The following is a 72089-nucleotide window of genomic DNA, read 5'->3' as shown; positions in this document are numbered from 1 at the left end:
TATCTGTAAGATGTTTTATGTAAGCCTCGGAAAAAAACAAAGCAAAAAAAAAAAATGAAATAAAAGCAGAGCAAAAACCTACAGTAGATACACAAGAGATAAAGAGAAGAGAATCAAGGCACACCACTATGGAAAATCATGAATTCACAAAGGCAGGCAGAAAGAGAAGAAGAAAGGAACATGGGAATCAGAAAACAACAGGATGGCATTAGTAAGTCCTTACTTATGGTAATTACTCTACATGTAAATGGATTAAATTCTCCAAGCAAAAAGCACAGAGCGGACCCAGCAATTCCACTTCTGGGAACATATCTGAAGAAAATGAAAGCACCATGTCAAAGAGCCGTCTGCAGCCCCACGTTTATTGTAGCTCTATTCACAATAGCAAAGATGTGGAAACAACCTAAGTGCCCATCAACAGATGAATGGATAAAGAAGTTGTGGGATGGATGGATAGATAGTTATACACAGTGGAATATTATTCACCCACACAAAGGGAAGAAATCCTACCATTTGCAACAACACAGGTAGACCCTGGGGCATTATGCTAACGGAAATACATCAGGCGGAGAAAGACAAATACAGTATGATGGGGGTAAGGGGAGAAGGAACTGGAGGAAGGTAGTCAAAAGGTATGAATTTCCAGTTATAAGACAAATAAGTACTGGGAATGTGATGTACAACACGATGGTTATAGCTAACACTGCTGTACAGTATATATGAAAGTTGTTAGGAGACTAGATCCTAAGAGTTCTCATCACAATGAAAAAATTTCTTTTTTTTTTTTAATCTGTAAGAGATGATGGATGTTAGCTAACTTGTTATGGCAATCATTTCACGATATATTTAAGTCAAATCATTACGCTGTACACCTTAAAAGTACACAGTGCTATATGTCGATTATATTTCAATAAAACTGGGAGAAAGAAGGCATAGAGTGGCTGGAAGGATTAAAAAAAAACAAGACTCAAGTACCTGTTGCCTGCAAGAGACTCACTTCATCTTTAAAGATACACATAGGCTAAAAGTGAAGGGATAGAAAAAGATATTTCACAAAATTAGAAACCAAAAGAGAGCAGGAGTATCTACACTTGTATCAGACAAAATAGAGTTCAAGCCAAAAACTCTGAGACAAAAAAGGTCATTATATATACTGATAAAGGGGTCAATTCATCAAGAGTTTAAAACAACCATAAACATATATGCATTATAAATATATATGCACCCAACATCAGCATACCTAGGTATACTAAGCAAATACTAATAGGAGAGAGGAAGATAAACTCTTGGGCTCAAGCTGCCCCATCTGACCTAGAAGTTCCATGGAAACAGAATTCTGAAAAAGTATCAAGCCTCCTACTGAGTCCCGTCATCAAGGCAAGAAAACCAGTGGCCATTCTGTAAAGAGGGCGGATGGCTCTGGGAGTACCCTCAGACGACCAGACCGGAGGCGCCAGGCTCAACAGATGGAGAAAACTGGTATCAAGCACTCAGAGGAACTTAAATCTAAGAAGACATTCCCAGGAAGGACCCTTGCTTTCCATCCAAGGCATCTCCATGGCATCTCCATGGCTATAGTATTCACGTTTAAGCATCAACTAATACATCTTCAGGGACATCAAAGTTATTAATATCCTTTTATGTCATTTTTATTACATCTCACATTCCTCTCATCTTTTTACAAGTCTATATTTGTTATTTAGATTTCTCAGGAGCTCAAGATTAAAAAGGTGTGTGCAGGCATTTCTTGTAAAATACTGTTAGGATGATCTCACCTTGGGGAAGCGGGGAGAGCCATGGGGTAAGTGAGTAAGCTTGGAGTGGCTAGGCTCATGCAAGCCAGGGCCAACAAGAAACAGTCCCTGCTCCTGACACAGCAACCTGGGCAGACGCACCGGCGAGGAACAGGCCCCACTCCCTGCATGTCAGCAAGAGGAAGAAGCTATAACTGGAGCACACAGGCCACCAGGCAGGAGGTAGTGCATGTTCCCTATTGGTTAGGACGATGCTTTTAGATCTGCCTCAAGTCCATAGCTCCATGGCCCCCCCACCCAAATGAGCCAGGTCCAAGAAGGCCACTGCTACCACCCAGGGATGGAGGGAGTGGACAGGCTCTTTCCTCCCCGAGCACTGACCCCAGGTCTTCTAAGGGTTTAATGGGATCAGCCCTTGTGCACAGGAACCAGAAGTGGAGGCTAAGCAACTCCTACCTCATCCCTCCAGGGGTCAGCGACCACCTGGCGCAGAAGCTTGAAGGCACCGTCTCATTCCTGGCTGTGCAGCAGAATCACCTGGGGAAGTTTTTAAACACACGCACACCAGGATCCTGCCCGAAGACTGACCTATGGGTGTGGGGCAGACCCGGCACCAACATTTAACAAGACCCTTTGGACAGGGCTAATGCAGACTGTTTGAGCAGATGTACCTTAAGGAAATTTCAAAGGATACAGGGTTCTGAAGTTCACTTGCTTTATACTGTATAATCACCTCCCATGATGTAGGCCGTGGCAGCAAATGAATCTAGGTCTAAAAATACACTTTAGAAGTGCTTTACTCTCTTCACGATCATCTCTGGAAATGCCCATTAGGATACTTAAATTATTTTGCTTTTCCTTTCCATCCCTTTACTAACTAACTGAATTTGCTACTTTAAATGTCTTGCTACAATATTTATCATTTTCTATTGAGCCTACTGCTCCAATCTGTGCTTGTAATTCTGGCTCCAGTTTTATTTTTTCATATTTGGACTTCTAAATTCTTACCATATTTAATGGCTCTAAAAATACCAGATAAAATAATCACACCCAAATTAAGCATTAACCCCCAAAGGCAGTTACTGGGCTATGACCCCAGTGAATTTCACGGTTGGCATGTGAAATGGAGAAGAAATCAACACTCAAACCTGTAACTGGAAGTACCCGGATATCAGAGGTCTTCAGCAGAAAATACATTCGGCAGAATTCGTGATCAGCATAAGCAGTGTGCCCAAGGCTAGGAGGAGCAAAGGAAATGCAAATAAAGGACGCTGGGTCCAGACACCCTGCGGGCGCTGAGGACAGTGGGATTAGTGCTGCAGGTGCCCTGCAGACACAGACACAGACGGCACAATTAGGTCTTCTTAAGCCGGGACTCATTATTCTTCGCTCCTCCAGCACTCAAGTCAGTCCAAAAACACATCCTACAATTCCAGGTGGCCACCGATGCCATGAAGAAAATAGTCGGGTCGGACATTCGTGGGTGAGGGGCTGGAGGGAGGACTGGTGTAGCCGGCAGGCAGGGAAGGCCTCTGAAGAGGCGACATGTGAGCGGGGACTTGAGCGGGGGGTTTCTGTGACAGGTCCTGATACTGGCGGCCGAGAGGCCGGAAGCCGCCGGTCCACAGCACAACCCAAGGGAGGAGGCGGCTTGCCCCGCAGGAGAGCAATCAGGAAAGCAAGCCGCTAATTACACCCTGACAACAGCCCCGCCCCACCTCCTACGGACAGACAGAGGGAGCGCAGAGGGGACAAACCTCAGCTCTGGGATCCCGCCGAGCTCCCGCAGGGCAGCTGCACCCAGTGTCCCTCCCAGGGCTTCCTGGTGCGGGGGGTGGGGGGGGCAAGCTGACCCACGTGTGTAGGAGAAGGACCCCTACCCAGGCCTCGCTACCTGTGACCTATGTGCCCTGCAGGCAAGAGCATGGGAACCTGTGACTGTCAGCAGCTGGGGACCAGGAAACCCTGGGAGCTCCAAGCTACTGGTTCTCAAGCTGTCCTCAGATAAGAAGTGAGCTCCTGCTTCTGATAGCAGCCCTGGGGAGAGGAGTCCCCGACCAACCTCTGTCTGAGAGGAAGGAAGGGCACCCAGCCTCAAGGCTCCATGAAACCTCTGTGAACCAAATCACTCCTCTGACTTAAACTGTCTAGGGCACAGGAAAAAAACGAATTTTATAAAACCAACATAATCTTGACCATAACACCTAATGACAATACACAGACACATTCGAACAAACACCCCAGGCTAATTTCACTTGAATAAAGATACAAACTGCTGTTTTAAAATAGTAAACTGATATGGTTCTGCAGTGGACAAGTAATAGTCTATGACCAAGCAAAGGTTATTCTAGGAATGTAAGAATTGCTCAACATTAGGAATTCTATTAATATATGATAATCTCAACAGTTGCCAAAAAGATATTTGATAGCATTGAACATCCATTTCTGATTCGATGCCTAGAACAGTGCCCAGGATATCGCAGGTGATCGATAAATGGCTGGCGAGTGAATGAACACTGACTTGTTTTTTCTTTGGCTGCGCTATGCGCTGTGCGGGATCTTAGTTCCCTGAGCAGGGATGAACCCGTGCCCCTTGCAGTGGAATCGCAAAGTCTTAACCACGGGACCACCAGGGAAGTCCCGAATACTGACTTCTAAAACAAAATAACTTATAATCATAAAACAAGTTTATATTAAGGTTTTTTTTAAAGGGTAAATAAAAACTAGTAACAAGTGTCCAAGTTAAGAAATTAAAAAACAAAACAAAACAGAATAAACTCAAAGAGTAGAAGGAAGGAGATAAAGAAAACCTGAAATATCAGCAATAAGTAAAATCAAAGATACAAAGTGAAGATCAGCAAAGCCACAATTCGGTGGTTTTAAGAGAGTGACAGACAAATTTCTGTAAAAAGTGATTAAAAAAAAGGAAAAAGCACAAATAAGTAATATTATTAATTTAAAAAAAAACCTAAATTACAAATAGAGCAGATGTTTAAGAGTTCTATCGAAAGCTTTTTTGCGGGCTTCCCTGGTGTCGCAGTGGTGGGAGTCTGCCTGCCAATGCCGGGGGCATAGGTTTGAGCCCTGGTCCGGGAAGATCCCACTTGCCGCAGAGCAGCTGGGACCATGCGCCACAACTACTGAGCCTGCACTCTAGAGCCTGCGAGCCACAGCTACTGAGCCCGTGCGCCACAACTACCGAAGCCTGTGCGCCTAGAGCCCGTGCTCCGCAACAAGAGAAGCCACCGCAATGAGAAGCCCGCGCACCACAACGAAGAGTAGCCCCCGCTCGCCACAACCAGAGAAAAGCCCGCATGCAGCAACGGAGACCCAATGCAGCTGAAAAATAAATTAATAAATTTAAAAAAAAACGTTTTGCGATAAGCTTGATAGTTTAAAAGAAATTAATAACCAGAACTGACTCAGGAAGAAATAGAAGCCTGAATACGCCCATAATTAATACAAAAATAAAAACAGTAGTTTAAATTTTTCCCACAAAAGAAACACCACACTCGGATGGTTTCACAGGTGAGTCCCACCACATTGTCAAGAAATATATCATTCCATCATCTACCATCTCTTCCAGAGAGAAGAAAAGGACGCTCCCCAATTCATTCTTAACCTGGGGACAAAAACAAGATGAAGACCACATGAGGAAGAAAACCAGGGGCCCATTTCACCCACGAATATAAGTGGAAAAATACTAACCAGCACCTAGAACCTAGCAGCGGATAAAAAAGACGGCACATCACAGCAATGCTGGGTTATACCAGGAATGTGAGAGTAGGTTAATGTGAGAAAAGCTATAAACGGCATTTATCAAATTAAAAGAAGACAACAGAATCATCTCAATCAATGCGGAAAGAACATTTAATAAAATCAACACCCATTCAAGATCAAAGCCCCACACTGGGAAAAATCGTTACTTTCTCCACTTGTTTTTGCTACAACAATATCAGGAAGGGGTAGCTTCTAGAAGCATGTCCATTAAAAATCAGGAAGGAAACAAGACTGCTCACACTCGCGACTACTATTTCATCACTACCCCAGCCAGAGCAATTAGACCCTAAAAAGAAAACCGTGAGGACAGGAAAGGAGGAGGTGAAGGCGGCACACGGGCTGGGGTCAGAAGGCCTGGGTGGAAGTCCCCGCTGCGCGCTGACCAGTCCCTTGGCCTCCTGGAGCCCCCCCCGCCCACCGTCTGCATCTCAATATCATCTACCTTAGTATCCAGTGGCTATTACAGCATAGACCACAAAAGCATCAACAGACGCATTTTGAACGTAACCAGTTTATCGAGGAAGCTGGTTATGAGTCAACGGCACTCCTACCTCCAGCAACAAACAGAAAACAGTCTTTACACATACAGCACTTACAATAACTGAACGAACTCTGGAGTACCCAGACAGAATCTAACAAGAGATGTGCAAAACCTCTACAGAGAAGGTCCTCAACATTTACGGAAAGACCCAAAAGAAGGCTAAGTAAATGCAGAATCTTGTGCGTGAACACGCCCACTGAACTCAAGAAGCTGGTTATAACGTTTACATGGCAGTGGAAAGGGCCAGTAATAGCCAAACTCCCAGACATGGGCCTTATTATAAAGCTACAGGGACTGAGGCAGGGTGGACAGGGCAGGGCCAGCGAGACAGTGCAGCCCACAGCCCGCAGCCCGCAGCCTGGCCCACCGCCGGCTTTTCATACAGCCCATGAGCTGAGAATGGTGACCTTTCACTTTCTTAAACACTTGAAAAAATATTTAAAGAATAATACTCTGTGACACACACGAAAGTCCTATAAAATTCACATTTCAGTGTCCATAAATAAAAGTTGATTTATGGATACGTTCATGTGCGCGTTGTCTACGGCTGTTTTCACTACAATGGCCACATTGAGCACTGGGCACAGACTGCACGGCTCTCAGAGCTGAAAATATTTACTACCTGGCCCTCTACAGAAAAAGTTTGCTAGCCTCTCGTGTAGAGAATCCAGGAAGAGCCTTCATATACAGCAGAGGCAGCATCACAGATCAGTGTGGAAAGGAGGAAGAACTGGGGGGAAAAATTGTAGCTCTACCTCAAGGAATACAGGAAAATCAACTCCACATGGATCAAGGACTTAAATGTCATAAGAAAGCATTAGTTTTTAAAAGAGAATAAATACCTTTCTGGCCTTAGAAGAGACAAGGATTTCTTAACGAAGACACAGAAAGCACTAATGACAAGGGACAAGACTGAAGAATTTGACTAGATTAAAATTAAGAACTGAGTAATCAAGAGACACTGAAGAAGGACAAGGAAAAGTGAGTAAATGAGGCCGTTCATGCGACCTGACCTCCCTTGACTTCTACCCCACTACCTGCTACTGTGTTATTTTTCTATAAAACTGATGTTTTGAAAGCTGTCTTAAGGATTTCACATTTAATTCTGTAGCCCATTCAAATTCTCTTTGCTTAACTGGTTTTAATGCTCAATTTTAATTCATTTTGTTCACACCAACGATGCCCACTACAAACATGTGAGCCACGTATGTAACTTAACATTTTCTCCTAGTTTCGTTAAAAAAGGGGAAAGAAATAGGTGAAATTAACTTCAATGAATTTTTAATTAACATTGTCCAAAATCTTGTTTCAACATGCAGTCAATATATATAAAAATATATAATATAAAATATAGAAATATAAAAATTACTAACGAGATGGTTTCTGTCTTCTTTCCTTCTATGTCTTCTATAAACCCGCTGCGTCTGTTAAGCTTACAGCACACTTTTCAGTTCAGACCAGCCACTTCCGGGTGCCCAAATGCATCTGACCAGTGGCTCCTGCACTGGTCAGGCCTACCTTCCCCTTTCCAGAGGGGTGGGCTTGGGCTGCTTTTTTGATCTCTTAGTTATCTAGACAGACTATATTTTAGGCAATCATTTTTTCCAAGAAGAATCCAAGAGCAATATTTTTTGAGCCCTCGCATTACCTGGGTATGTCTTTCATTATTTCTGCATATGAGACGCCAACCTGACTAAATAATAAGAATCTTGGGTCAATCTGTTTCTCTCCAAATGCTATAACCACTATTATTATTCCATTTTCTTCGGGCATTTAGGGCTGCTGAGAAGTGTAAAAGCAAATCTGACTTTGGTTCCTCTGAAAAGAACCTATTGGGGCTTCCCTGGTGGCACAGTGGTTGACAGTCCGCCTGCTGATGCAGGGGACACGGGTTCGTGCCCCGGTCCGGGAAGGTCCCACGTGCCGCAAAGCGGCTGGGCCCGTGAGCCATGGCCGCTGAGCCTGCGCGTCCGGAGCCTGTGCTTCGCAATGGGAGAGGCCACAGCAGTGAGAGGCTCGCGTACCGAAAAAAAAGGACCTATTGTTTCTTGCCCTACGGTATACCTATAGAATAGTTAAACACAAACAAAACAAACAAAACCTCAATCCCAACAATACTGCCAATATTGTGAGTTCTCTTTTTACCCAGAACATAACAGCCCTTTTAAGTGCAGGCCCACCACAGGTTAAGCTTCTTGCTTTTGTGAAAGTACCAAAGCACCTCTTAAAAGGCATACTTTTATGTTTAACATCACATTAATCTAGGTCAGAAAACCATTTAAGCGTCATGCCTATCACACTTTACTTGGAAATCTGAATTACTGTTCAAACTGCAAACTTCCAAGTTGTGGCAGAAAACCGCAGAGCAAGGGGGCTGTGGGCCTGCTCTCCACCACCCGGCGGCCGGCGGTCAGGCCATCCAGGGCTCTGCGCCAGGACAGCGCCACTGGAGGGGCTGGAAGCACCAGCCCGCAGTTAGTGTGCGGCTCCCGAGGCCGCAGCCCCTCCTGTTCATTTCATCTCTGCCAAGGGCTTCCTCACATGTTAGCATTCCTTCTCTTCCATGTCCCTCTTTCTCTCCTAACTTTTGTTCAGTAGCTCTGAAATTCACCTAGTCAACAGGTAATGATCACTCACTTATGTCCAATACTATGCGAGCCACGAGAGGGGGAAATGAGATGCACGGGTCCTCACCTTATGAGATCCCCTTCCGAGGGAACGCCAGTAAGTGGCCTTTCCTGGCTCCTTTCCCTCCTGAACCATTCAGCCCTGAAGCCATGAGGTGCGCAGAGCAAGGAAAGCATCTGCACGGGGTGGGAAGTCTCGGGGGCCCAGGGTGGGGAGGGGAAAGGGAGGAAGCGGGCAGCAGTCAACGCAGGCTGCAGAGAGGGCAGCCGTGCGGGGAGGCTGGCTAGTGCAGGAGCGACGGGGAGCTCGTCCACAGGGCAGCGGTCACGCTGGTGTTCTGGCGAGGGCTGTTGGAACCCAAGGTGGGTGAAGAGGGCAGCCACACAGGCCAGGGGTGACAGCAGCAATGGGGACCGGCTACATGCAAGGGGGAGTCATGTATAAGCTCGTCTACAAAGGATAACGAGAGCCAGGTTTCACACTGTTGGAAAAGAGAAATACAAATACAGAAACAGAAAACTGGCACACACACACACTCACACACTTTTTCTCTCTAGCTCTGACCAGCGAGAGGGCCTGAGAGCAGAAACACTTCAAAAGCAGCGAGCACACCTAGTGAGCAGATCGTGCTTTCTAAAGACCCTTCTCCACTGCACGGAACCAGGAGAAACGGCTCATGCCAGGGCTGAGGCAGGGAAAGTACAGGCAAGGCCTAGAACATCTTGGTGAACCAGCAAGAAATGAAGAACTCAAAGAATGACAGGGGCAGAATGAAAGGACACAGAAGCCAGTCTGAAGGAGCCCCCACTGGCCAAATCAGAGGCCATCTGAGCCTTAAAATAACGATAAAACTAAATTGGAAACCATGAGCCCATAGTGATATAAATAATTAAAATGAAAGTTAGTGAAGAACAGGATACTTACGTGGTTCCAAAGCGCTTCCCCACAAAGTATTATTTACTACAAAAAGTAACCTGCCAGTGGAGAAGCCTGGCAGACACCGTGAGATACGAGGCAGAACTAGCAGTAAAGGGACAGATTAAAACACATGCCCCGTGATGGGACCCAGTGAGAAGAGCAGGGCCTCGCTTCTGGGCTATTCCCGCCCAAGACGGTAATGATGGTAACAATGTAGCAGCGCTCATTTCCTGGGGAAGGTGGCCCTGTTGTCGTGCAGAGAATGCCCCTGTTCAGAGAACTTACTCAGGAAAGTATGCGGGAGTGATATCAGCAATTTGTTCTCAGACAGTCCAGAGGGGAAACTCCTTTGTATTGTACACCCAACTTTTCTCTAAGTGTAAGATTACTATGAGAATTAACTGTGGTAACACATCCAGGCACGTGGCTCAGAGCCTGGCCCATAACAGAAGCTCACCAACCCTGCGGCACGATGACTGTTGCTGCCACCCCAGGATGGGCTTCGGAGAAGGCCTTCCTTCCCTAGAAGCTAAGCCGGCTTCACCCAGTCGAGGGCTGAATGTGGAGCCAAGACCAACCCGAGGAGCAGAGCGGGAGCGGCCCTGGAAGGAGGGCCATGACACACACTCCCTTTTCACATTAAACATCCCGATCAGTCATCTCTGAAGTATCTGAAAGTGCTCAAAAGTGGTCCTCACAACTTTAAATGTCTTCTAAATCTGCTTTTCTTCAAAAGTAGCTTTTAAAATTGTATTTTCTTTGCCTTGTTTAGCTGTTACTATTACAACATAATTGTCTATCATTTTTCACTGCAAGTGACTCTATCTGTAGTACGGTAAAGCTTTCAAAAGCTACCTGGAACCCTAATCAGTCTCAAAGATATTAATGTGCGGAAATTACTCCTGAGTTTCAAAACCTAACAAATAAAAGTTTTAGAGCACATCTTGTTTGTAATATGCAGTACACATGGGAGAGTATTAGGATACAGTGTATTTATTTGTAAATAACTTATAAATAGAAATGCCTAAAAACTACATATTTCTACTTTAAGATCTGTTTTTCTTTAAGGGATTTAAGAATATTCTCTAAAATTTATAGCTTATGTAGAGCAAAACCCTGACATAAAACAAGCCCTTCACTAAGTGGCCATCAGTCCTGGCCTCTGTGACGAGGATTATGGAAAGGCTTTATTGGTCATTAAAGGGTTCCGCCTGCTGGGGAGAGGCCTTCGGCCAGAAGCAATGTTTTAGAGATTTGATCAGAAAACCTTGATAATGCTCCAATATGAAAAATTATACATGCATCACTGCTATAAGTAGGAAATCAAGTATTTCAATGCCAAGCATTTCAGTTTTCCTTGACTCTACAGCACCGCCGTGACCCGGACCCCAGGAGAGCGGCAGGGCCGTGCCCTTGGTTCCTCCAGCTCAGTCTCGCTGACATGGCCATGTGGCCCAGATTACATTAGAAGCTCAAGGAAACCTAATTTATTCATCCAGGTCTGGTCCTTCCAGCAACAGAGCTTCCCTGGAAGCTGCTTTTCAAGTCATAAGTAAACACACAGGAACAATAAAGAGAGGGGAACTGGCAAAATAAAATAAACATGTTTCTCACTTAAAACAGTAAGCACAAATGGGTATGTTTCAGGATGGACCAAAATAACTAAGAATAAGAATAGTTACCAGGAAATAAATGTCTTTGTTTAAAGTGAAGACAAAGACATATGGATTTCAGGATTAAACCAGTTCTAGGAAGGAGCTGCTCCACCCAATCCACACAGCACAGGTTCTGCCCCTGCAAACTGGGGGGTGGGGGAGGGGGCGGTTTCTGGTGAATCTGAGATGTGTCCCCAAGCAGCCCGTGGGCCCTACTGCGTTAAGACCCTCTGCCCAGGAGCGGAATAAGAGCTGGGCCCCAGGCCTTGGGCGTGAGACCTCGGCAAGGTACGGAGACGCCCGGACCCCAACTTCCTCAGCAGTGCAGTCCTCCCCCAGTATCCGGGGATTGGTTCAGGACCACCCCCGAACCCCCGACACCAAAATCTTCGGATGCTTAAGTCCCTTATGTAAAATGGCGAAGTGTTTGCATATAACCAAGTCACATCCTCCAGTATACTTTAAATCACCTCTAGATTATTTATAACACCTAATACAGTATAAATGCTATGTAAATCGCTGTAAATTTAATGTAAATGCCACGTAAACAGTTGCCAGCACTGCAAATTTAAGTTTTGCTTTTTGGAACTTTCTGGAATTTTTTTTTCTTGAAATATCTTCTGTACTTTCTGGAATTTTTTTTTCTTGAAATATCTTCTGAGGTTGGTTGAATCTGTGGATTCAGACCCCATGGGTGCAGAGGGCCCACTGTAAATCACCAATGGTACCGGGCAGGGCTCTGAACAAGGTGGTGAGATTACAGGAGATGCTGCATGGGGAACGCGACTCTCCTACCTCTGTCACCCACGGACCTGCAGTCCACCTGGACCAGCAGAGACAACTAGAGACCCGCCCTGCAAGGCTGCTCTGTGCTGGGCTTCAGGGGACCAGGCCAGACCTGCACCAGCAGGCCAGCCAAGGCAGGCTGAGCCGGCAGTGGCTCAGCTAGATCATTTTTACGCCACTCCTTATAAGCCTTGATTTCTAATGTGTTTTTTTTTTTCTTAAAAAACCGTTTCATGACATCTCATGGATATTTTCTAGTCTTCCTACCTGCACAAACTAGCGAGAATTACCCTTCAGTCAGGGCAGCGCACCTGCAGTCTCTTCCTGTCGACGGAGCCCGAGTCTGGCAGCTGGAGCTTCTGTGACGTGTGACGAAATCTCTCTTATTTGTCTACTTTCTGCTCCCAAGACTACCCCCTGCACTTTTCTACAGTCAATTTGTGTAAACTCACTCTGAATCCTAACCCTAACTAACTGACGTCCACCTGTGGCTTCCACAGCACAGTCCCCTCCTACACTCATTAACGTGTCCCAGTGAGTATAGTTAAACCCCAGGCTCCATACTACTCCGTAACTGAATGTCCATCTACAGGCTTAGGCTGTCAAGATCAATCAAACTAAAGATATTTTTTATGCAAAGCACAGAACTTTGGAATTGAGGCCAAAATTATTTATCGTGACAGAACTAAAATCTAGGAAAGTATAGATACAATATGATATGAATTTTAAGTTGACATTTTGAGTAAAAATATTTGTCACATCATTCACTGAGTAAACATATTAAAGAGAAGATGATGACCATTCAATTTGGAAATGTTTATAGGACTATAGCTAATTCTTATAATCCAAATTGTTAAGTCACATATATATTTTTTCAGGTAAAGTTTCCTCATCCACATAACAAACCACATCACAGGATATACAGAGAAGGCCTATGTCCTCATAATTATCTTCACAAAGTTCAGATACATATAATGTTTTGATGGTTCCTAAACCACTTTTGTGGCTATAATATATCCATGGTATATTATCTGCAAGTATTTTGAAGTGATACTGTTGATAATTCTGTTTTAAGTTTTTTTTTTTTTTTTTTTTTTTTTTGCGGTACGCGGGCCTCTCACTGCTGCGGCCTCTCCCGTTGCGGAGCACAGGCTCCGGATGCGCAGGCTCAGCGGCCGTGGCTCACGGGCCCAGCCGCTGCGCGGCATGTGGGACCTTCCTGGACCGGGGCACGAACCCGTGTCCCCTGCATTGGCAGGCGGACTCTCAACAACTGCGCCACCAGGGAAGCCCTTGTTTTAATTTTATATCCAAAACTCCAAATCCCCAGCCTGTGTACTGGAAAACACTGCACTACTTGGGAATGTAAAACTATTCCCTTATTTCCAAATAAAGAAAGAAAGAAATACAAAAACCCTGTAATTCTTCATGATTACAATCAATTTCAGTGGTTCCCCAGTTTAGCTATTAAAGTCTCACCAGCGAAGAAATATCGTAGCATACGTTCCCTTTTATTTCTTTCATAGCAATTTAAACAGAACAATATTCTTAGCAAAAGAACATCCAATAATAGTAGGACCATGAACTTCCAAACTAAGAATACATTTATCAGGTGCAGAATTTCAGTTAAGCAGGGATTTGGAATAGCATTTTTCTAACAGGGTTAAGAAATTTGTAATGAAATTGCACCATCTAGCTACCAAGATAAGAAATAACTTGACGATCTATTCAGATCACCAAAGTAAACGAGAATACGACCGAAACCCCTGACTTTCATATAAGAATTTAGGTAATTACTATTAGCTATATTCTACTTATTACAATTAAAATATAACATGTTTGTGATAAGATCATTTTATCCATCAAGAGGCATTTCAAGATACGAGAGGTTCTCATATGCCCAAATAAGTGCTTCTTTAAGACAGTCATCCATAATCTCTACGATGTGTGGGTGCTACCTTAGGTCCTTATGACAGCTTTCCTTCAGAAGGGCAGTGAAATACATACGTGCAGGTCCAATTCAACACACGCTCAGGTTCTCATCTGAAGAGATGTATGACCTCTAGCAGTCCCAGTACAATACATGGTTTATGTGACTGAGAAGATGAAGAGAGTAAAATCACCAAAACTTTAAATAAATGAAGAGAAAGAAATTTACGAAGAGAAACAGACTCTCTGAGTCTATTTCAAAATAAAGAATTTAAATGCAAAGAAAAAGCATCTGAACTTTGATATTCACAGAACAGATATAAAATGAAAAAACACCCGAGAGAAGACTGTATAAAAGGAGATTGAAAAATTAGGAGTGAGAAATCTTTAAATGGTACTTTAAACTGAGTGAACCATCCTGGACACTGCTGGTTGTTCTCCAAAGCACCTTCATTTATAAAGCTGAAAAAGCAAGCATTTTTAAAGCATAAGGAACACTGTAATAAAACTGCTTTTCTGGTTGTTTTTCAAAAACTTCATAAATCTGAAGGAAAAAAATACTTGGCATGGGCTAATATCGTACTATTAACAAAGTTTATATTTCCTCTTGAAAAGAGAGCAAGTAAGTCAGGATGATGAAGAAAATGCTCAAAGCAATCTGACTCACATATTTATTCTATAATGTATTCCTCAAGTCCATTAGCACAATAAGGAACGGCTTTTCTTCCAACACAACTTCAAAGACAGGCTGGAGAGATGCCCAGATTACAAATATGTATTTCCTTAGCACTGAAAAAAGTGCTCCTTCCAAAAAAATAAAAAGTACCGAAACTAAGGGCACACTACAAGTTATGTGAGAGCAAACACCTACTATTTGAATTTTTGAATAAGATAGAGAAGATAAGCAATTAATATTATGATTAATACATAAAAATCATAGATAGATACGGTCTACACATAGTCGTCCAATCACCTCTCCGTGAAATCAGCAGTGTGCACTGAAGTGTGGACACCAAAGAGAGAAAGTAAACATACTCTGCAAGCACTCTGAAACATTTATAAAAACTGACCACAAACTAGGCCACAAAGAAAGTCTCAATTCCAAATAATCAACATCATACAGACCAAATTCTTTGAACATGCAACTATATTAGATACTGTTAAAAAAAAAAAAAACAACTTTTAAAAAACCGTTATGTTTAGAAACTAAAGACCAGGGCTTCCCTGGTGGTGCAGTGGTTGAGAGTCTGCCTGCCGATGCAGGAGACACGGGTTCGTGCCCCGGTCCGGGGAGATCCCACATGCCACGGAGCGGCTGGGCCCGTGAGCCATGGCCGCTGAGCCTGCACATACGGAGCCTGCGCATCTGGAGCCTGTGCTCCGCAACGGGGGAGGCCACAACAGTGAGAGGCCCACGTACCGCAAAAAGAAAAAAAAAACCAAAAAACTAAAGACCAGACTCCTAAATAGCCCACATGTTAAAGAAGAAATAACAACCAACTACTTCATATTAAAATTCAAGGAGTTTTTAGTATTCAAAAAATTTTAAACTTAAGGATATAAAGCATGCTTAAAGGGAGAGGTACAGTCTTAAATATATTTGTTTAAAATTATAAAGACTAAAAATAAATGAGTTGTGTCTTTTACTCAAGAGGCGAGAAAAACTAAACACCCAAAGAAATTAAGAGGAAGAATAAAGAGTAGATATCAATGAAACGAAAATAAAAGTGAATATCTACAAAACCAAAAGTTGATTCTTTGCTAGAGGGTGTCTCCTTCAATAGTTTTTTCAAAGTCTTATCAAAGGAAAAAAGTCGCAAAAATTTTGGAAGAAAAGGAAAACTATAACTATAGATATATTTTTTAAATCATGAAAGTATCTGGAAACATCTTTTTGCCATGACTCTGTAAAATGTGCATGAAATAAGCAACTTCCTAGAGAAGCTCCGTGGAAGGGACTGCTGGTTGACCCCCGTGTCTGACCTCCCTACTTATAGCAAAGCTTCCTGCCCTGTGTGCAGTCCACATGTGGTAGCCGTGCTGGTTCCAGAACCCTCGGCCCCTAGCCAGGCAGGCAGCCTCCGCCACTTACCCAAGTGCCTTGAAAAATCATCATTTTCTGACCATGCCAGGCAATGAGAAAATCTGGCAAGTTGTGGTCTGTATTAACGGAACCTCTGACTGCTAGCTAAGCAAACGGATGCCTGGAATAAACGTGTCACTTCACAGACCCCTTCGTGACAAAGATCTGGCCAATATAACGTAAGTAGAAGTAGTATGCATCACTTCCATTAAATAGCCTAAAAGAGAAGAGGTGGGCCCTTCTCCTACTTCCCTTTTCCTTCTTGCTGGCTGGAACGCAGTCGTGAAGGCTAGAGCCGACAGCCGTTGTGGCCCACGAGGTGCCCTGAGGAATGGAAGTCACGCATGGAGGAAGGAGGCAGAAGGGTCTGGATCACCACCACCTCCAGACTGACTCGGGACCTTCCAGCTCACTTTAGCCACTACTGCTTCAGATCTTTCCTGCACCCACAGGTAACCCTAATCCTAACTGATTCAAATATTAATTCCCATAATAAACTCAAAAAGAGATAGGAAATGGAATAGACTCACTTAGGAAAGTGACTTGGTAAAACAAACAGAAAGGACCAGTTTGAGAGAACAGAAAAGCTAGCAACAGAGATGCCGATACTAGGAAAAGTGAGAGAGGAGGAAGAACCAGCAATGGAGACAAGGAGAGGTGACCGGCACCGAGCAGGGGCACCAGAGAGGCACGCTGCTGTCCTGGGAGCCAAAGGGAGAGGGCATGTCAAGGAAGAGCGCCCAAGTGAACCATGTGCTGCTGCCAATTCCAGTAAGATGAGGACGAGAATCACACGAGGAGGATTTAACAACCAGGAAGGCAGGTGACCTTGACAAGAGCAACTCAGAAGAGTCATTCGCAAGAGGATGGGAGTACATCCAGTTCCACTGAGGAGCTCTGCTATATGGGGAGGCAAGGCAATGGAGCAAGGGTGAGCAGCCACAGCAAAATCAAGAAGGATGAAAACAATTCCAATCAACGTCACAACAGGACCTTCTAATGGAACCACACAAACTGATTCTAAAGTTCATACAAAGCCAGAAAGATTTAAGAGTAATAGCCAAGACAACCTGGGGTGTGGGAGGAGTGGAGGGGAACAATTAGAACGTCTTTCCCAGACATAAAAACATAGGACTTAAAACAGGAGGACCACAGCAGAGCCCAGAAATACACCCACACACGAGGGGTCTGGGTTCACTAGAGGGCGGCACCACTTACAAGGAGAAAACAAGCAGATCCCTACCCACGACATAAACAAAAACTCCAGATTAGAGACCTAGATGTAAAAAAGAAAACAAACTATTTTAAGAAAACTATTGAGACCATCTCTATTACCAGGATAGGACAGTTTTTTTTTTAAGGCAAGAGCAGAACAACTTATAAAGAAAAAGGCTGATTAAATTTTATATCAAAATAGAAAAGTTCTGTATATAAAAAGACATTAAGTTAGACAAATAACAGACTGGGAAGATGTTTACAGCATGAGACACAAGGGATTATTCCATGACACACGTAATATATGCAACCATAACATATACCATATATGATATTTATTATTATAGGATATATGACATACGCAACCATTTTACACACACACACACACATACACACACACACACACCAATAACAAAAGGAAAAACACCACTAAAGAAAATGGGCAAAGATGTGAACAGGCAACACACGAGAAGAAACCACAGTGTCAATTCCAAAAGCCACAAGCGCTGAAAATGGAAAGATTTTTCATAAACTTGGCACCAAAACTCATGTGAGGTTATTTTTAGCATTCTGCCCACCCCCTTAGTGGGACTCTTAATCCATGCTGTTGTGGAACTGTTCATGCATTTGATTACCTCTGACCTCAGTAGGGATTAGAGGATATACAGTATATGTACCACAGCACATTTCTAAAACCAAATACCTCTGGCATCAGGAGTTCTGCATACAGGACTGTGACTGAACTGACACCAGACAGTTGATATAAGGCCAGAGCAATCAATGCAAAGCCCCTAGCACAGAGCGAGGCAACAGACGTGTGTTGCTATTAATATTAAACTAAAGAAACAAGAAGATACAATTGTACATCCTTCAGACTGGGCAAAAAATTTGTTAAGGGTGACAATTTAACAAATGATGCTGGAACATTTGGATACCATATGCAAAAACAAATAAATAAACTTCAATATACCTCACATTCTATACAAAAATTAACTCAAAATATAAAACCTAAAACTATGAAACCTCTAGAAAATATATGAAGAAACCTCTATGACTGAGGGTTAGGCAAGACTTCTTAGACACAACACCAAAAGCACAACCAACAAAAAGAGCAAACCGCTACATTTGACTACTTTAAAATTCTAAACTTCTGCTCCTTGAAAGACACTGTTAAGAGAAGGAAAAGACAAGCCACAGACTGGATGAAAATATTTGCACATCATGTCTGATAAGGGTCTCGTATCCAGAATATAAGAAGAATTCTCAGAACTCAACAGGAAGAAAACAACCAGCCTAATTTTAAAAGGGGCAAAAAAATTTGGACACTTTACCAAAGAAGATATTAGAATGGAAAAATAAGCACAGAAAAGACGTTCAACATCATTAGCAACTAAGAAAATGCAAATCAAAACCACAGGAAATTAAAAAGACTGGCCACACCAAGTGTTGATGAAGGTGTGGAGGAAGTGGAACTTAACTGCTGGCTGGAATGGGAGGTGGTGCAGCCACCCTGGAAGACAGTCTGGCAGTGTTTTAAAAAGGTGAACACACATTTACCACATGACCCAGCAGTCCCACTCCTGAGTACTTACCCAATGGGATGAAAGTATTTGTCCACACAAAGACTTGTTCACAGCAGCTCTGTCTGCAACAGTCCCAAACTGGAAACAACCCAGATGTTCCTTGGCTGATACATGGGTAAGCGCACGGCGGTACACCCACACCGCCGACTACTTACTACTCAGCGGTAAAAGAAAAAGTGAACTGTTGATACACGATGCAACGTGGAGATATCTCAAAACAATCAGGATGGATAAAAGGAGCCAGACCCAATAAAAAGTATATACCAACTGAGTCCATTCATATACAGTTCTAGGAATGCAAACTAAAGTGACAGAAGGCAGATGAGCGGCTGCTGGGGATTGGGGGGGGGCATGGAGAGAAGTGGGTGGGAGGGATGCCCAAGGGCCACTTCTGAGGGCGGTGGGCACGTTCGTTATCTTGGCTGTGGCTGCACGGATGTGTGGCAACAGAGACTTTCATTCCATTTGGAGAACAAATCGGTACAGCCTTTGACAGCACCTGGTGAAACTGCAGCTCTGCCCGCGCTCTGGCGAGCAATTCCAGGTCTGGCACGGCCTCTGAAGTACGGGGGTCGCAAATCACAGGTCCAGGCCTGGTTCTGCTGTTGTGAATACAGTCTCATTGGAACGCGGCCACACATCTGTTTACTGGTATCTATGCTATAGCCGTTTGCAAGCTCGTCAGCAGAGATGAGACGTTACAATGGACACTGTGTGGCTCTGAAGCCTTAAAGATTTACTATCTGGCCTTTTACAGAGGACGCTTCCTGACCACTGCTGGAGAGAGACACTGGCTCTTGTGTGCCAGGGCACACGCAAAGGAGCCCGTGGAGGCACTGTTCACAAACAGCCAAAGGCTGAAGAATCCTAAATGTCCATCACTAAAGGAATTAATTACTGACAAACACTGGAATGCCATTCATCAATTAAAATGAATCAACTAGAAACACCACGCTGTCTGAAGAAAGCAACTTGCACAACAAATCAACAACAGGATAAAGTTACAAACTCACAAAGCAATGCAGATACACGTAAAAGTAAGGAGCACACCAAACGCATCTTAGTGGTTTTGCCCTCGTGAGAACAGGATTAGAGCGAGGACAGAAAGGACTTCAACTTTCCCAATACATTTTAACTTATTTGTGAAAATCTAATTAAAACGTTTTTAGAAGACCCACAAGTTAAATTTAAATCTGATGTCTATAACACACCAAAGAAAAAAAGCAGAGAAACTTGCTGACTTTCCCGCCCAACTGTAGCCCACGTCGCCCCTGACTTCAGAACACTCACAAACTGGACTTCTTTAAAGCCCCAAATGTTCACCAAACAAGGGAATTTTTTCCCTTTTATCTTCTGAAGTCAGAAGATCTACTAATCTGAAATTTACTCTTCAGAGGAAACTGAAACACAGGCCTAGTGTGCTTTGCAGAAAAACATAGCTATAAAATTTAAACCAACTGAAGCTTCAAAGGTTACCTACAGTAACAGCCCGAGGCCCACACTGGAGGTTTCTGACAGGGTTGCAGAAACACTGCCAGGGACACCGGGACAAGCCCTCAGGCCTATGAAAAGGACTATGACATATTAAAATTCCACAGCAATAGACAATAAACTGCAGAAAGAGTTTTTCTATTTTCAGAAGAGCTGGCGGTGGTGTTGCCGGCAGAACTCAGGCTACGCTACTCTCCCGTTACTGCTGTAAAGGGCTCCCTCTAACGGTGGGCTCTACCATGCAGCTCTCCTCAGTAGCTATTAATCCTGCAGGCCGTATCTGCATGCCAAACCAGGACATTTTAAGCAAAATTATCTAAAACAAATAACCGTTCATTCAACTGGAAGGAAAGAAAAGTGTCTGTGGGAGTGTGTATGTAAAACTTACTGAAACTGTTGGCTGCTGATAAAGCTAACTAACCAAGAAACTTCTGTTAAAAACCCCCAAAACAGGGCTTCCCTGGTGGCGCAGTGGTTGGGAGTCCGCCTGCCGATGCAGGGGACACGGGTTCGTGCCCCGGTCCGGGAAGATCCCACATGCTGCGGAGCGGCTGTGCCCGTGAGCCATGGCCGCTGAGCCTGCGCATCTGGAGCCTGTGCTCCGCAACGGGAGAGGCCACAACAGTGAGAGGCCCACGTACCGCAAAATAAAAAAATTTTTTAAAAATGAAGATTTATTCTTATAAGGCACGATAACGGAAACCTCAGCGTGGCATTTGAGGCACGCTACCCGGCCTGCAGGTATTCACCCCAGGTCACGTGCCCAAGGGCAGTGGCTGGTAGGAGGCCGTGGGTTCCAACAAAGCCACATCACACACCTGTAAGGGAGACGGCTGGAGGCCACATACAAATAGCACGTGTATTTAAAAGCCAGCCCTGAAAACTTCCCCCGACTCTTACTTTGTCATCAGCCAGGGCCATGCAGACAGCCTGTCCACTCTGTGCAGGGAGAAGGGATGCACCAGGCAGGAAGGGGTCAACAGGGGGTCAGAGCAGAACAGGCCTTGGACCCTGACTCCTGAGCTCCCAAGCAAGGCCACTGCCCCACCCAGGACGGGACTGGATGTGGGTCCAGGGAAGCAATGTCGCACCCCAAGAGCCCCAAATCTTCTATCCTCCCAACTGGAGGGTGAGGGAGATGGGAAGGGGCTTGTAAACATGTAAACAGACATTACTGATAATCACAACATTTGAAGGATGCTTCTAATTTTTAAATGTAAATCTGTGAAACAGACTGCTAAAATGCCACTGTTTACAAAAATCATTTTGTTACCTTCTCTCCAGGTTTGGGCGACTGCTGCAACTTCTCATAATCTTTCTTAGTCTCCAAAATTTTTTTGACAAGTCCTCCTGTTGAAAACCAGTGGTTTTATGTTAAAGTGATTCTCCGCCCTAAGAAGCTATCCTGTTCTAAAGGGGTGGGGGGCTGGGGGTGAGGAGGGATACTTAGTTCTTATCCTTTCTCTCTCTATACTGAAACGGCTTCAGATAATCATTGTATGATAAAAGGTCAAAGCAATTCTCTCAGCCTATTGTAGACTAAGTACAAATACTTTTTTTATATTGGGACAAGTCATCAACTTTTTTTTTTTTAAAGGATTACTCATGGCATAAATATCATATGAAAAACCATTTGAATATATCTTGTTTGGTACATTTGACCTTGGAACTATGTGAATATTTTACATAAGGGAATATTTTACATAGATAAAACAAAATTAAATCAAAAATTTCAAAGCCTAAAACTTGAAAGCAAAATGAAACTATAAACGTAACAGTATCGAAACCTTGAAGCATCATGAACTGTTAGCTCATGTTTGAGATCGTGTATCCACTGAATCAGAAGCTAGAGCAGTGTCACCATCCGTGCTCGGCAGGACTGAGACCCGAGGAAGAAGAGGTTCATCTGAAATCCTGAAACCAGACCTGCCTCCTTCCCCTTGACCCTGTTCCTGCCCCACCCCCCGTTACAGCTATGCAGGCCAAACACACTTATCATCACGTCCACCTTCTCCCATCATGCCTTGCAACCAGAGCCCTAAGACCCTGGAGGTACATCAGAGAAAACCCACAGGAGCAAATGCCTCCCTTTTTCCAGTTCTGAGGGACCATGAAGCAAATACCATGAAAGAGTCCCTTCTAATTGCTCCTTGAGGACAGAAGTGATGGTGACTTTTTCATTTTGGTTTTTTGCTTTTGTTTCTTAATTTTTTATAAATAAATAAAAAATAAACATTAAGTGTCATGTTGGCAAGCATAACCGAACAGAGAAGAATTGGTTGTACATTTCTAATGGGATATGCACTAAGAACAAAAAGGCAAGCAGATCTGCCGAAAACGATCCTAAGGTGTTTCCAGTAATCACGCTGTTGTTAACCACCAGTGGTGCTGCTCTAAATCGCTGTGAGTGCACAAAGTAGGGTAAAGACATGAACAGCTACTGCTGGGGGGAGCCGGGATTGGGGCACGAGACAGGAAGGAACGTACCTGCAAAAATAAAGAACTTAGGAAGAACCCTGCAATCATAAACCTAAGTTGGAAATACCAGTACAAACTCAGGATATACTTTCCTGCAAAAAAAATTAGAAAACCCCCAGAAACAATGACCAACCCAGAAGCAAGTTGCAGCCAGGCTCCTTAGAGACACGGGGCAGGAAATACACAAAAGGAGTCTGAAACATCTGTCCTACCATAAACAAGGAAGCTACAAAGTCCACTGGGACGTGTCAAAATGCCCCCACGGTCAAACACTGGACAATAGAACATCAAGGAGAAAACTGAGATGGACTGAAATGGAACACGTCAAGCGTGTTAAAAACCATGACATCATACAGACATCAAGCGCTTGCTTCGGCAGTACATACACTAAAATTGGAACGATACAGAGAAGATAAGCATGACACTTGTGCAAGGATGACACGCAAATCCGTTCCATGTTTTTGTAAATCAGCTACTCCAATAAAAATTAAAAAAAAAAAAACAACCCACCACCACCACCAAAGCCCTCATTAGTCACCCCTGAAGGTGCCAGGAGACAAATGCACTATTAACAAAACTGATCAATGAAGGGGAAGCACGAAGCTGGGCCTCGGAGCGGCAAATTCCTGCAGAGGGGAAGCCTCACAGTGTGGAGATTGCCAACCAAAACGTGCTGGAGCGGGGACGGGGCGGGACGAGAATGGTCACCGTCCCCACAACCCTCATGAAACAACAGACTTAGACCAACCTCCAAGCACAGAGACGGGCAGGTGTGATGAAGAACCAACACCACTTGTCAAGTGTTCTTGCCCGAAAAACCTGAATCTGACCAAGTCTCTAGAACCAATTTACAGGAACCGAAGAACATGGAAGAAACCCACAACACTGGGGTGTGACAAGCAACACCCAACGGTGAGGAACTCTGCTGGACAACCGACCAGCCTCTTCAACAAATAAACTACAAGGGGGACGGGGTGGTAGGGGACCTACAGGCTAAGAGCGGATTCAGAGTTAGATCCACCAGCTGCAAACACAGGGACCCTATTTGGATTCTGACTCATACAAACTAGAAAAAAAACACACAAAACCACTGGGAAAAAAAACAGGCATTTGATGATATTAAGGAAGGACTGCTTTTTTATATATATAATAATGGAGTTACGGTTCTGCTTTTTAAAAAAGAACATGTTTATGGCAAGAACGATGCTCTCCAGGACTTGAAAGCAGTCGGTGGAGACTGAGATCAGACCAGATGACTGCTCACCGCAAAAGCTGCACGACCGTCAGGGGCTCACGAGGCTATTCTCTCTGCTTCTATAAATGTTTGAAACCAAAGAAGACATTGTGCTTGGGAAGAAAACAATATGACAGAACTGTCGACCTGGGAAGGACTTCAGGGGTCATCCAATCCCACAGTCTAACCGTGCAGAAAAGAAGTGATGTCATCCCCACAACTGCCTACGGCTGCCCTCTGGGGTCCTGGCCACCCCCCGCCCCCCAGCAGCTTCCATCGCCTCCCAGAATAACCCACACACGGAGGAGGCATCCGTGCCCACGGCATCCCATCTACTGCTACTCAGACCCCTGACCAAACCCTGGCAGACAAAGCTCATTTCACCAGATCCTTTCACAACACACGGAGCAGACACACATGTGCACACACAACCCCACGACTCACCGTGCTTCTCATCTTCTAATTCCACCGCCTGTACCTGAGCAGGAAAGGAAGAAGAAAAGGAGATTCAGATTTGTTGGAATCTCAAACTCATGCTTGCATGCATCTCAGCAGAGGTGACAAAATTAAAGATGGCAGAGAACTAACTGAAACGCTGGAGGAAAATTCCGTCTACACAAATCTCTAAGCTGGAGAATTAATCCCAGTGCTGTTTGAGTGTGATTATTAAACATACACTGTGGCTGACCCACCATTTCAAGCTCTGACATCTCAGAGAGCTGGGGGGCAGCCTCCACCACAAACTGGTCGGCGTCCTCATTGTCAGAATTCTGTGACTCTACGATCACATTTGAGACGGTTTTACCACTTCCTGTCCTAAATGAAAAGAAATCAGATTAAATTAGAAACATTCTCCAGGTCCTAAATGAAAAGAAATCAGATCAAATTAGAAACATTCTCCAGGTCACACATCCTCATCAATCCCAGCGTCTGGAACTGTGTCTGAGGTTCCCTGAGAGGAGGCCGGAGCTGAGATGCAGTCTGCGAACATGCAGTCTGGGGAAAGCCGCCAGGCCCTGCCCCACTGTGTCACCCCGCCCCACTGTGCCACCCCGCCCCACGCCGTGCCCTCCTTCCAGCCGGGCTCGCTGCGGGACCAGCCCTGGGCCTGCAGCCCCTCTCCAGGAGAGGCCCAGTCTCCCAAGTCGCAAATCTCAGGGCAGGGGTGGCACTCACTGGTGGCCCTGCTGGCCAGTGCCACCCCAGACCCTGCTCCTTGGTCTCTCGCGGGAACACAGCAGCCTCCTCGAGGCCCCTCATTTGGCTGCTGGGCGCTGTCCCTGACCTACGGCCCCACCCAGCACCCTCACTTACACACCGCCTCTCCCCGAGGGCCTGCCATCATTCTGGACCAGTCCGATGTCCAGGGGCTCCTGACCTGGTCTCCCTGGTAACTGCCTCCATCCAAGGGCTCTCTCCTGCCTCCAGTGGCCACCGCCGGAACTGCCCCGCCTACTGTCACCCGGCGGCAGACCACCACCAGCTGCCTGCCGCTTAGGCACTGACTTCTGCTGCGCCTGCACTTGGACCACAGCCCCCAGACCCCAACACTCCACGGCTCCCCACCAGCCCCTCCTGCCCTCATTTCTTCCCTACCAACCTGACACAGTCACGCTTCAACAAATACCCTTCAGCCCCTGCCACTCTCTCTCCAGCGCATGTACACACGCGTGCACGCACACCCTTCGGTGGGATGGGAGGTCCAGAAGCAGTCCCTGCACTTGGGTGTGAGCTCTCAACACAACACCCGCTTCCCACTAACACCTTCGGCTCCACCCCCAGGGTCCTCAGACACTCCCAGCCGCCCGTCCTGCCCCACCAGGACCGACCCTGTCTCGTCCTTGGTCTTCCACGCCCTCTGTACACCCCCGTCCGGCCTACCTCCCACCACTTCCAGCTCCCGAAACCCTCCCCCACATCCTTCCCCTCAGCAAACCCTCTCCATCCTCACCCTCGTCCCCGAATGCTGCCGCCACGTGCCTGCGCTGCGAGGCCTTCCTCCTTCTGGCCTCCGACCGCCAGGTCCCGAGGAGGGTCGAGGTTTTCCTTGGGCTTATGGAGGCTTCCAGATCTTTCTCCCTAAAATCTCCCAACTCTGAATCTCACGTTGTCAGAGATTCCCCGAGAATCAGAGTCTCGCCCTGAACCCCATTATGAGTGCCGCCATCTGCCAATCCCGGGCCTCACCCCTGCACTCCAGGCTCCTGGCTTCACTCTTGAGGATTTCAAGGGCTGAGAAATCACTCCCAAAGTGATGCCTTGTCACTGCCACTGACAGCAAATGCTTAACCGCGGATCCAAGCACCCACTCTGTGGCCTCCCCCACCCATCTTCCCAGCTCTGGCTGGAGAACAAAGTCCACGCGATGCTGAGCCATCACTCCACCCCACGTGCCCTGGGAGGCACGCCACAGACCTCTGGGATGGGGCTGCCTGTCCTCCACAGGACGTTCAGCCAAGCCCCAACTAGAGGCCAAGGGCCTCCCCTGCACCTCCTCCCCAATCACGGTGCTACAAAACGCCCCCAGACGTGGCCCCGGGCTGGGGCGGCCCCCGGGTAGGACCTCTGCCCTCGCCCGTTCACCAGCCCCTCTCGTGGAGGACACTACCCACCACCTCCTCTCTCCTCTGAGCCCTGCCCCTCCTCGCCCAGACTCGCTGTTGGCTCAGGAGAAAGGTGAAGAGCCAGGGTCTCACCTCCTGGGATCTCACCCGCCCGCCAGCCCCCCGGCCTTCGCTGAGGCCGTTCCCTCCACACATCCTGGCCCACCCAGGGGCTCTGTTCCCACAGTCCCCTCTCCCCACCCCGCAACGCCGGCATCTCCAGTCTCCCCCTCTCCACTGGACCATCCCCCGCACCAGAAAAATGTGCTAGCCGGCTCATCTTAAAAACAGAGACCCCTAACTTCCCTTGACATCGCGCATCCCTCCGCTTCCCCCGGCAACCATACGTAAAATACGTCTACGCCGCCTCCCGGCCCCGCCTCCCGTTCCATCTGAAGCCTACTCCGACCAGCCTGTTTTCATCTTCCTAGTTTTTTGTTTTGATTTTCTGTACTGGATCCACAGGTAGATTTGTAAAATTTATAAAAGCCCTGCCTGAGGCTTGTCTTTATACTGCTGATGACGTTCTGACCACCTTTTTTTAAATTTTTGTGCAATTAAGCCTTTAAATTTTTTTATCCTATTTTTCCCCTAATTGTTTCTATGCTTAGAAAATCCTCTATGTAGAGATGGGGGCAATCCACCTTCCCCGTAACTGTAAAGACATAACTGTACGAGCACGAACACCTGTGTTTTCCCTCACTTCTATCTGAAGTGTGCGGCACGCACGAGGTTTGAGGTCACGCTCTACCCCGGGTTCTCTTTTACTCCACAGCAAGTGCTCCCTGCGCCGTCTGCTGCCCGCTCCGCCCCCGTCTCTCAGCACACGCACCATCCTCACCCATCCCTGTCCCACCAGCGCCAGGGAAGCCCTGCCCCTCGGTGCCAACGCGGATTCCAGGGCCTCACCTGTCCGTCGTCGGCACCTCCGCACTCTCCGGCCGCCTGACCCGGGGAGGCGCGGGCCGTGCGCTCCCGGGCCGAGGTATCCTCCTGAAAAGGGATACAAAACACTTGCACGTTTCAAAGTGGACAGATGAAAACCCACATTAATGTCAATGCTAATTTCCAGGCCACCATCAATACGCCAGTTAGGACACAGCCTGCAGAATAGTAAGAACGTTCCATTAACCTGACAAGTCTAAAAGTATCCATCTTCTAATCTTACATTCTCGTTAATTTTAAGGTACAAAAAGTAGTAACCTAACTATCAGGAATCAAACCATGACATAATTTAGCCTTAGGAACGAATTTCCCTAAATCTCTAAAACATTCTACGTGAGTTAGTTACACCTCAGGAACAAGAAAATTAAACAGTTTTTGCTTTCTTTGTACACACACTTCCTCACAATTAAGCCCAAGCATTACATGAGCTGTGGAAGGTACGGAGAGGAGCAGGGCAGCTGCCCGGGTGGGAACCAGAGCACACGAACCTGACGGCGCCTGGGAGCTCGCCTGGCAGCTCGGAATTCTCCGGCACCTCACACTTCTCCTGGCCAGAAGGTCCAACGTCTCCTTCTGGACAGGCAGCAAGCCAACCAGCAGTTCACAAAGAAAGAAACAAACAACTAGTAAATATATGAAGAGACAGCAGTCAAACAACTGCAAATATAAATGAGCTTTTTTTCATCTATCATTTTGATGAAGTTCAAACAGACACCTGATATCTAAATGTGGGGGGAGATCTGGGGAAACGGGCACACTCAAATCCTGGGAATACAAACTGGTTTAACTTCTCCAGAAACAGAATATAAAAAAGGTAGGTCAATCAAGTCAGCAATTTAACTTAAAGGAAATACAAGCTAAGGAAAGAAGCGGACACGTGTAACCTCGTGTCAAGACGCTCACCCATCAGCATTTACAACAGTGACAGACACTGGGAAACTTCAGGGAACTGCGGTTTGTGAGACCCTCGTATAAACCAGTCGTCGTGTTAACGTATGTATCATCAGTAGAGTAGGGTAACGTATCTGATCATTACACACACAGGCGGGCGAGTTACGAGCAGGGGCACTGCCGGTGCTTTTCATTTTCTTCTCCATAGTTTTCTGCATTTTTAAGGTTTTTCACTTTGGCTCTGTACCATATTGTTTTTATAATCTGAATAAAGTTTTCTTCATTTTGATAAATATTTAATCAGTAAATAATAAGCCCAAGCTATAATATTAAGACAATTAAATTTACTCTTACTATTTAAAGTAAAAGGACTTTATACATTAGAAAATAGTAAAATCAGAACTTGATTATTGGAAATACAGTTTACACTCAGGAAGAAATTCTGAAATGTATTCTTTTGAAACATATTTTCATAAAATATGAAAATTAAATCTTAACTTGTTGTAGTTATGTTTCCTTAAGTTACTTTCACTAATATAATTTGTAAAACATAAATCTGAGAGTACATGTTAATAACTATACACACGTACACAATTTACACACCAAACAGATTTACTTAAGGCTATTCTTTACCTGCATCACTAGGAGAATCACCTAACTAAAAAAAAAAAAAAAGGAAATCTACCTAAAAAAAAAAAAAAAAAAAAGGTACATCAGAAAATCAACTTCTGTGTCAGGAAACCTCAGTATATTAAATGAGCAGAACAGGGTTAGAGAGAAATACATAATTAATAATTTCGGATGTCTACTGGGGAAAAAAGGGGTCATTTCCTCATAGCCTTTTTTCTAGTTTCCTACTGCCACTGCTTTATTTTCAAAGAGAGAAAGACAAAGAACAAACAAAACTATGAATCAGAATATGTTATTACATGGAAACAGGAAGCAGCGATGAGAAGAAAGTGTATCCATCAAAGAGATGAATGAAAGAAACAGAAGAGGGAGAAGGTGACAGAGGCTCAAAGCCACGGATGGACTGACTCCATGTGTGGGACGAGCCAGGGGTGAACTGGCGAACACACCTTGGGGCATTTTCCAGGCTCTGGATGGAAGCAAACCAGAGCCCGTCTTACATAACTCAGCAGCGAGTGTTTCTCCATCAGCTCCTAAATTAGAAGAAAGTGTTTCTGCCCCACACAGGCCTGCCTTGGCACTCTTCCCCCAGGACCCTTTCTCTTCAAGTGCCACTTTATGGGGACAAATGTGACCGACGCGGCCACAGTCAACGAGTGAAGCATTGCAGGGGTGGGTGGACCCAGGAAGGTCTCTGTGTTACACTCCTAAAATGCATGAACACGTGTGCAGAAGACCCAAAACCCTGGATTCAGGTGAGGGCCTGGACAGACACCCCCTGGGGATGGGCCCAGCTTACCCTCAGGACACACAGATGTGACAGACAAGCGCCCCTCAGACCCCGGAGCTGTGCACCGGTGGGGGGGACCTCGAGCACTTTGGGTGGCCTGTGGACGCCGTGGTCAGAGCCACAGAAATGCTGCCCCAAAGAGGGCGGCTCTAGGGGTGGGGGCGGGCCCGCTTAGGCCATCGGGGGGACCCGGGAGCCCTCCAGGACTCCATCTGTGTGGGACACAGAGCCTCCCGGAGGTCCCGCCCCACAGAGGGACAAGGTGAGGACAGGCCTGGGGAGCGTGGCTCCAGACAGAGCCTCTGGAAGACGGGGTGATGGGGGCTGCCCGGGAGGACACACAGCAGCCACAGCCGCCCTCCTTGCTGCCCTGTCGCCGGGTGCGCGGAAAAGAGACCAGCGTGAGAGCCGCTGGGCCCCCGGGGCCCCGACGCCACACCTCCAGACTCTCTCCAAAGCCCATGCCCTCGGTGTCGCTGGGGACAGGCCGTGGGTCCCGGAAAGGTGGCTGAGTCACGAGCCGATGCCCAGGTGGTGAGGGCACACGGCAGCCCCGCCCACAGATCAGCCCGGCCCCTGGGCGCCCCGTCCTCATGGATGCCCAGGTCCTCTGCGGCTCCACCTCCTCCCCAGATCCCGGGGCCGAGGCGGCCCGGACGTGCAGGCGCTCTGTCCCCCTCGGATCCCTCGTCCCAGGTGAGCGCACCCTCACAGCCAGCCGCGCCCCCCTCTGAGCTCTGGAGCCTGCCCTCAGGTGTCTGCGTGCCTCGAGACTCTGCCACCCCCCTCTCCCCCGCCACTCCACAGCCCAGGCCGCTCTCGCCTCTGGACCACGCGCTGCTCTGCCCACGTGGAGGCCATCTGAGTAGGGCTTAGCCACTCATCGTAAAAATGCCATTGGCTTCCTGCTGCGAAGCTCCCTGACGTGGCCACTGGCCCCAGCTCTCACCCCTGCCCCTGCCCAAAGGCTCTCCCTGACCCTCCCCGAGAGAGTGCAGAGTCCCTCCCCCCAGCACCCCTTAGGGCACCTACTGGCTTCTGCCCACTCATGCACTCACTGCCTTAGGGCCTAGCACACAGTAGGCCTTCAACCAACATTTTCTACTGGAACAAACTGACAAATGTCGGCCCTCACCTGGCCATGCCCCTGCTACCCCGGTCCCAACACGCTGCACCAGGCCCAGCACTGGGGCACGCACAACTCACGTGCCAGGGGGCACGTGCACCCCTCCATGCTCAAAGGAGCTCCAGGGCCTTAAAAAGCAAATGCTGAACGTGGACTTTACCACGACTTTTTTTTTTAACTGCTGAGAAAAATTATGCCAAAAGCAGAACCCCACTGAGGTGGGACTTAAGACACTCAGAGAACGTCACAGACAGAAAAGTCACAGTCGTGACAGCGCTCTGAGCTGCTTAAAAGTCCTCTTTGGACCTGAAACCTGGGGGATGCAGCTCGGCCTCTGGGACCCCCAGCAGCGACTGAGGCTTGTTCCTGTCGCCCCGACACCCCGGGCTTTCCCACAGTATCTCAGGAGGAACACTGGGGACACAGGAGAGTCTGCTGCCATCAGGCAGTGACTAGAAGACGCTTTCTAGTTTCTGTAAAAAGGCAAAAGTGAGCCATTTGCCACGTTCGGTCCTGATGGTGCGGAGAACGAGGGACTGGACTCTCTGGGGGTGTCAGAGACTCAGGGAACCTGTGGTTGCAGCCATGGCCTTGGGCTGAGAGGCATCCACACAAGCACGCCACATCTGGGGTGCCGGGTCTCCCTCACGGGACAGGAGTGGTTGACACGGGGCCCCCTTCTCACCTTTCTGCTTTACTGCTGGCTCTGGCTCAGCACTTTCTCGCTGCAGACTAGATGAATTAGTGTCTGAAACACTAGCTGAGTTAGTATTAGCTTCCTTTGTTCCTGATGTAAGACAGTTAAATGGGTTATTAAGACAGAACTGGTCATCAGCGGCACCTTACTTATCTGTGCTTCCCCACCGCAAGCTTCCCAAGGATGACCGAGGGCAGCCTCTAGAAAACGCACCTAGAACACTCCTCCCAGGCCTGGCTCTGGGATCAGGAGAGCGCGAAGGGACACCCAGGCGTGAGCAGACCCCGCCCACGTGGCCCAGGCAGAGGCCTGGGCTCCCACAGCCAAAGCACCCTGGCCCCCCATTTCCAGGACCACCCGACACTACCAGTCTCCCCTCATCTCCCCACGACAGCCAGGCCTGGGAGTCACAAGCTGCAAATAGGTTGCAACTTCAGGAAAGCAGGAGGAGAAGGAAAAATATTTCTGGCCTCATGCACAGCCCTAGACGTGTCAAAAGCTCCCAAACACTTGTCTCCTGATTACTGACTCATATGCGAATGTTTATAAAAATGGAAAAAAAACACCAAATACCTGAGAAATAAAACATTTTTTCCTAGTAAAAATGAAAGGACGGGTGCTGGGGGAACAGATTTTGAATTGTGGCAGGACCCAGGGAGGAAACCTGACCCGTTACTAAAGGACCCTCCCACACACTCTCTAAAATGGATCCGGAGGCAAAAATAAAATTAGGAAAATGTTCCCTTTCCTGAAACACGATCTTATACTTTCTTAAAAGTACTCAAAGAAATAGTTTATGTCGGAATTAAACTGTCACTGACTATCAGAGGACTGCTTGACTTTACGTAGCGCAACTACATAAAATAGACAACATATAATTTTCTGAGGAAATTTTTTTTTTGATCTGCAAAAACGATGCTGACTTAAACAGTCTGATTCATGTCTACAGTTAATTATTTATGATATCTCATAGGACCAACAAGAAATACCATTAAGTTCTAAAACAAACAAATCTAAACATAAGTATAAGTTAGGCAGCTGTAGATTGTCAACTTTAGAAGAAAACACCGCAATAACTTTAAGTTGTCGTATGTTATCTGGAAGTATCAAGTATTTTCTATATTGTACAAAACCCACCAGCACAGGAAGGAAAGTACAAATGCATTATTTCTGTCCATAGCTTGAGGAGGCCAATGACACACTGCACAAATTTATCTCCTCAAAGCTCTTTCTTTCTTTACTTTTTTGAGAGGCCTATGATGGTCGTTTTAACGTTTCTAGTGGTATTCTTAAGTAAGGTGTACTAAGCCCCGAATTCACACAAACAGAAAGAACATAAAAACAGACTATCATTCACTAATAATACTTACAATCGATTCTTAATCAGAGGGCAGGTTAACCAACTTGCCAAGCAACAGCTTTTGAAACAGTAACGCACCCGTAAGAAATTAAAATGACCATGAATTGGAAAAAAAAAAAGTCAGCGCGTTAGCACCGTCTGCGGGGTTAGCGGCCACTGCTGAGCCCTGCAGGTAAGGACGCGGGCGGAGCACCGTGCCTTGAGGGGCTTCTCATCCCAGTAAGGTCACCCACGCAAAGCTGGGGGCACCGGCTGGGGCCACGGAGTCTGCACCAGCCACTCTCCCTGAAACTCACCAAGCAGCGCAGAGCCCACGGCGCTGCACAAGCAGCTTGCTGTTCCGCCAGGCCTCTGTGCAAAGTTCAGCTGCACGGAGGTGCTGACTACATCTGAGGGTAAATGCAAATAACCAGGGTTTTTAAATGGGCGGATCTGCCTGGCCCAGTGACCAGCCTTAGCATCATATCATGGGATGCAGAGACACTAAGTGCATCCTGACAGGACATTAGGTAAAGGGCACAGCATCACCTACGTAGGGGTGAGGGAGAAGCAATCTCTTTAACCCAAATCTGATCAGGCCTTTAGATCTAACAGAAATACCGGGGGGCGGGGGGTGGTGCCGTAAGTTAAATGACACCACGGGAGCAATCAGACAAACACAGAGGAGGGAGTGCTGTACAGGACAAGCAGCCTCACCTCTCCACAAAGTCAATGCTCTGGAACGAAGGTGGGGGAAGGGGGGCTGTTCCACATTCAAGAGGTTAAAGACACAAAGAGAATAATAAAAAACATACAGTGTGTTCTGGATCCTGATTTTTTTAAAAATAACATTGTTGAGACAATAAGCATGCAGACCGGGTTTTAGATGCTCTTGGGGAATGACAAGTCTGTTGGGTGCAACAGTAATTTTACAGCTATGTAGAAACATTTTTTCTTGAGGTGCATGCTGAAGTATTTAAATGGAATTATTTAAAGTATTAAAATATTTTTAAATGCTCTGAAATATTTCATAAAGCTATGTCACCACAGATGAAGCAAATGCGTCAGAATGTTAGGACTACTGAATCTACATGAGAGGTACATGGGTGCGAGTCATTCTACTCTTCCTATGTACTTTTCATAATGAAAACGTCTAAACGATAAAACAAAATGAAATGAGCGAACCCGAGCAAAATGAAGACATGGATGGCGTAAGGTTCCGGGAAAACATAAGACGGCCAAACAGCTGTAGAAGGAGCGAGTCTCCTCAGACAGCCTGTGTGACAATGTGAGCAACGGAAGAAGACGTTCATGTTTTGAGAAAGAAATGGATAAATTCCTTGTTGAATTCTTCAACCCACCTGCAAAGGCAAATGAGAACCACCAAGCCCAACCATTGTCCCGGGACACTCCAACAGTAACGCAGGCCGGCCAGGCCCTGGAGCAGTGGGCACGACCCGGCCAGGCGCTGGTCTGAAGCGCTGGCCAGGAGAGGAAGGGGGCTGGGAGGACAGACCCAGTGGCCTGGATCTGGAAGCCATAATCAATCTGGGAACTTAAGGAACCCTAACGACTGCTGGCAAACCCTGAATTCCGGAAGCAAAATGACTGCCAGTGCAGGACGACACTTGTGATGACAGGGACCCGGGGTGTGTGCAGTGACAGGACTCAAGGGAGGAAGGGTTTGCGGGGGAGGGAGGCTCACTAGGGCCACCCGGGGACAGGGAGCGCACAGGACTCTGCTGGCGGCCACCAGGTGGCGCCAGGCTTCCTTCTAATCTCCACAAAGCGCTCAACTGAGAATCGCCTGCTGCAATGCTCTGTGCTTCTTAAACACTGAGCTTTTATTATTTTCACACATGCAGATAAAGATCTATAAAGATCCATAAAGTCTAACATATGTCTAAAGAACTACCCCAATTTATTTTAAATCCAGCATACCATCTCAGAACAGCGCTGACTCACCCCGACCTGGGGCTCTCGGTAAACTTTACATATAAAGTGACGGGTACCAAAGCAATGGTGCACGACATGTCTGTGACAAGCCAGCCACTTCATGATCATCACCTCATTTACCCTCAAGGCAGGTCTTCTCACACCCGTGTACCCACGAGGAGACACTGGCTCAGAGGGCACACCTGTGCGGCTCGTTCCAGGGCAGCAGGTACGCAGGTTTGGGTTTGGATGCGAGGTGTGCCCACGTGGGCCGCCCAGGGCCTGCGCAGGGCAAGCCCTCACTCAAGCTTCGCCCCGCCCACTCCCCTCTCCTGCAGTACCAGGACTGCCCTGTGCTGCCCCCCACAGGACCCCGCCTGTGGCTGAGAAAAGCTCCTGCAGAAATGAAATAAACCATCACAAGATGCAGCTGAATTGCAACGGGCGTGGCCACTGAGAAGGGCATTTTCATCCGTAAGAACTCATTCTGTCCCAGTTTAGGTCGTTCGGTCCGCCCACACTGCTCAAGACGCAGATAAACCACACAGAGCTGACCTGCTTGGAAGAGAATAACCCCAGACCATCACTGCTGAACCAGCGATGGAGCAGACGGCTTGCAAACACACCCCTCTTAGAAAAGCAAAAACTAGTAAAGGGAGAACGCAAGTGCAGAAAGATGGGCTTATTGTTATTCTAGCTACAGTTACAGAATGTTAAAAAACCAGGTAGATCCGAGGCAAGTTCAGCCTAGAAAAATTTTTATCTTTCCCTGGAGGCAAGATTTACACTATTTTTCCCCTCAAATGTCACTCAAGAATTGCCGTATTTCTGAAGAATTTAGTTAAACATCACAGAAGACTCCATACAGTTACAATCTCGGATCATCCCACCGAAATTCCATATCCGTACGTCTAATCACCCGGTATCAGCAGGGTGAGGATGTGCACACACGTCACACTGCCAGCCTCAAATGTAAAAGGTGTGCCACGGGGACACCTTCCCCGGGTGATCCGAGCAAGCACTTTAAAATAGTTCCTGTGGAGCATTTTCTTAACAGAACACAGCAGAGCACGCTGCAGAGCTGAAAGATAATTTCTCTAACTATCCACAACGCTTTTTAAAATTCCAGGAGTAAGATGAAGAAAGCATTTTGACTTAGATGCAAAGATGTTACACATAATAAAGCATGTAAAGGTTAACTTAAAGCTGAGTTAATCTTCTTTATCATAAAACTTAGCAAATTAAAGCAAACAGACTGTCAAGTCATTTCTGTTCTTCAGTACACTGTGGGAAAAAAGACATCTGATGAACATTAAAGTGGTTAGAAAAATAAAGAATAATGATAACCCCACTGAGATGTAAATATTTCATACCAAAGCGGTGAGGAATTTAAACTAAAGAAGATATTTTTCTTACCTATTTCGGAAGCTGTAGTTTCCTGATCTGGTTCATTATTTAATCCAGACACTATGGGGTCTAAAATTTTAGCTGAAATATCATCCTCCTTTCTTCCTGACATAAAACAGTGAACAACAGATTAAACTATTGCAAAGGTTTTCGCGTTTGGTTGCTTTGGCTGGGATTTACAAGGCTTTATGCCAAGGTCACCAACTAACTGTCCCATCAACTCAACGGTCAACCCTCAGCCTCCACGGGACCCGTCTCGGAAGCGCTGGATAAGCCCCTCCCTCTCCGGAAGCCCCTGGCTTTCAGGGCGCTGGCTCTCCAACCCCCCCAACTTGCTGGCCTCTGTCTCCTCTGCCAGAGCCCTCTCCTCCTCTCCGACCCTCGAATCCTGGGCTCCACGCTCCCCGGAGGCCTTTACTGCATGAAGGCCCGTGCGCTAATCTGGGAACCCCCAAGTTCTTCATTTTAACGTCAGCTTCTCCAGCTCTGCCCCTGAACCTCAGGCCCACATGCCCGCCCGCTGTCCCAACGCCTCCACCTGCTTGTTTCACAGGCATCTTGAACTTAACGCCTCTAGAATGGATCCGCCAACCAGCTTCTCCCAAAGCCTTCCCCACTTCAATAAATGACACCACGGAGGTGCCGGACACCCCCGACCAATCCCACCTGTGATTTCTCTCTAACAGGCGCCGTGCAGTCCATCGGCGCCACTGTCATCCCTTCCGTGAGAGCGGCCTACCCCGCCCCCCGCCCCGCCGATCTCCACAGCAGTGACCTTGGGTCCCAGATGTCACGGCCTCTCACCTGGATGCCACAGCCCCACCTAACTGCTCTCTGGCCTTCATTCCCACCCCTGCAGTTTTAACGGGGGCACTTCTCAAACCTAAGCCAGAGCCCGTCTCTGTCCTGCTGGGCACCCCCAGGACCTCGCTCCCACCTACTCCACCATGCCCCCAGCCTGCCTGCTCACGAGCCCCTTCTCCTGGCACCTGCCCTTCTCTCTGCTGCAGCTTCACCACCCAGCTTCCAGTCACCCAAACAGGCAGGGCTGTCCCCAGCTCGGGGCCTCTGGCCATTCCTGGACGCCCACAGGTCATGTGCTCTGTGACGCTAGTGGACTCTGTCCAGACACCCCCTCCTCAGTGGCCCTCCCTGCCTACGCCCCCCTCCACCTCTCTCGGCTTCACCTCCCTTCAAAAGACTCATGGTTAACTAACACGAATGTATACATCCTGAGTTCTCTTTATTGTCTGTCTTCTCCTTCTAGATCATACTCTCCACGAGGGCAGGTACTCCACAGATATTTGCAGAATTAAGGAAGGAAGGCTCACATGGACGATTTCGGCCAGTGAGGGAGTCACGGACGGGAATCCATGCACGGCGGGGGCAGCCCCGTGGCCCAGACAAGGGGGCCCACGGGTCCCCTGCCCCTGCTCCACTTGGGGCCGAGAACAGTGCTCTAGCACCCGGGCCCGCGTCAAACAGGCGCATCTCCTCCGCACCACCCACAGGGCTCCGTCTGTTTCACGATCAAACGGAAGCAAGGCATCAGGCGGCTAAAGGTTTCGAGTCGCAAACCCTCACCTGCAGCCTCCCTGGGGTTCACTCAGTCTTACCGAGCTGTTTCCCGGTGTGTTCCTTCTTAGCTTTACTGCAGGAAGAGTTACGTTCTTTTTCAGGGGAGAGACTATTTTCACTGGTTCTAGAATCCCTTCTTCCTAACGTGAAATTGCACAATGAAAATACGTATTAAACTTCATCTGTGATGCTGCATATCATCAAACAAGTGACACTAAAACGCACCCACGAACTCCAGGTGATTTGCTCTGCTAGTCTCCACTGGCTAAGGATAAGCAAAAATTATCATATTCTTACACAGAATATTTTTTGGATCCTATAGGGATTCTAGTATGGCCTTAAGATCTAAGTATGTCTAAGAAACGTGATGCCCTCCCTCTCTAGTAAAGGCAAGGCTTCTCTCCTGGGCGGGAACACAGAGGGCCTGTGTCGCGCACACCTCCTGGGTGCTGGACCCTTCCCCTAAAGCTACCCGCTAAAGCAAGGCAGCACGATAGGGCGCAGTGCCAGCTCTGCTGGGCAAGGACCCGGGGTGAGGTCAGTGCCCGACTGGCAGAGAAGAAAGAGTTCACCAATTTGTCGACAGCTCAGTAAACCTTAATGTCATAAAGCTGGCAACTCTGATAACCAAATCTCTTAAAGATCAAACAAAAGGAACCCTACAGTTCAAGCTTACCGGTTAACTCACATGCTAACATCCTGAGTTATTAAAAAAGAAAAGCAGATGATACGACCATCAGCTTAGAAAATCAAAACATCAATGGAACAATTATGGGTTAAGATTCAATACAAGCTAGATTTAAGATACATTTACAAAAATCAATAAAGCTTCTATATTCCAACAATGATCACTAAAAATTAATGACGGGAAGAAAGATACCATTTCCAAAAAAACTGAAAACAAAACAAACAATTGAGCAATCCCTGACTGACAGACACACCCAAGCACCCGACACACATCTCGGGAGAGGAGGAGACCCCTGTCTAACTTGAAAGTAGAGGTATCCAATCTTCCCAGAATAACGAAAGCCTAAGTTTCACCCAAGTCCAATTACATCCTGATCCATTTGTTTTGTGGGAGGTGGGATTCTTTGACTAATGAAATGATTACAAAATACATGTGGAAGAATAGCAAATAAAAGGGCTTAAAACGTCTTTGAAAAGAAAAACGATAGGGAACTAGTAGTGAAACAGAAAAACAGTAGAGCAAAAACAAAAACAGAAACACCAGATTCCAGACTCCAAAAGGCATGTGGGGAGATCACAGAGCAGGAGGGAAGGGAACAATTATTTAGTAAGTGACCCTGGAACACCTGATGAGTTATTATGAAAAAATAAATTCAGAGCCTCATTTTATACCATGAATTAAAATAAGAGATAACCAAAAAGATTAAATATTAAAACGTATGACAAAACACAAACCTTCATCTCTCAAATCTCTGGAAAAACTACAGAAAAAAGACTGGTAGCTTCCAGCGCATAAAAATTAAACACCTAGGCAAGTCAGAAACCAAACAAAATTAGAATAAAAAAAGTGGAAAAAAAATATAAGAAACAAATACTTATTTAAAAATCAGCAGGGGGGTGGTGGTGGGATGAATTGGGAGATTGGGATTGACATACATACACTAATATGTATAAAATAGATACCTAATAAGAACCTGCTGTTAGCACAGGGAACTCCACTTCCCTGTACAGTAGAAACCAACCCAACATTGTAAAACAACTATACCCCGATAAAAAAAAATGAAACAATAAATACTGAAAAAAAATAAATTGGCAGATGTCCTTAACATACAGGGAGCTCACGCAAATTAAGAACACTCAGACTCTGAGTGTTTTCCGTCTATCAAAATCAGCAAGCCTTTCAAACAAATCCCCGGAGAAGGTGTGGGGTAGAGGGTACAGACAGTGTCCACTGTAGCTAAAACCTTACAATGTCCATAATGGCCCTCTGTGCCAGTAATGATACCCTGGGAACCTATCCCACAGAGATCGCCCAAAAGGAAGAGAAAGTTTCTGGCACAAAGAAGTTCACTAAAGCATTTATCAATGTCAAAGAGTGGAACTTACCATCTAAGTTCAATTTCTCAGTGAAAAATTCCAACTACTACATTCTTGCCATACTTCTTTAAGTTTTACAATTTAGGAAAAGGATGACTTTTCAGGAACTATTACTGCTCATTCAAAGTAATTTCATGCTTCCACTGAAAGCCGCCGACACTGCCGGCCTCCAACTGTACTTCCCTGCATTGGACTGACATTCTTTCCCTACTTATTGGTCTGTCACAAGGAGACACATCTTCGGGCAAACCCAGGCCAGGCCCGTTTGCTTCAGCTTCAGCTTCAGCTTTTAGCATGACTGCCAGTGACATTTTCTGCTATGTTTTAAATGCATAAACATCACCCGTCTAAGGGCAGGATGCTCTTGAGGTCCGTCCTGCATCAGGACTAAACTTGCTTACCCATTCAGAAGAGTCAGTGAGACACGGATGACTGATACATATTTCTGGAAAATTAACATTCAGTCACACCTTTTAGACTGGAACACAGATCACGCAGGCGTGCTCTGCCCCTGGTGTCGTGAGCTCACACGTGTGCAAGGGCATGCACGTGCATGTGGGTGTGAAAGCCATATATCGTCATCATTTTCACTCAGTCTTTGTTCATTCCTTCCAAAGGCAAATCTGCTTTCTAGTCACAGAAGCTTTTTCCTACTAGATGTTGTGACTAAAGCAAAGAATCTAGTACTGGGTTTCCCTGGCGGCACAGTGGTTAAGAATCCGCCTGCCAATGCAGGGGACGTGGGTTCGAGCCCTGGTCCAGGAGGATCCCACATACTGCGCAGCAGCTAAGCCCGCGAGCCACAACTACTGAAGCCAGCGCGCCTAGAGCCCACGCTCCACAACAAGAGAAGCCACCGCAATGAGAAGCCCGCACACCACAACGAAGAGTAGCCCCCACTCGCCACAACCAGAGAAAAGCCTGTGCGCAGCAACCAAGACCCAACGCAGCCAAAAATAAAATAAATTAAGAAAAAAGCATCTAGTATCTTCAGCTACATTGTATGATAAATTTTGCAGTACCTTCCACTGAATTTTTGGACCGCCGTTTTGATGTCTTTGTTGTCACTGACCTGGATGCTCCAGTGGAAATCTCAGTCTTAAAGAAAAGAGAATGAAAAAATAAATTAATTGATGTACCACAGAGTGACACCATGAGCGATTTATCATTCAAGCTCAAGGAAGAACAAACAGGAAACACAACAACATCCGTGCGCATTCAGAGGGGAACTGACTCCAAGTCAGCGCGGCCAAGCACTTAAGGCCTAAGAGTGTGAGTCAGAAGGAAGCCGAAAGCTCTTTCGCTCTAAATGCAGAATTCCACTTTTTGGTACAGCCCTAAAAAGGTCAGCCGTCCACTGACCATACCTTGAGAATCATTGTCTCATCAGATGAGTTTATGGGGACTTGCCTTCTGTCGCTATATGCTTAATTACCTCAATGCATTTGTGAACAACTCTGAGAGTGAAAACGTACACAGTGTGTTTAAACAGAGCGTAAATCAGAGAAAACAGCACATCCCGTCCCTCCCACCGCTGGCTCAGTTCCCTGGCCCGACCCCTCCCTCAACCTGCCACGAGGGCCTCTTAACTAGCCTCCCAGCCTCCACTCCACGCCTGTCCATCTTGCCTGTGGCTGCCCGGATATACTTTCTGAAATGCAAACTGGACGATGAAGTTGGGGTGAGTCTAACCTCCCCAAGACAGCCCGGCCTGGCCTGGACCTCACCCACAGGAATTGCACTGCAGGGTCCCACTGGGCCAGGCAGAGCTTGGACGGGTCCCTCCAGCCGGCCCTCCGGTCCCTGCCTGCCTCGTGACTTAATCCTCTCCCAGACTCCTCCGAAGTGCCACCTCCATCCTCTCCCAAATGACTGCCTTACCCCTCTGTACTCCGTATATCATACTTGTCACATAAAGGTACGAGGAGACCCAAGAGTCCACCCCAGAGAAGCAGAGAATAAACACACCCACCTACTTTACAGGCAGTAAACCCTTTAAAGCGGTACTTTTACAACAAAATAAATATGGACCTATTGTGTGTGAGCCTCCACCACGCCCCACCCCGTGCCTCCGTGGACTGGGGGTGGACCACACACAGCACTTACTATTTCAACACAGCTATGGGTTTATGTCTCTCAAAATTATTTTTTCAACTTTACCTCTGTTTCAGCTTTGGAGTCTTTGAAAGGTCCATCTGATGACTTTTTAGACACCTCTCCTGAGCTTGAGGACTATAAAAAAAAATTTTTTTTTCAAACTCTAGAATTACTCAAGTCTGTAACATCTAAAAACGCGCCAAGATGTTTTCTTTAACACTGACCAACAACAAGATAACCCTTCACACGGGAGCACCATGTCACATCCCAGCCCCGCCCCACTGCGGTCGCTGTGTGGCCTGGACCTCCAAAGGCCCATCCAAGATCTCCACCCACTGGGGGCTGACCAGGAGGCCAAGGGCAGCAGGGGCAGGGCCTCGCAGGGAACTGCAGGGAGCAGCGTCTCCCAGGCCCACACGGTCCCTACGCCAGGCCAGACTTCTCGGAGATGTTCCAGGGACACACAGGGAATCTGGAAACGAGGGAGTCGCCCACTCCTATCTTCTGTGAGGGAACCACTCTCACCTCCCAATGGAGCGGTTCTTTTTGAGCAAAGTCTCCAGACGCTACATCAGGAAAGCACTCTCAAAACAAAAATGACGTGAAAACTAAGCATGTTAAATCAACACCTTAAAAAACCTCACACTTAAATCAGCTCTCAGAAAGACGTATCTCGACATAAGGAGTAGAAGAGACACAATCACTGAGATCTTCCTCCATGAAAAGCAGTGGATGCCTGTTGAGTACTTCAACAATTAACCGTCCTCATGACTTAACTATGAAGGTAGCAGACTATATCCGAAGTAGGTTCCTGTGCGGGCCGGGCTCTGTGCCTGGGGTCCCCCCAGCCCGGAGTGCTCAGTTCCCTGCAGACATGGGAGGAGGGCAGCACCCACACGTGGCCACTCTGACCTCAGACTCATCCTCCACCGCCACACGGGGACACACCCGTGACTTCTCAGAGTGCCTTCACACCTGCTGTTTCACAGGCTGAGAATGTCTCACCATCGTCTCTTCTAAGTCATGGGATTCGACTGGAGGCTGCAGACTGCCCGGTAGGGCCCAGGTGAGAGCTGAGTCTCCTCTTCCCTGGAGCTGCCCTCCCAGAAGCCTCGAGGCTCAGCTCTCTGGGGGTCCCACCACTCCTGGGGGAGACAGCAGCCTGCCCCCAGAGCCCCGTTCCACAAAGGAGCCCCAGACGGACACAGAAGGGCCAGTCCAGCAAAATCACCACGACAGGTCTATGAACACCTGCCTTCGGCCAACAAGGGCCAGCTGGGAGCAGGAACGCAGTCCGTTCACCCTGGTCTCACGCACTTAAACAAAACCGTCCCTCGCTCATGGCTCCAATACGTCCCATATATCCACCCATAAAAGTTCTCTTTGGAACTGTCTCTCTACTTAGAAAACCAGTCCCACCACCAGCAACCTCAGTGAACGTCACGGGTGGGACACTGGGTCTGAAGGCCTGGAGGGCTGAGGAGGTGCCCCAGGCAGGCGCTGCCTCGTGAAGTGCACTAGAATGTGCGAGCACCGCACTAAAACCGGCTCCGTGAAAGACTTTTCTCCGACCTCTAAAAAGAAGCAAAAGACGGGGAAGGCCTTGGTTATTTCTAAAGCTCCTACGGGAAACCAGGCTTTTATGATACATACGCCGTGGTGGGTTACATGACTCCAGGGTGTCCCTGGGAGACCCCAGGGTCCCAGGTAGCATACCAACAGCCAACAGAACCACCGAGCAGACCAGCTGCCAGGCCTGGCGCGCAGTCCGTCCCACGGAGCCCGCTCACCTCCCGGTGCCAGGGATGCGAGGCCACAAGACCAGAGGCCGGCTCGGCAGGAAAGGGCAAGCTGGCCCCTCACCGCCTGGCCGCCTCACTCAGCAGACCTTGTACTTTCCCAGACCTCAGCTTCCTCCTTTCTAGCAGCTGGAGACCAGAGGATTTCCAGGACCTGCCCAGGACACTTTACAGTCGTCTGATGTCCCTGCAAGAACCAGCATTTGCAATGCCAGCCCTGCCAGGAGACTTACCCTATTTACAGCGGGTCCGAAATAACCTGCACGTCGAGAAAACAGTGTCTGAAACCAAAAGAATTTTCTGGAAAACCCTAAATGTACCTGAAAATTTAATTAAACAAGAATTCAGTAAACTGAGGTCTCATTTTACTCCTCTGCTAATGCTTCAGAGACTTAGAAAGTATCCCTAATCCTTAATAAGCGCAGCCATGCCCACACCCCGGGGACCCCACACACTGAGGCTGCCTGGAAACGCTGCTCACAAAGCCACGGGACCCACTGATCCCCGGTCTCCAGGAGAACGCCCAAAGGCACACACACACACCGCAGACAGGAAAAGCAAAAACCAGTATCACTTTAAGGTTCTCCTAGGAATCCACGACTGTCAGAATTTTAAACTGGTGATAAAGAAATCCAGTTTCCTAATCACACTACAACCAAGACCAGAGTCATTGTGGAGAACACCACGAACCCTTTCTAAGTTAAAGGCAGAGGTTTTCCAACAGGACTTACCTTTCTCCCCGGCTTCTCGCGCTCGCGGCTCCTCTCCCTGTCAGGGTCCCTGGAGCGCTGCCCGTCCCGCACCCTCTGCCGGGCCCGCTCCTGGCCCTTGTGTCGCTCGCGCTCGCTCTCCCGGTCTTTCCACTTCTCCTCCTTTCCGCCCTCGTTCTTCCGCTCGCTCTCCCGCTCTGCGTCCTTGTCCCTGGCCCTCTCCGGCCGGGCCCTGTTCTTGGCCCGCTCGCTCTCCCCTTCGTGGCACTTGTCTCTCTCGGGATCTTTGTGTCTGTCTCGGTCATTCTCCTTGGCCTTCTCCCTGTCCCTTTCCTTTTCTCTTGGTTTGCTTTCTTCCTTTAATTCCTCTTTCTGTTTTCGACCTCCGCTTGTATTTCTCTCGTTTATTTCAGAGTTTCTTCTATCCTAGAAAACAAAAAAGCTGGATGACAATATCACTTATAAACGTCTACCTGAACCACAAAAAGCCTCATTATTTCATTTTCAGATGCACGTAACTTGCATTCACCTCTTTATCCTTATGAACCCTGGACGCTTCCTCCCTCACGTTCTTATTATCCAATTCTTGAGGTTTCGACGTCAGTGAGGACCTTCCTTTTGTTTCCGCCTTCTCTCCGGCTAACACTCTCTTCACCGCATCGTCGCTGGAGAGCTTGTCCCAACGTGAGGAAATAAAATGCAAGGTTGCGATGAAATTAGTACGTTTAATAAACATGAATGTCAACATTCAAAGATTGCTCATTAAACGGAATCTTTGTCTCCTAATGGATTTCAAAGGATAAAATATTAAAAGGAAATGAACGTTACCACAGACAACGTACAGCATCTCCTCTAACCGAGCCCTCCAGCACTCCTGCGGTAACAGCGCAGTCCACTCAAGCTAAATGAACCCTGGGTCCCTTCTACCCAAGGTGCCAAGAGTGGACGTGTGTGCTGTTCAAGGACACCAAAGCTGGCCACACGACTCTACGACACCCTTCACTTCTCACGGGGCCACAGAGGCCCAGCACCGAAAGGGCCTAAGGAATGATCTAACCGGAGCCCCATCAAATGCCAAAATCCCTTCTGCAGCATCCCTGACCGCCCCCCAGACCTCGGGTCAGGAATCCCACTGGCCACACACTCCCGCTTTCCGCAAGCCTGCGCTGAGTGACTGCTACACGCCCGGCACTAGACCGCGGGCCGAGGACACGCTGCACACCAGCGAGGCGGCCAAACACAAGAACCAAAAGTCAGTGCGCTGGGGGAACACGACCGGGGTTCCAGCAAGAGCAGCCAATCCCACACGGCTCCCGGGAAGCAGCTCCACACAGAGAAAGCAGCAGCACAAGCGAGGGAGTGACACCAGGGCAGGAGCCCTCGGGGTGCAGGCACAAGGTGAGAGATGAGAGAAAAGGACCAGAGGAGGCGGGCTTCGTGAGCGGTGCACGGAGCTGGGGGCGAGGGATGCAGCAGGAAGGCTAGTCAGATTTGCTTTTTGGAAAGACGAGCAACAAGAAGGATCTGGGGGTGGGGGCGGGGGACAGAGGTCAGCGCACTGGAAGATCAGCCTCTGCGTCTCCATGCCTTGGACCCAGCACACCAGGGCGAGGCTACCCTGAGGCCCCGGGGGCCAGTCTGATCCCACTCTCCATCTCCCACTGCTGCTGTGTGAGCTGAAGCCCACCTTTCCCATCTTGGTAACATGGAAGGTTAGCCCCCAGCCCATCAGGTCCATGAAGGGCTCTGTTAGCCATGCCCTTGATAAAGGTCCAACTCCGCTCTCCTGGGGGCTACTCAGATCCCACAAAGAAGGCAGGCCCTGGGGATGACCTGCTCCTATGGCCCCAGCTGGACTGTGAGGGAGAAGCCAAGATTCCAGCCCTTGGTGAGGATCTCAGGAAATCCAGTCCCTGCACAAGTGAAACAGGATCTCTTTGAAGGCAGCACAGCTCTGCAAACACCCACCAGGGGAGAGGGAGGGATGGAGGGGAGGAGGGAAAGAGGGAGGGAAGCAGACCCAAGAGGCTGGAAAGGCGGGCAGAGAACAGGGACATCCCACGAGCCCCAAAGATGAAGAAAAGCAGCTCCTCCGGTCACCCGGTTGGAAACAGTCACCTGCCCTGAAAGGAGGCCCAAAAGGAGAAAGGATTCAGGGCTCAGCAGGCCGGGCACGCAGCCTCCAGCCACGTGCCCAAGAGCAAAGTGTCTGCGGAGTCCCTATTTGATGCTGACAGCTCGTAGACCCTGTGCGTAGCACTGCCTTATCTGTTTCAGTGTGCAGCTTTAAACTACTTCTGCAACTCGGAGGCTCCAGGAGAGGTGGGGTCAGACTGCAAGCACAGGGTTAGAACCCCCTCCTTAAGCACCTCGGCTCCGCTGCGTGGCCTGCCCTCCCCGTCTGGTCACCCCTCCCGTGCTGGCAGCCTCCAGCTCGGGGGCGGCGCTACCTTGTTGAGACAGCACTTTCCGATTCTCTGGAGCAGCTCGTTGGTCCTTTCAGGCTCGTGCCCGGCCACGATGCGAGCCGGTTTTGCCAACAGTGGCTCTCCGGAGACCATGACCACCACGTCTATGGCCTTCTGAAGGAAGCTAATTTTGGTGTCTTTATCCTGAAAGATTTCCATTTAAAACACAAATATTAAAATACTTCAAAAAGAGCTTGCATTGTCTTCAGTATGTCCAACAGGCACAGCTCCCGTTTAGATAAGAAGCTATTTTTAGATGCGTGGTAAATTTAGAAATCCTGACTCTATAACAACAACCACCAAAAAAACTCTTCGGTAAAGCTTTTAGCTGTAGGTGGTGGGCTAGCATCATTAACCTTTGGAACACTCATTCCACCGCTCCAGGATAACGTTAGCGTGCTAGGCAGCTGCCGCAAAGACCACGAAGCGAGGAAGGGCACGTGGCAACGCCCAGAGCCACCAGCCTCGCATGCCAGCCACAGGTCAGCCGTGAGCGAGGGGCCACCACAGCGCACCGCTCACAAAAGCCCTGTTCACGAAGGCGAGCAGGGACAGCGCCTCAAACCTACCTTAACGCTGTCGGACTTCATCTCAGCGTCTGTGTAGAGGCCCTTCATGAAACCCGTCATCCTGATCACCTTCAAAAGATAAAGCGAGGCCATGGTCAGCGCCCCACGGGACAGCCCGTGCCCTGGCCTCGCCCACTGCCCACGCTAAGGGCCGCCTGGATCTGTCTACGCCCAGGACGTCATTCATCCGCTGACGCAATGAGCACTGAGCGTCTGCCATGTGCCAGGCCTCGTCCCGGCAGGAGCCAGCCTGGTCCTCACAGAACTCAGCCTGGCTGTGACAACAGGTGAACACGATGGACCCGCGGGGCTATAACGGGGGACAGGATCCCTCCTAATCCAGGTGCAGGAGGCCCTGGGGAGTCGGGGACCACTTCCCAGACCAAATCATATCTAAACTAAGACCAGAAGCTTACGGGAGAAGAACTGGGGGAGCGGGTATTGAGGAAGCACGTGACAGGCAAAAGAAACAGTCCCACAGGGTCCAACTAGGTCCTGTTCGAGGAGCCAGAGGAAGTTTGACAAGAGGAGCCTGAGGCCAGGGAGTCGGCACGAGCCTGACTGGATGGCCTTCGAAGCCATCAGGAATGTGGACTTAGCCTCACTACCACGAGGAGGCCCCGAGGGGTGCACAGACAGGAAATGGCCTCCTGTGAGGATGGCTCAGGGCAGTGGAGAGCGCGGACTTTGGAAAGAAGAGGGACTTCCCAGCCTGGGTTTCTCCTCGCCACTGGGTCACTCACTTCCTGGGACACAGGGGTGCTCTGTGCCACGTCACTTTTGCTCTTCCCCGACCCCTTCCTCTCCTCAGTCAACCTGGACCTCCCAGCTACCCCTCAGTCAGGCTTTGGGGGTGGTGATGTGTTCCGTTCCTCCCCACCTCCAGACACACCAGGGCCCCGGCTTCTCTCAGACCAGAGGTTTTCAAAATGCGGCAGGTCACTATAAAGTCAATGTAATGGGTAGCAATAAGCATTTTTTAATAAAACATATAAGAAAATATCAGACTGCACTGTATGTGGTTAGGATGAATATTGCCTATATGTGTGTGTCCTGGGTCAGATATAAAGAGTATTTATTACCTTAAAAAAAAAAGACAGTCCCACACTAATATTAGGCTCCTTCTCTGAGACCAAGCTACAACTAGCTAGCTATTAATTAAGCTAGCTTTCATTCCTCAAACTACTTAACAGCTGTGCTGGTTTTCTTCCTGACAAGACAGGTGGAACATCAGCAGTACCCTGCATTTAACATTCCTGGAACTTCTGCATCCTCGAAAGGAAAAACCTTTGGAGCTTTTTCCAGTGTGCTGACAGTTAAACCTGTGAGCAGTCATTTTAACCAACAAGAGACATGAATTTCGCAGGATCAGTGCTTCAATTTATGAAAGAGGCAGAGCTGGTTTAGCAGTAGCTAAAATACTAACAGGGACATTTGAATACAATACTCAGGGGCAGTGAAGAATTTTCGTACAAGGATCTGCACATATTATCTGAAAATGCTTTCCAGATGTCAACTGTCCTAACATCTTTATTGAGTAGGTGACAATTAACGTATTTATCTTTACACAGGTAGAGAAATTAATTTTGACCTTAGATTAGGAAAAAACTGAGGAAGAAAAGCAGACCAGTGGATCCCGATTGGGAACACGGAACTCCTTCCCCACACCCTGGCTACCTGGCCAACCAAGCCGATTCCTGCCCGAACCTTCCTCCTCCTCCGCCCTTCCAGGAGGTGGGGACAGCAGCCACCATGAGCCCAGGGCCACACCAAGACCCACAGGACGAGGTGTGGCCCCCAGCCTCCTTCCTGGCTCTGTTTCAGTGAAGAGATGGGACTAACACAGAAAATGAAAGTGTGAGGCTGGGCGGCAACCGCTGTAGTTGGCCACTCACCTCCTGGCTAAGTGACTTGACCCCTCCTGGGTTAGAGGACGCTGCCTGCCTACTTCACAGGGCGGGGGTGATGCAGCTCAAGGCCCGGCTCCCACCAGGCTCTCCACGCAGCCACGTCCCTTCCCCAAACACTGTCCAGGGCAGGTCTAAGTGCTGCACTAGCTTAGGAGGAGGGGGAGGCCAGTCAAGGCAGCCCTTGGGATGTGGGTGGGTTTCAAGAGAGCTGTAAGCACGATTAGGGTTTTTAACAGAGAGAGGCACACATTGTAAGCTAAGCTAAGATAGCAAAAACAAGCAAAGCAAAATTTGTGTAATTTCCAGCACCTGCTGGAAAGAGTGAGATGTGAAGTTTAAGGACAAACACGGGGCAAGAGTGGGAGCCTGAGCCCCTGGACACCTGCAAGTTCGAGCTCTTAACTCCCCAAGAGCACGCCCGAGTTTCCAAGGTCAACACTGCACTCAGGTGCACCACGGAAATGGGCGCTGCCACCCTGAGTTACAGGAGCCTTGACTGATTCCATTCAACAATGAATGTTTGTCGTGCACCTTCTGTGTACCGTACCCAGGATATGCCAACAAACAAGCTACCGTCCACGTCGCTCAGGAATTCACCAGCCAGTGGGGAAAAGTTTACAGACAACCCATCTCAAGACATGCTCTTCCGTTTATCAGCAAACACTGACCTGCTCTTTTATAGCGTCTTCTTTTCAGGTCCCCTAAACCACCTTCAATCAATTCACCCACAGGTACTGATTAAGCATCCAGTATGTGGTGACCACAGTGGAGCAGGTGGAGGGAAACTTGGGGAGAGGGAGTTCTTTTATAGCGTCTTCTTTTCAGGTCCCCTAAACCACCTTCAATCAATTCACCCACAGGTACTGATTAAGCATCCAGTATGTGGTGACCACAGGGGAGCAGGTGGAGGGAAACTTGGGGAGAGGGAAATTATACAAAAAAAAAAAAAAGAATGATTTCTTTCTCCCGGGATTTGTAAGCACTCTTCACATGCTAGACATCGCAGCAAAAAAAATCACAGAAACAGCTTTGCCAGGTAGAGCGGAAGATGTGCTCTAAGAGATACATGGGTAGGATGGGATGAAATAAGAATGCTCTCCAAGGGGCCGGGAGTCTACCCGGAAGAGGGGGCTCAGGGGGTTGGCGCGAAGGGGAGCACAGGGGTGAGAGCAGAGGCGCCGCGGAATCCGGCCAAAGCCCGGCTCCTCGGGCAGGGGACGCGCTCAGCGACGCGAGGTCCGACCCTGACGCCAGCCCTGGTCCCGTCGGCCCCTGTCCGACTGCGCGCGCACGCGGGCGGCGTTTGCGGTGGGGCTGCCTCAGCGTCCCTGCCCGGTGACAGCGCCGAACCCCTCCACCGCTCAGCAGCCTCGGGAAAAAGCTGTTCGCCCCGCGTTAGAGGAGCCCTCCCGAGGACTGGATAGCAGCAACGCAGCTTCCAAGGTTCACTTCAGGGGGACCGGACTAAGTTATCTCAAAAGACACGTACCTTATCCTGTTGTTACTTAACGTGGCTTCTTGGAAGAGTAACTCCTTTTCTCTGAGGCTATGTTTCTGTTCCTATAAAGCAGGGATAATATGTGCCAGCCTCCCTAACTCCCAGGGAGATGAGGACCAAACGATGCTTCAGGGCTTTGTAACCAGGATGAAGCCGCTCCCTTGTTGTTCTGCCAGGTGTCTGTGGTTCTGTCCCATCTGTCTTCCATCCGCCACGCACAGGCTCACTGCAGATACTTCTATCAATTTTGAAGCTTTGTGGTCTGTTTTTAGTTCTTCTATTGGATACCTTTATAATTTTTATTTACATTCATTTTTACCATTTTCAATGCGCTCCATTCTTTATGTGTTCTTTGCTCGAGATGTATCTGGATGTGGAGTTTTTTAACTTAAAATTTATATTTGACTTTTTAAAATATTTATTTATTTGGCTACGTCAGGCCTTCGTTGCAGCACGCGGAATCTTCGTTGGCGGTATGTGGGATCTATCGTTGTGGCTGTAAAGTCCGTTGGCCCGGGTGAAAGGAGGCCCGGGGGTAAGAGAAAACATCGACCAGTATGAGGTAGGAGAGGCATTGGAACATAACGACCTCACCTGTTCTGGGAATCAACAAGAGACTCTAACTTCCTGCCCAGAAAACAATGGGGCTGACGGTAAGGGAAAATGGGCTTACGCCCCACAACAGACCAACCAACACCTGGCCCTGCTGTAGCCTCACCAAATAAGGAATTACCCTGTATAGCAAACCACCCCCTCCCCTTGCAAGCCGCCTTCTGCTTTTACCCCAATAAAAATTCCCCTCATCCAGTACTGGACGCGACTTCTCTGGCCCCTTTCTCTCGGACCAGTGAACCTCGCCCGGGAGCGCTCCCTAATAAAGCTCACTTGAAGCTTTCCTTTGTTTCGCGGTGCCGTTTTGTTAAGATCCGACCTTATAGTGGCGCTCCTTGCGGCGCGCGGGCTTCTCTCTAGTTGTGGCGTGCGTGCGGGTTTTCTCTTCTCTAGTTGTGGCCTGGGCTCCAGAGCGCAGGGGCTCTGTACTTTGCGGCACGCGGGCTCTAATTGAGGCGCGAGAGCTCGGTAGTGGCGCTGAGGCTTAGTTGACCCGCGGCATGTGGGATGTTAGTTCCCCGACCAGGGATTGCGCCCATGTCCCCTGCATTGGAAGGCGGATTCTTTACCACCGGACCACCAGGAAAGCCCCCGATTATTATTGACATTCAATAAAATTCACCCATTTTAAGTGTACAGCCTGTTGCGTTTTGGTAATTTTACACAATTATGCTACCGTCGCCACAATCAAGATACAGAACAGTTCCTGTACCCTAAAACATTTTCTCCTGCTCATTTGCAGTTCATCTCCTCCCCCACGCCAGCCCCAGGCAACTGCAACTGTCGTTATAACCATGCCTTTCCTAGAGTTCCATGTGAATGGAATCGTACAGTACATAGTCTTTTGTGTTTAATTCTTTCCTTTATATGTTTTGAGATTCATCCATATGTCATTCCTTTTTGCAGCTGAGTAGTGTCCGTAGTACGATTTGGTTATCTGTTCAACAGTTGATGCATATTTGAGTTGCTTTTATTTCTTATTATTTATGAGTAACACTACTAAGACCATTCACATACAAGTCTTTGTATGAACATACGTTTTCATTTCTCTTGGCTAAATACCTAGAAATAGGATTGCTGGATTATATGGTAAGAACATGCTTAACTTTGCAAGAAGCAACCGCACTGTTTTTAAAGTGGCTGCATCAGTTTTCATTTGCCCTAGCAACGTATGGCATTCCCAGTTGCTCCATATCCCCTGGCAACACCTGATGTGTCAGTCTTTTTAATTTTAGCCATTCTAATAGGTATGTAATAGTATCTTATTATGGTTTTAATTTGCATTTCTCTGGTAATTACTGAGTTCAAGCACTTTTTGTGTACATGCGCACTTTTCATTTTCATGGGCATTCATGTATATTTGGTGAGGATCGCCTACAAAGTATCATTCAGGCATTTATTGAAGCACTGCCGTGCGCCGAGTATTGTTTAGGTGCGGGGGATTTCTGTGGAACTACACACCTTCTAGTAAGCAACTTCCACAGCAGCAGTTGATCACTGCTCCTAGGACCATAGCTCTCTCTGCTGCTAACTGCATCCAGGACCATGTGAGCATTGGTTATCTAGCCAGAGGCCAGATGAACGGCCAGAGCTCATCTCCCTCCAGCAGTGCCAACCTCATTTCTTTCCACACTTCACCACGCACGTGGGCTGGCTGTAAGAGACTTTACTGAGCGGTTGAGAGAAGCCTAAGAGGTGACAACCTGTGAGGGAAGGCATTTGATAACACTCACTGTGTAGAGCTCTTCCACGGTCCATGAGGAAGAAAGCCCCCGGAGAATCGTGCTCTCAGAGAGATTCCCTCCCGGGTGGCCCTCGGCTAGTAACCCTGCTTCCCCACTTCCAAGTCCACCCCTTGACCAGAGCACCTCCATCCTCTGGCCCCTGCCTTATCAAATCTTCCTGGCTTTCTGGAAACCCCACTCTACCCATGGGAGCTTTTGTCTTCCCATCCATCCCCTTTCTCCCAGCAGTACACTTCCCAGAGTCTGGGTTCTCCCGTCCAGACCCACAACCCAAGGTCTTGGTAGGACAGTCCCCTGTGGCATTTGGCACCTTGGTCCCTTGGGTGATGGTGGACACTGTGAACTAGGCTCCTTCCAGGGCTCTCAGATTCCTGTTATCCTCCTTGTCGTCCACACACTTATCTTTATCACACATGTATCCTGTTGCCCAAGAGCAAACATTCATTCTTAAACAGTCCATCAAACGCCATAAAGAAGCGTAAAACAGTTTCCCAACTGCCTCGTCATTTCTGAGCGTCCTCACCCACGCTGATGCTAGTACTTCACATCACGGAGGATGGTATTCACTCCCTTCCCCCTCCCCGCCCACCACCCGACCCCACCTCAGGCCCCCTGGAAGTCTATTAAAAGGGGGGCCATAATGGGACTGTGTACTTCGAGGCTGGGCCCTTAGTTCATGAAGCTCGGCCCAAAGCTCTGCGGTGATTAAGCCCTTAGACGAGGATGCACCAGCTTCCTGCCCTCCAGGCGTTAGGGAGAGAAGGAAGGGGAACTCACTGGCACAGGGCGGCCAGGCCCCCAGGGCCTGCAGCAGATGCGGAAGACGCTGTGGAGTCTGAGAGCTGGGGCGTCCCACCCAGACCTCTTCCTCTACCTGCCCACCGTGGCCAAGCTGGGAGCCCAGAGTCTCCCCTCAGGGGCACCCACCTGTGAGCTTTGAACACTGGCTGGGCTTGGCCTGAGCAGGGGCAAAGGGGGAACTCAGGGAGGTCAGTGACCTTGGCCTCTGACCCCCAAGTACCCTGCCTTCTCAACAGAGGCTCCCCAGCCTCCTGCCCAGAAAGTTCACGCCAGGCAGAATCCTTCTCTGGGCCCGGAGCAGCCAGGGCAGCTGTGGCCAGTAACCGGCTTGTCTGTGAGCGGTGGAGGAGGGGGTATGGCTGTGGAGAGTCCTCTGACCCCGAGGGTCCACCGAGGACCCCAGCCGGTGCCGCACGAGGAGGAATCGTGTTTCTCCCACAGCTGTGGAGAGTAGGGGGACTTCTAGGCTGAGGAGGCCCTGTGGAGGCCGGAGGGCATAGGCCTGGCCCCTCTCTGCGGGACCATGAGAGAGGGTGTGAGATCTGAGATCTGGGACAAGGGAGCAGGGTCACCACCCCGCACTGAGGGCCTGTCTGGGCGGAGGTGACTGTCGAGTGGACATGAGTCCCTGTAGGTCACGTCCTTAACACTGTCCCTAGGTGAGTCCTCGCCTCCTACCTGGAAGGCAGGTGGGCAGGCATTCTGGGGCCTGGGAAAGCAGGGCTAGTGCATGCAGCTAAGGATTCCTGCCTCCAGGAAAGAGACCTGGCACCAGGGCCTCAGGAGTCGGGGCGGGAGGAGGGCGCCAGCCTGGGGCCTTCAGTTCTGGGGGCTGGCTGCAGGGAGTGGGGGCTCTGTACCCTGAATGCCCCTAAGTTCCTCAGAGTCATGAAAGGATTAGAGAAAAAGGCAGAGCACATAAAAAAGTGTCATTCATAAAAAAAGATAATTGATTGAATAACTAGAGAAAATCACAGCAAAGAAAGTGTTTGAAACATGAAAGCCTGGCAGGAGATGCTTTTGAAATCGGCAGTTTCTGAATGAATGAATGAACGAAGTAACCGTGGCCAGGACTCACCCCAGGAGGGAAAGTCCACAAAACAAGGTGGCTTCCAGGCCCTATCTTCCCTTGCCTGAGAGGCAAACATGCCTAGAGACAAAGGCCCACAGAGGCTGGGGAGGCCCAAGCCTGAGCTCCACATCTGAGAAGAGCCCAGAATGTAGGTCAGCCAGAGGGACGGGCTGGGAAGCAGGCACCAGGAGAAGGAGAAGTGGCCAGAGCCTGGGGACAGCCTCAGAAGGGCAGGTATCAGTCTGTATGGCCAGTAAAGTGCCTTGCTGTATACTCCATCATCTAAGCCACGAGGTAACTGACATCATTTTGTGAAACCTGAGGGGTCTGCCTAGAAGGCTTTGTCCCCTCCTCTCCAAGTGAGCCTAGAAGACAAAACCTTCTATCTGTTCCTAAACTTGCTAAGATCATTTCTGCCCCAGGACCTTTGAACTTGCTGGTCTTTTCAGCTGAATAACACTGGTCCCCCAGATCTTCATATGGCTGCATCCTTGCCATTATTTGGGTCTCAAATCACATGTGACATCCTCAGAGATGTCAAAAGTAAACCACATCTGAACTCTCCAGTCTGTTAATTTACTTTCTTCAAAGTACTTATCACTCTCTGGAAGTAATTTTTAAAATTCATATCTGCCTTTTCATTTTCTGTCTCCTCTCCCACCCCAGTTTCCCCCCAGAAAGTGAGTTCCACTTGTACAGGTTGATTTGCTCACCTCTGAATCCCCTGTACCTTCAACATTGTCAGATGCATACGATAATCAATACCTATTTGCCAAACGCTGAGTAGCTTATGCAGTTAGTAGAAGTGCTCTTTCCTAAGGGATCTTAGTAACATGGTTCACTTATACCGCAAGTTTAAATGAAAAAATCAAGCTATGATGTTACGTGGACAATATGATCTCAGTCATGTTAAATGTGTACTTGTGTGAGTGTGTTTGAGTGTGTGAATAAGTCCAGCAGTCCCAAGGTTTCAGAGATGATCTTGGAGTTGGGATAATGGGACATTTCTCTGCTTCTTTATACCTCATTGTAATTTAGATTTATTTCTCAATAAATAATAACTTTTCAATCAAAAACAAAAGTTAAAGGTTGTCAGAGGAAGCCCCCACTTAGGAAAAACCACAATATTGATGCCTTGTTGGTGAATGCTCTGGGTGCCCATTTATACCCCATTCAAATATAACTGTATCTGGGCTTCCCTGGTGGCGCAGTGGTTGAGAGTCCACCTGCCGATGCAGGGGACGCGGGTTCGTGCCCCGGTCCGGGAAGATCCCACATGCCGCAAAGTGGCTGGGCCCGTGAGCCATGGCCGCCGAGCCTGCGCGTCCGGAGCCTGTGCTCTGCAACGGGAGAGGCCACGACAGTGAGAGGCCCGCGTACTGCAAAAAAAACAAAACAACAACAACACACACACACACACACAAAAATATATATATATAAAACTGCATCTAACAGGATCATTTAGGAGACTGAAGTTTACCTGGTACTGTGGTGAGTTCCCCAAATTAGCAGCGACCAGCTGTCACTTTACTTGTAACCAGCTGTGTGACTTTTTGGTCAATTCTGGCCTTTTTAGTCCTCATCTATTTCACCAGGAAAGCAAGGGATTTGAATTAGATAAGCTCAGACGCCTCCTCCAATAATTATCCCTAATGACAAGCGCTTGGAGCAACGCCCCGCAGAAGAATCCGGGCCGAGCCAGATTCCACCAGGATTTTCTTAAACCGGGATCTCCCAGGACCTAGAGATCTGATGGAGGGCCCTTACATCCATGAAAACACAGACAGAATAATTGTTCAGGGCACCTTCCTGGAGTGGAGGAGGGGGGCGTCCATGGCTTTCCTCTTATTTGAACAGAGGGGCTGGTTCTCAAACAAAGGGCAAGAATCATCTGCTGTTAGAGACCCAAGCAAGCCCTTTCCAGGAAAGCCTGGTTAACTAGTGTCCGAAGTCAGTCAGGGTTTGCCCGAAAGCACGAGGACAAGGCACACACGTGGACTTGGCGCTTTCTGCCAGAGTAGGTGCCACAGGAGGGCAGGCGGGCGGGTTCCGAGGCCTCAGCGCTGCCTGGCGCTGCCCCTCCGCCTCGCTGGGCCCAGCCCCTCCCTCCGGAGTGCCTACCACACACCGTCCACGTGAGCCACACACCGTGAGCCACACACCGTCCACGCCTCAGAGCGGAGTTTCAGAGCACAGCTTCTGTCTGAATCATGTAAAAACTGAGTTTTCCACCCAAACTATGCCAGCCTGCCACCCCTGCAAGCCCAGTAGGCTTGTGGGTCATTCCTCAGGAAGCTTCCCCTGACCTGCACCTCCGGGTGCCTCGCCAGGTGGCCCACGGCCACCCATCAGCTTCCTCCGGGCTGCACCTAAACGAGATATTGTATAAAGGGATGTACAGTGTCTCCTCCCCGCTAGAACGCAAGCTCCAGGAAGACAGGAGCCTGCTCTGCTGTCTCCTTGGTACACACGGTGCATCTTGGCTAGATGAGCCAAAGTCTGAAACCACTGTCACGGATGCTGTGGACGGCCACCCAGATGCTTCTCGGACCAAAGCCCACTCCACAAGGAGCACTGGTCCTTGTTGGCTCCCAGCTAAGCTCCTCTCTGGGGAAATTCAACCAAAGCGGCTTACCTCCCCCCTCTTCCCCCCGGGGAGTCCCCATTCGAGTTGGGGCTACAAACCCACTTTCTCAGGGACCTCCACCTAATATAGTTGCTATCAGGAGTGGTCTGGGGAAGCAGCCTCTAACCTGAGACTTTGAAGCCGAATCACCCACTGGCCAGCTGAACTGAAATCCCCATGGTTAATGTAAGAGTGGGAGAACTGAGCTCCTGGTGCAGCAGGAATCTCCCCAGCGCTGGAGGGATGGGAGCTCCTGGTGTGAAGAATCTCCCCAGCGCTGGAGGGATGGGAGTCCAGCAAGAGGGCACTATCTTCATCTGAAAGAAGCATGGGGTCAGTTGGTGGCTGTGGGGTTGCCAGGGCAGTGGGTAAAGACAATGAAGGCTGAGGCTGAGAGTCAGAGGACCTCCTTGGCAGGTCATAAAGAAACCCTTGTCTCTTGCAGCCAAAGATCAGAAATAGCTGGGGATCAGGTCCAACATTAATTTTTTTTTTTTTTGTGGTATGCGGACCTCTCCCGCAGAGCACAGGCTCCAGATGTGCAGGCTCAGCGGCCATGGCTCACGGGCCCAGCTGCTCCGCGGCATGTGGGATCTCCCCGGACCGGGGCACGAACCCGTGTCCCCTGCATCGGCAGGCGGGCTCCCAACCACTGCGCCACCAGGGGAGCCCCAACATTAATTTTTTTTTTTTTTTTGCGGTACGTGGGCCTCTCACCGCTGTGGCCTCTCCCGTCGCCGAGCACAGGCTCCGGACGCGCAGGCCCAGCGGCCACGGCCCACGGGCGCAGCCGCCCCGCGGCATGTGGGACCCTCCCGGACCGGGGCAAGAACCCGTGTCCCCTGCATCGGCAGGCGGACTCCCAACCACTGCGCCGCCAGGGAAGCCCCAACTTTAATTTTAAGGGCAGCGGAGCTCCAGAGAAGGTTTATTTCTCAACTCCAGGAAGTCTCTTCTGCCAAGATGAGACGTCTGATTGGGAAGCCCTGGGACTGAGATTTGAACAGGACATCTGGATTGATGTACTCAAAAATCTAGAATCCCCACATTCCCCTGAATCCTCTGGGCTTACAGAAGTGGTCCACTCCTCCCCGTAAAGGGCTTCTCGAAGACAATATAGAGGTCGTTGCTTGCAAGACGGCACGCACCTTTCTCGGGATCCTCCCCATTAGCCCCCTCCTGTCCCCAGACTTGTCACCAGGGTCAAGTCACATGACCTGCTGGGAAGAAGGCACTAGACCCACAGGAGCTGTAGGGCCCAGCAGAGCCTGGAGGCCATATTTGGGACGGCATCCCAACATGCTGGATCAGCAGGGGATAGAATGAAAAGTGGGATGAGAGAGAGTTAGTCAGTGTGGCAGGACTTCTGCCACACAGTATAGGATTTACGACCCTGGCAAGGGCCCAGGGAGACGGAACTAATCATCTTAGTTGTTAGTATGGTTCTTGAATGCCTGCAAAACGCTGTGGCCTTCACTAAATGAAGGAAAACTGCCGTCCCTGCCACGGGATATGGTGGAGAAAAGGGTCAAAGGCTCAGAGAAGTAGTCCTGCTAGAGTAGATGTAGTATGTAACGCCAGCAAACCCACCAGCCGACTTGCTCCCGTGGGGGGTCCTGGTGGATCACTTCTTTTACCAAAGCAGTGACTGGTGAGAAGTGCGCTCGGCGGGGGCTCGTGGTAGGGAGATGCTGTTGTGAGTCTGAGCTCCCTGGTAACAAGGGGGACGACGGGATCTCAGAATAATAGAGGCCAAGCAGTGGTGCGTAGTGATCAGTAACAGGGTAGATACAGTTACAGTAAAGAGTGGCAAGGTTGGCGTGGTAGCCAGCAGGAGGTGACACGCAGACAGCCATGAGATGGTTGATAGAACACAGTGTGCCTAGGGGCCAGATGCACAGGCGGTGAGGTTTAAGCAACAAAAGAAATCAAAGATAATCCAGAGGCTGAGGGTTTCTGCCCCCAATAAAATGCCTCTATCCCTTACTCACTGTTCACACCTGGACCCCACTGACTGAAGGAAAGCCCAGATTCCCAACATCACTGCCATTGTATACAGTCATAATCTCCCCCAGTCTTTCTCTAAAGAGACCTAAGGTCACTCATCCAGGTAAGCCTACACTGGGGGGACGGGGGCGGGGTATACACAACCATTTCACGGAATATTGGACGCAGGGTCCTGGGGACCTGAAGCGTCATCATGGCCCCTGTTAGAGGGAGGGCATTCGGGGTCGAGTGATTAATAAAGTCCTGGCCAAGATTCGCTTCAGTTAGCTGTAGGTTTGTTTAGATTTTGTTAGGTCCACTGAGCGTATGGACCCACCTGGTGGTCATTTCCCAAGCCCTTAAACGCACAGTTGAAATGGACATACTTAGCAGGTGGGATAAGCCCCGTGTTGGCCAGGTCCTTGGACTATGGAATAAGAGCTACAGAAGTGGGGGAGCCTGTGTGGGAGCCCCCGCTCACCTCCGCCGGTAGAGTAAACCAAAACGGTATTGAATACTGAGAATGGCAGTAGTTATAAGAATGGGATCTGCCCCACCCTTAAAATGGATAGTTTGCCCCATCGTATAGCCATTTAATTCATCAGTCTAACTCCTGTAAAATTCAGCTGGATCCTGGAAAATGACAGTGGAGTACTGCAAACCCAAACAAGTAGTAGCCCCAATTATTGTATTTTCCAGAGCGGGTCAACACAGCCTCAAGTCCGTGGGAGGCAGCCAATACATTCTTTTCCATCCCTACTAAAAAGGAGGACGAGAGGCAGTTTACACTCATTTAGGATGGACAGAGGGCACATTGATGGTCTTGCCCAGGGTTATGGTAACTCTTTTCCCTCTGTCCTAACATAGTCTGGACTGTCTGGGTGCTCTGCATGGCACCACATTGGTCCAGCATATTAACGGTATCATATTAATTAAACTGGATGAACAAGAGGAAAACACATCAGAGGCTTTAGTAAGATACATGCTGCAGAGGGCGGGAGAGAACTCCTATGAAGACTCCGGGGCCTGCAGCATCAATGTTTAGGAGTCCAGTGGTTTGGAGCATAACAGACACCTGCTCCAAAGGAAAGGACAAAAAAAAAAAAAAAAAAGGAGAGGACAGATACTGCATTTTGCACTTCCCACCACTAAGAAAGACACACGACACCTCGTAGCTTCTTCGGATGCTGGTGGCAGAGTGGGCCACACTTGGGAATAATGCCCCGATGTACTTACCAAGTGGCTCTGGGAAAAGTCCCAGAAGAGCAAAGAACTCTCACAGGTGCAGAGGCTGTGGTACAAGCATCCCTGCCACTTAGACCATGTGATCTGGAAGATACTGTGGTTCTAGAGGTATCTATGCTGGGAAACGATGCCATATTCCTTTAAACCACTAAGCCTGTGGTAATTTTATGGCAAGCCCCAGGAGGAGAATCACAACGTAGACCCCTAGGTTTCTGGAGCAAGGCCACACGCTACCTGCAGCAAAGACCCATAGCTGCTGGCACGCCTCTGTGTCCTAGAGAAGGAGTGCCTGACCGCGAGACACCAAGTGGTCACCACGCCACTAGAGCTGGGTTCCACCAGACCCTCCAAGTTGCAAGGTCAGGCACAGCCAACTGCGATCCACTGGAAGAAGAAAGTAGTACGTCGGGATCGGGCACACGCAGGGCCAGAGGACGAAAGCAAACCTTGTTAAGCCCAGACCCTCGTATCACCTACTGCTGTTGTCCCAGTTGCCTGTCCTTCACCTCCACCTATTGCTGTGTTGGGTTAGGGTGGCACTTATGACCAGCCGAGAGAGGAAGAAGGGAGCTGAGCTTCCTATGTGGATGGGTTGGCTCAGGGTGGGACGCAAAATGTGCCTACAAACAGCAGCGCTACACTATAGCCTCACTCGGTGTCCCTGAAAGGCAGCTGTAGCTACACTACAGCCTCACTCGGTGTCCCTGAAAGGCAGAGGTGAAATGAAATCTTCCCAAGCTCCCAGGGAGGAGAAACTTGGTGTGTTAGTTTCACTGTTGCTGCTACAACAAATTTCCACAAACTTAGGAGTTTAAAACGATATACATTTAATATCATACAGTCCTGGAGGTCAGAAATCCAAAATGGGTCTCACTGGGCTAAAATCACGGTGATGGCAGGGCTGTGTTCTTTCTGGAGATTCTTGGGGAGAATCCACTTCCTTGACTTTTCCAGCTTCTAGAGGCCACCTGAGTTCGTTGGCTCGTGGCTTCTTTCCAGCAGTGACATCACTTCAACATCTGCTTCTATCGCCACATCTCCCTCTCGGACTCTGACCCTCCTGCCTCCCTTTTTCACTAGTTAAATTGAGCCTGCCCAGATAATCCAAGATCACCTTCTCATCTAAAACTCCTCAACTTGATGCCATCCACAAACTCCCTTTAGCCATGTACTGTTACCTATTCATAGGTTCCAGGGATCTGGACGTGAACATCTTTGGGAGCCATCATTCTGCCCACCACCCTTGGGCAGCACACTTGGCTATTCATTTTACGTAGAAAGGGATGTGACCTGAATGTATTCAAACCCATGGACGGTGATTGAAGGCTTGGCTGCCGCTAGGCTGGACCTGGAAGGATCCAACGGTTGAGGACCCCAGGAATTTTGTGGAGGGGCACGCGTGTGGATCGACCTGGGGGTGGGGGTGGTGCGAAGACCTTTGTCTTCCACGGTGACACCCACCAGAAAACACCCACCAGGGAACAGGCAATAACCAATCAAGCAGGCAAATGGTTTGACTGGTTGAAATCAACATGCCTCAGCCATGGGCCGCTCAGCGACCAGCCGTGGCGGTGGAACAACAGGACGGCATGGGCCCAGCATGAGGTCCTACCCGCCCAGGCTGAGCCAGTTATGGTATCTGCTGAAGTTCAACCCGACAGCACCAGGAAGCAGAGCTACCCCCACCCTAGCACCACCCCTTGAGGAATCCCACAGGCTACTCTGTGGAAAGTTGATCACTTTGGACGTTTCCACCCTAAAGGGGGCAATGATTCATGTTGGCTGAATCAACGCATAGTCCGAGTGTGGATTTGTTCTTCCTGCCTTTATGGTCACTCTCTGGGGCTTATAAGAATGTTCGATCGTCAGGTATAGAACAACACATAGTACTGCTCCAGACCAAAGGACCCACTTGACAGCAAAGGGGATGTGGCATTAGGCCCATGAGCGCGGGGTCCACAGGGTCTCTCATTTACCGCTCCACCCAGAAGCGGCGCGCCCAGGTGAGTGATGGAGCGCTCCTCTTGGAGGCTCAGCTGAGGTCCCAGGTGGGAGAAAATACCCTATAAGGATGCGACTCGATCCTTTAGGACACGGAATGTACCCTAAATCATTATAAATTGCTGTCTCCAATTGATAAAATGCATAGGTCTGGGAACCAAGGAGTAAAACTAGAAGCAGTGCCCTTTCCTTCACTTCCAGGCATTCACTGGGAGAATCTGTGCTTCTCCTCCAGAGGGAGACCACTTCCACCAGGGTACCCAGTAAGAGTGCCACTGAGCTGTGTCATGGCTGTCAGCAGTCGCTTCGGGCTCTTTGTGCCCAGAGACCGGCAGGCAGGAAAAGGAGTCACCACCGGAAGGTGGGGTACCAATGTAAGGTCGGACCTCCTCAAGCACAAACAAATGGGAACGTGGTTGAATTTTTAAATAACCTTTTAAATAAGCTGTAAATCCGGCTACATGAATTATGAAACCCAAGCCGCTGCTCTGCACACTATACACAACATACTTTTTTTTGAATAAGATTAAAAAATAAAAACAAACCAAAGGATGCCCAAGGTTGCATCTCCGGTGAGACCTTCGACTCCCACCTCAGCTGGTCCGCAGGGCCCATCCACCCAACCCCTTTCTCAGGCCATGTCCTGGGGATCATTTTGATGGTCAGACCCCAGATGTCCTTCGACCCTCCCCTACCACATCCCGCAAGGCCTGCACTGTCCCCTCCCCACCAACCCCACTCCTTTTCCTTTACTTTGTCCATCAAGCTGGTCTCTGATCCCCCAAACAAGCCTGTTTACCACCTTCTGAACAAGATTTGACCTTCGTTTCCCTCTGATGCACTCACCTTCAAATCAAATCAACATTGTAAAAACAAAAATAACACAAGCCAGAGAAACAGGAAAATAACGTTTATATCAATTCCCACCATGTCGACTGTACGCAAACAAAAAGCTGAGGCAGAGGTCCAGGCGTGACGTGTTTCTTCAAAAGGCAGTATTTGGCCAACAATTTAAATGTTAGCCTTGTCCATTCACTTTGTGCTGTCCAAACAGATGAATTTTATATGTGCCCAACGATTGTTACAAACTTAGGACAGCTAGCACTAGGCATAATGCCAGCGTCTAGAAGAAAGCAGGGCTGCATTATTGTACGACGCCATTAAGTGAGGCCAGGCCGGCCCCTGAGACTCCTGGGGGTCCACACGCAGGAGGAGCATGGAATAGTTTAAGAGTTAAAACACGGCTTCCCCGGGGGCGCAGTGGTTGGGAATCCGCCTGCCAATGCAGGGGACATGGGTTCGAGCCCTGGTCTGGGAAGATCCCACACGCCGCGGGGCAACTAAGCCCGTGCGCCACAACTACTGAGCCTGCGCGTCTGGAGCCTGTGCTCCGCAACAGTGAGAGGCCCGCGCACTGCCATGAAGAGTGGTCCCCGCTCGCCGCAACTGGAGAAAGCCCTCACACAGAAACGAAGAACCAACACAGCCAAAAATAGGTAAATAAAATTTTTTTAAAGAGGTCAAGCAATTGGTTTTATTGTAAGTGCAATGAAATTTTACAAACAAACCAAAACCAGTTCCACTTGCTGGGACTTAGTGGGCTCTCAGCAAATGCTTAGTGCACTCGGCTTGCCCTTCACTGAAGCTCTCTGCAAACTCAGGGCTTAGCCGTGTGCCAGAGCTGAGCCTGGGGCCTGTGAGGCGTTCATCACCATGGAGAACGGGGGCTTTCACGGGCCTGAATCCCAGGTACCAACAGGGGGTGCTGTTTTCAGGGTATTTCCATTGCGCCCCGTTGACTTTATGCCTGAAGAGAGGCTTCCATTATGACTGAGCAAAAGGAAACCAGAGTCTTGTGAATTTTCCAGAAAGAAAGGAGGTGAGATTTCACAGGAGAGCCATGGCCAGGCTTCCTTCCCACCTGCTAAGCCCCTACGGCTTCTCTTAAAAACAACCCGGCCCAGCTGGAGACACATTTCCGCTCTCCCATACAAACTGAACAAAGGCTTCGTCGGCTGCAAGAAGGTGGCTGCAGAAAATGGGTCAGTCTTTTGATGCCGGTGAAAGATGCTAGTCCCTGATGATAGGCATTCACGCACACACATGTGCACACATGCACACACACACACACAAACACCCCTCACTGGGCCATGCAGCCGGAGCCCCAGAGCCCCCAGGGACAGACATGGCTCTCCCAGATATCACACGCAGCCTTGGCCTGAGCACCCTCCAAAGACCTGGAGGGAAAATTCCCAGTCAGGAGCTCCACGTACAAGCATGCCAGGAGCTCCTTTACTGGCCGGCAAAGGGTGTCTCAGAGGAGAGTTCATGTGGCCTGAAATCTTGGGGACCTGAACAACGAGGGGGAGGGAAGAGAATATTGAGGGGAAGGTAGGGAACAAAAGAGTTAAACAAAAACAAGGCAAAGGACTTCCCTGGTGGCGCAGTGGTAAAGAATCCACCTGCCAAGGCAGGGGACATGGTTCGAGCCCTGGTCCGGGAAGATCCCACGTGCCGCAGAGCAACCTAGCCCATGTGCCTCAACTACTGAGCCCTCGTGCCACAACTACTGAAGCCCATGCGCCTAGATCCCGTGCTCCGTGACAAGAGAAGCCACCGCAATGAGAAGCCGGCAAATCCGCAACGAAGAGTAGCCCCGCCCCCTCTGCAACTAGAGAAAGCCCCCGCTCGGCAACGAAGACCCAATGCAGCCAAAAATAGAATAAATAAATTAATTATTTTAAAAAAGGCAAAAACATTTGGATAGGATGAGGTGAAGCTTGTCCTTGGAAAAAAGAGTGAGTTCCAAACAGATTTGGAGAAGAGCACGCTTAAACCTAGAGCCCAGGGTGGCGAGAACTTACTCCCTCAGAATAAAAAAACCTCCATGATCCCGGGCAGGGACGCCATCAGATGTTTCCCGAAAGCGGCGGTTGGATGAGGAGTTTCGAGTGTTAGAAGAACGCTGGAGTCCCGAGGGTGAGGACAGAGAGGAGGGCAGGAGAGGAAGTCGCGGACGGGGGGCAGGCATGGGTGCACAGTGTCCTTGCGTCAGGGCCGGCGGAAGGTGAGAGCCGGGGACAGATTCTGCACGAGGCGGCTTCCAGGACGCAAATCCGCCCGCACCCAGCGCTGACCGACGCTGTCGTTTCGGGGCCTGATGTCTTCAACCCAGATGACACCCAGGGCCACGTCCGGTCTTCATGGACGGAGGAGCAGGCAACCCGCGTTCCAACCCGGAGCCTGAGGGGGTCGGAGGAGGAAGGGGCTGAAAAGTGACCTGGAGGTGCGCTAAAGCCTCGGGGGTCCAGCTGTGAGCAGGTGGCGGGCAGGGGCAGAGTGAGCCCCCTGCCCGCCCCCAGGGCTCCCTCGCACTGCCCTGACCCGCTCCAGGAAGAGCCTGTTGCCACATCTCTGCCTCAGCTCCCCAAAATCCCGCTCTTGAGAGATGCCTGGTCTTTTTCTTTTTTGAAGTAGAGTTGATTTACAATGTCGTGTTAGTTTCAGGTGTACAGCAAAGTGATATATATATGTGTGTGTGTGCATAACTGACTCTATATATTCTTTTTCAGTTTTTTTCCATTAAAGGTTATTACAAGATATTGAATGTAGTTCCCTGTGCTACACAGTAGGTCCTTGTTGGTTATCTATTTTATATATAGCAATGTGTATCTGTTAATCCCAAACTCCTAATTTATCCCGTCCTCCTTTCCCCTTTGGTAACCATAAGTTTGTTTTCTCTGTCTATCTCTGTTTTCTTAATCAGTTCATTTGTATCATTTTTTTAGATTCCATATATGAGTGATATCACATGGTATTTGTCTTTCTCTGTCTGACTTACTTCACTCAGTATGACAATCTCTAGGTCCATCCATGTTGTTGCAAATGGCATTATTTCATTCTTTTTGTGGCTGAGTAATATTCCATTGTATATATGTACCACATCTTCTTTATCCATTCGTCTGTTGATGGACACTTAGGTTGCGTCCATGTCTTGGCTATTATAAATTGTGCTAGCTGCATGGTCTTTAAGCAAACATGCTTAGAAGGTTTTGTTTTGTTTTGTTTTGTTTTGTTTAAAAGCTAGCTGAGAAAGCACAGGAATTAGCATCCCCTGTTTGTTTGTACAAGCAAAACAGAGCTTGGAAAACAAGTGAGGAAGCCACTTCCACTCCACCCACCTGACAGAAGTGTATTCCTTTCACGTTTTCCCTCCCCGCACTCCCCATTGGCACGTATGCTTCATATGGTTGTACGTGTAAGATACGTACACCCAAAAGCACAAATTTTGCTTTGTCTTTCCACAATGTTGCCACATCTACATTCTTTGGTTTCACAGATACAGCCAAGCTCATCATTTTATTTATTTTATTATTTTATCTTTCTGTAGCATTTGTGTCTTGGCCTCTTAAAAGCCCCCCAATATTGGGTGTTTTCTGTCCCACCTGAAAGCCCACTGCTCTTACTTCCATTGTTTGTTTGTTGCACTCATGGCTGTGCCTGACCTATGTCCGTCACATTATTTTCTGTGGTTTGTTTATTGTTCTATCATCTGACTTTGGCTCTGTAGAATATTTTATTTGTTTATCGTTTCTGCAAAGGTGTGGACAATAAATATATGCTTGGTAAATCTCTAGCAGTGGTTGTTCAAAACAGCATGAAACTCATATTTATGTAATTATTGAAGACAAAAACTGGGAAATGAAGAGAAGTCGAACAAAAATAGTAACTTCACAACGTGAAGAATTCAGCGTCTTTGCTTTTTACGGCTCTGGTCCCAATTCTTCATCTCTATTGGGGTTACAAAGCCAGCCATTTTAAACTGATACTAAGCACCCTGTTCAAAATTAATTTTATTCACCATCCATTCATGGTAAAAACTCAAAATTAATTTTTGATTTATATTTAGTAGTTTATAACATTTAAAACTATATTTTTCTAATTATAAAAATTCTTATATAAATGTAGATTATCTAGAATTTATACAAATATATAGAACATGTAATGAATGCTTATTATAGACTACATGAAGGACATTGAAAAGTATGGTATAAAAAGGAAAACTAATGCCACCCATATTCCACAACTCAGGGAAAAATCACTGTAAGAGTTTTGATGTTCCTTTTTGGTTTTCTTCTATGTACACATTCACACAAACACACTCCCCTAAAAACATAGGCTGTTAACTGCGTACCTCATCTGGAAGGGAAGTCCATACTCTTTCAATAAAGTGCAAGTCTGGCTCTCTCAGGCCAACATTCGACATCAAGGGCGGGGGGTTTGGGCACAGCTCATCCCCTGCTGGCCATGCTTACCCCCCTACCACTGAGGAACAACCTGTCAGGGACACTGAGACTTTCTGGTGACCTCCTCCTGAACTTTGACCCTGAGGGGTGGCTCAGATGTGAGAGGCAGGGGCGGGAGGAAGCCTCCCAGAGGGCAGGGGTCATTCCCAGGGGATGAGACAGGGTGCCTGCCAGCCACTTCTCCTTCACTGGAGCCCTAATGACTTACACCGATACCTGGGCCCTCATTCAGGACAGAAACTTGAGCCGCCTCCTCTGTGCCGACAGCAGATTTTACAGCTGTGACAGCAGGAGTGCTGTGACTGCGGACTGGCCTGTCCTTGTCCCGAACAGCATCTCAAGAGCCATGATTCCAAGCCCAGCGTGAACTGACTTACAGCAGAATCCTCCCACAAGAGGAGGGAGGAGAAATGTTTTTACAATGAACACTTTATTCGGATTATTCGGCAACACTTGCCTCTTTTTAAATCTCCTAAACAAAGAGTCGTGAAAAACAGTCTTTTAGGTGTTGAACTTTGGAAGACCCATTTCTCCTTGCAACTGAGTGAATTCACTCTATTTTCTAAAGAAACGCTTCTGTCAGCTGTACTGGACTGAGTCCTGTGTGGATCTTTTCTCTTCACGGTGTGGCCTTGGTGGGCATTGCCACTTTCCTAAGAGAGTCACATTGGTAGCTGGAAATTGGCCACAGTGGGGACATTTACACCATGACAAACATTTTTCTCCTCCAGAGACCCAGCTGTTAAACTTTTACCAGCACACCACTGGACTCACCCCCAAGAAATGATTAGAACAAGTTCCCGGTGTTCTTGCCAAAACGTTAAGTTCTAAATCACAGAAGAGTGCCCCACGCCAGTGAATTCTTCTCTAGCCACCAACCTAGCCTTGTAGTCCCCCCGCCCCCCCGCCGCCCACTGCAGCATTCTGAAGACCCACCGTCACACATGTACTTCAGGTCCTGTGGGTACCTGTCAGCCAGGCTTGCAATTCCTTTGGCGTGTGGGCTGTTTCTTACCAGGGCAGGGCTTATCTTCCCTGCTCCAGCTATGCTGAAACCCGATCCCCCTCGTAGGCCTGGAATCAAAGAGGCATGCTGAGAGTAGGTCTTGAGGAGAACAGGCATCATTTTGCAGGGCACCTGCTCCAGGTGAGGCATCCAGCAAGGACAGTCAGTTCTCTGGAAGGGGGAAGTGATCGTTTCTGCCGACGAGGAGACTCCTGGGAACTTGGGGCTTTGAAATTTTCAGTTCATCCATGACCCAGGATCATTCCCTATCTGACTCCTGACCTTGACATAAGGGACCTGTCAAGCCTGTGACTTGGTCTCCTTTGTAGCTCTGGGAACCTCACAATCAGAGTCTAGGCCTGATTTCCACCAGTCTACCCAGTGGCCGTGGGAGACGTGAATCTGCAGGGCTGCAAAGGGGCCCTCAGGCTTACAGACTTGGTCAAGTTGGCAGTGAGCTGTCCTAAGCCTACCATTTTCTTTTGCCAAGGTCTCCAGCCCTAACGTTAGAAGCCACCCTTCTCCATGATCAATATCATTACCATTGGCCCCTCCGATGAAGTACCACCTCTGCTTGACTTCCCAGTACCTTGCTCTCTACCTGTGCCCCATCATAACCGACCACCCGTGAAAACCTAAGGAATTGCAATGCTACTGCGTGGTAAGTTATTACCAGCGGTCAGCAAACTTCTTCTGTAAATGGCCAGACAGTAAATAATCCAGGCTTTGTGCGCCTAGTGTGATCTCTGTAGCATATACTTTGACTTTTTTTTTTTTTTTGCGGTACGCGGGCCTCTCACTGTTGTGGCCCCTCCCGTTGCGGAGCACAGGCTCTGGACGCGCAGGCTCAGCGGCCATGGCTCACAGGCCCAGCCGCTCCGCTGCATGTGGGATCTTCCCGGACTGGGTCACGAACCTGCGTCCCCTGCAACGGCAGGCAGCCTCTTTGACTTTTTTATTCCTCCTTTTTCCGTTTAAAAAATAAAAACCATTCTTGGGACTTCCCTGGTGGTCCAGGGGTTAAGACTCCACGCTCCCAATGCAGGGGCCCCAGGTTCGATCGCTGGTCAGAGAACTAGATCCTGCCTGCCACAACTAAGACCTGGCACAGTCAAATAAATAAATATTAAAAAATAAAATAAAATAAAAATTAGAAAGGAAATAAAAACCATTCTTAGCTCAAGGACCATACAACACAAGCCACGGCCGAACCCTGGTTGTTATAATCCCGCTTACCCCTAGGAATGGATAATGCGGTGGTTTTAAGACAAGTGGGCAGTTCAATCCCAGAATGAAACCCTGAGGGTCTGCTTTCTAAAACCATTTGCAGTCTCCAGTGTCTTCGTTTAGATTCCCTGGAAAACAGAGCCTGAGGAAAGGCTTAAGAACCCACACTTTACCAGGAGGCGCAGTCCCAGGGCAGTGAGCGCAAAGGAATATGGAGGAAAATGCGAGATGCAGCATTTCCGTGGCCACCTCTGCTCCCCAATGAACCACGTGAGACACACCAGACAGTCAGCAGGTTCACGTGCTCAGCCCAGGAATTTCTCTGGAACAGCTGGGATTTTTGCCCCCTGGAGGGCGAAGGGTGAGGCACTGGTGAGCTGGCCCTCTCCCGCCTCTTCCTGGAGAAGTGCAAGGCCGGCTCCACAGTCCCACCAGGGACATGGGAAAAGCCAGGACAGCAGTTACCACAGTGACCTTTCCTGGGCTCCAGCTGGGACCGCAGGCCTAGGATCCCTCCCCTTTCCAGTGTATATGACACAGAGTCTTCAATCCCCACCCAGGCCCAAGGGAGCAGAGGGCCAGGACCTCGGTCCTCATCTTCTGGTTTGAAGGACTCCGGGTGTAGGGAGGCCTGAGCAGGACTGGTCTGGCTGCGTGGACCCTCCAGCCACAAGCCTTCCCTTCAGGAATGCGTTTCAGCGTTGTCAGAATGTGGCATGCCAGCTCTTCGGCTGCACTCCCGAGTCCTTCAGAGGGGTAGGAGCTTTGCAGGGTGGACCACAGAGGTGAGGGTGATGGGCTCTTCTCTCCTAGGGACCCCCGGCCCCAGGCTTCCTCTTGCCCTCCCTTCCTAGTTTTCACATTACTCTCCCTTCACCATCTCCCCACCCCTGTCCACACACTTCCTTACAAACGGTCCCTTCCCTACTCTCGCCATGGGCCCCTTTGTCCTCCTTCCTGATCTACCAGCCTTCCACGGTGTAGGATTAGGCAGGCCACCATTTCCCTACTCAGCACCCTTTGTTCCCAAGCCATGGCCACACCGTTTGGGAGGGGGGCAGGTCCTTCCCATCTTTGCTCCCCTTTCCTATCTCAGGCAGAGATCTGGGAGGACCGTTCCATCCCTGACACTGCCTCGGGACTGGAGGAGCAAAGCCGAGGACATCCCCCCTTGGAGGCCTCACAGCGTTAAATCACTTGGCATTTTCTGACTCCAGAAATTGTAGTCAGGGGTTCTTCCTGGTTTCCCACAAGTTCCCTCGGTAACGCCATGGCCTCAGTGGGGTGTCCTAGTTTATCCCAAGGTCTCAGGAGCTCCCCCGGGGTAGAGT

The 72089-nt window shown here is 48.7% G+C and overlaps 1 protein-coding gene and 1 pseudogene across 1 annotated transcript; one reads left to right on the top strand and one right to left on the bottom strand.

The window, feature by feature from the left end:
- Window positions 1-21624: 21624 nt before the first annotated feature.
- Window positions 21625-58027, bottom strand: LOC112404704 (TRAF3-interacting protein 1-like). The gene is made up of 19 exons (XM_024752789.1): window positions 57997-58027; window positions 54668-54802; window positions 54266-54293; window positions 47893-47998; window positions 47724-47792; window positions 47137-47298; window positions 45216-45359; window positions 44708-45112; window positions 44210-44296; window positions 42241-42312; window positions 41103-41178; window positions 38055-38156; window positions 36448-36543; window positions 29148-29168; window positions 28112-28196; window positions 27588-27671; window positions 24768-24891; window positions 24520-24553; window positions 21625-21713 (listed from the first exon to the last, which is right to left on the bottom strand). Exons 1-19 carry the CDS (start codon window positions 58025-58027, stop codon window positions 21625-21627), a joined length of 1950 nt encoding a protein of 649 aa, XP_024608557.1.
- Window positions 23205-23304, top strand: LOC112404721 (uncharacterized; annotated as a pseudogene).
- Window positions 58028-72089: the final 14062 nt, after the last annotated feature.

This window comes from Neophocaena asiaeorientalis, unplaced genomic scaffold (assembly GCF_003031525.2).
Source record: "Neophocaena asiaeorientalis asiaeorientalis breed wild unplaced genomic scaffold, Neophocaena_asiaeorientalis_V1.1 scaffold294, whole genome shotgun sequence".
Classification (NCBI taxonomy): Eukaryota; Metazoa; Chordata; class Mammalia; order Artiodactyla; family Phocoenidae; genus Neophocaena; species Neophocaena asiaeorientalis.
The sequence above is the reverse complement of the archived record's forward strand: the minus strand, read 5'-3'. Positions and strand labels throughout refer to the sequence as shown.

Excerpts from the sequence above, each read along its gene's own strand:
- LOC112404704 (XM_024752789.1), bottom strand. The coding sequence starts at position 58,027 with ATGGGGACTCCCCGGGGGGAAGAGGGGGGAG. Across the intron at positions 29,169-36,447 it reads AACTACAGCTTCCGAAATAG|GTGATTCTCCTAGTGATGCA; the intron begins GTAAGAAAAATA and ends TTTTTTAGTTAG. Across the intron at positions 28,197-29,147 it reads TGATTCTCCTAGTGATGCAG|AAGGAGACGTTGGACCTTCT; the intron begins GTAAAGAATAGC and ends CTGCCTGTCCAG.